General features: G+C 40.4%; 3 protein-coding genes across 3 annotated transcripts; all 3 read left to right on the top strand.

Annotated features, from left to right (window-relative positions):
- Positions 1-12,647: 12,647 nt before the first annotated feature.
- On the top strand, positions 12,648-30,529 carry KRT20 (keratin 20). The gene is made up of 8 exons (XM_063300699.1): positions 12,648-13,159; positions 22,336-22,418; positions 24,406-24,562; positions 25,659-25,820; positions 27,026-27,151; positions 27,863-28,083; positions 28,863-28,909; positions 29,823-30,529. Exons 1-8 carry the CDS (start codon positions 12,743-12,745, stop codon positions 29,918-29,920), a joined length of 1,311 nt encoding a protein of 436 aa, XP_063156769.1. The 5' UTR covers positions 12,648-12,742; the 3' UTR covers positions 29,921-30,529.
- A 12,294-nt stretch (positions 30,530-42,823) lies between these two features.
- LOC134495338 (keratin, type I cytoskeletal 12-like) lies at positions 42,824-51,368 on the top strand. The gene is made up of 8 exons (XM_063300707.1): positions 42,824-43,201; positions 44,304-44,386; positions 45,404-45,560; positions 46,696-46,860; positions 46,968-47,093; positions 48,900-49,117; positions 49,678-49,749; positions 51,138-51,368. Exons 1-8 carry the CDS (start codon positions 42,839-42,841, stop codon positions 51,241-51,243), a joined length of 1,290 nt encoding a protein of 429 aa, XP_063156777.1. The 5' UTR covers positions 42,824-42,838; the 3' UTR covers positions 51,244-51,368.
- A 2,634-nt stretch (positions 51,369-54,002) lies between these two features.
- LOC134495336 (keratin, type I cytoskeletal 12-like) lies at positions 54,003-67,385 on the top strand. The gene is made up of 9 exons (XM_063300703.1): positions 54,003-54,440; positions 58,404-58,486; positions 58,693-58,849; positions 59,353-59,514; positions 61,372-61,497; positions 62,867-63,084; positions 64,444-64,478; positions 65,617-65,660; positions 67,253-67,385. The coding sequence occupies exons 1-9, from the start codon at positions 54,003-54,005 to the stop codon at positions 67,352-67,354; spliced, it is 1,365 nt and encodes a 454-aa protein (XP_063156773.1). The 3' UTR covers positions 67,355-67,385.
- Positions 67,386-72,089: the final 4,704 nt, after the last annotated feature.

The raw sequence follows: 72,089 nt of genomic DNA, 5'->3' as shown, positions 1-72,089 counted from the left end.
AGGGAAGCTACATTACTTCAGACTGTTTTTGCAGCTCCCTCAGTCTCCCAACATGACATCTCTTAAGTTCACTCCCAAAAATGAAGATTTTCAGCAATGTGGGGTTGTTGTTGTTGTTGTTTTGGACAAATTAATCCCTCCAATAGGGTTCTTAAGCAAACAAGATCTCTGTTTTTTAAGCAAACAAGATCTCTGTTCTTTAGATTGAATTTACTGGTTATATATATAAGTATGTGTGTATACATATATACGTATACACACACACATATATATAAATATAATTCCCTTCTCACCCATATGGGTGGCATGTGTCTTCCTCAACTTCTGGTCCTCTTCCAGAGGCCTGGGAGTTTGAGGGTTCTGCACAGTATCTTAGCTGTTCCTAGCACTGCACTCTTCTGGACAGAGAGCTCTGATGTTGTTCCTGGGATCTGTTGGAGCCCCTCTCCCAGCTTGGGGGTCACAGCCCCAAGTGCCCCTACCACCACTGGGACCACTTTGGCCTTCACTTTCCACATCCTCTCTAGTTCCTCCTTCAGGCCCTGGTACTTCTCCAGCTTCTCATACTCCTTCTTCCTGATGTTGCTGTCACTAGGCACTGCTACATCTATCACCACCACTGTCTTCTGGTCCTTGTCTATTACCATGGTGTCTGGTTGATTGGCTAGTACCTGCCTATCTGTCTAGATCTGGAAGTCCCACAGGATCTTAGCCCTGTCATTCTCCATAACCTTCTGTGGAATCTCCCATCTGGACTTGAGAGAGTCTAGCCCTCTAGGATTTCCCAGTGGCACTGGTAGGATATCCCAGTGTCAGCCACCTCAGCTGTCTGTTGATGGTACATCCCATGCAGGGTCTTGTCTTGCCATGGCATTTCCTCTGCTTGATCTTTCTTCCATGTCTGCTGCTGCCTCAGACATTCTCTCAACAGCTCATCTTTAGGTGCCCTCTTGCTGATGTTCTCCTGGATGCTCTGGGTCTCATCCAGGACAGTGGCTTGGATGCTCACCAGACCCCACCCTCCCTCTTTCCGCCTGGTATACAGTCTCTGGATGTTGGACTTGGGGTGGAAGCCTCTGTACATTGTGAGGACTTCCGGGTCTTCACATCAGCAGCCTCCATGTCGTCCTTTGGCCAGCTCACTATACCAGCAGGGCATACATGTTGATGGTGTGGATCTTGTTCTTCCCATTGAGCTGGCTCTTTAGGACCTGTCTTATCCTTTGGTGATACTTGGATGTTGCTGTCTTCCTTGCCTCCTCATCATGGTTCCCATGTGTCTGTGGGATATCAAAGTACTTGTAGCTGGTCTGTATGTCTGCTATGTGGCCTGCTAGTAGTTCCACCCCATCAGTCTTAACTACCTTCCCTCTCTTTACTACCATCCAGCCACACTTCTCCAGACTGAATGACATCCCAGTGTCCCACTGTAGATCCGTGTCAGGTGGATCAGTGAGCCGATGTCTCGTTTACTCTTAGCATACAGCTTGATGTCATCCATGTAGAGGAGGTGGCTGATGGTAGTTCCACTCTTGAACTTGTATCCATATCCACTTCTTGTGATAATCTGGCTGAGGGGGTTCAAGCCCATGCAGAACAGCAGTGGGGACAGTGCATCACCTTGGTGTATGCCGCACTTGATGGCCACTTATGCAAGCTGCCTTGAGTTGACTTCCAGTGTTGTCTTCCACAGTCCCATTGAGTTCTTCAGGAAGGTCCTGAGTGTCCTGTTGACTTTGTATAGTGCCAGGCATTCACAGATCCATGTATGTGGCATTGAGTCATGTGCTCAGATTGGTCTGTCTAGACCTTGAGTCTTGGGCAACTGCTCTGTCTATGAGCAACTGGTGTTTGGAGCCTCTGGTGTTGTTCCCAATGCCCTTCAGAGCTGTGCTCATGTACTGGCCTATATGGTCCTGCAGCTTGGTGGCTATGATGCCTGATAGGACTTTCCATGTGGTGGGGAGGCAGGTTATGGGTCAGTAGTTGGATGGTGTTGTTCCCTTGTTGGGGTCCTTCATGATTAGCACTGTCCTACCTTGTGTTAGCCAGTCTGGGTGGGAGCCTGCTGCTAGCAGTTGGTTCATCTGTGCTGCTAGGCATTCATGCACTCCTGTCAGTTTCTTTAGCCAGTAGGTGTGGATCATATCTGGGCCAGGTGCTGTCCAGATCTTCAAGTTCTTGACCCGCTGTTGGATGTCTGCTACTGTGATGGTGACTGGTTCCTGCTCTGGGAGATTTCTGTGATCTGTTCTCAGGTCCTGCAGCCACTCTGCACTGGTGTTGTGTGTTTTCTCTTTCTCCCATATGTTCTTCCAGTACTGTTCAGTTTCTGCTGTTGGTGCCTCTGCTGTTACTGTGTTGTTGCACTGCAGTTGGGAGTACATCTTGGATGGTTCTTTGGCAAACAGGGCATTCATCTTCTTGGCCTCTGCTTCTCTAGTGTATCTCCTTAGTCTGGTAGCCAGTGCTGTGAGCCTTTGTTTAGCAGACTCTAGGGCTTCAGATGGAGTCAGGCCCTTGTATTTTTTCAGTAGCCAAGTCTTATCCTTAATTTCCACACCCTTCTATAGTTCCACCAACTGACTAACTTCTCTCTGAGTTGCCTTGATCTTAGCCTCCAACCTTATTCTCCAAGGGGTATGTACTCCTGTTCTTCTTGATCATGTAGCCAAGCATCTCCAGGATTACAGCAGCTGTAGCATATACTAGTTCATTGGTTTGAATTATAGTGGTAGTAGAGACTGTCGTGAGGGCTCTGTTGGCATCTTCTAGCATACTATCTGATGGTACTTCTCCACTGAGCCTTGCTAATCGGTCTTGAGAGTTGATTGTAGCTAGTTTATCCATGATAATTTGCCTCATATCAGCTGCTGTGTTCTGTAATGGAGGGGGTGGCAGTGATGATCCAGCTTCAGGTGTTGGCTGCACCTCCAGTTGTTCTTCCAGGTCTTCTTGAGTCTGGGATATAATGTGTAGCTGGTCTATCTCAAGTTGTGAGAGCAGCTTCCTCTTCACTATGTAGAAGTGTTGGGTAACTAGCTGTTTCTCAGTTAGTGTGGATGCAGGTCTTCTGTCCATCCATAGTTCCCTCATGCATTTCATATATCCCCCTCTCATTAGGTCTGTTGTTGTAGTAGCATTCCATCAGTTCCGGGTTCTCTTGTCTCCTCTATGTATGGTTTGTTCCAGTAGCCCATTTATCATCAGATTGTGCTGGTTCCCCAACTTCTGAGGTGGACCTTGTTAATCCAGGCGACATCCGAGCCACAATGACTCTCTTACTTTGTGTCACTCTCATATTTGAGGTAGGCAGGTGAAGCGTTAGGGGGTCTTTGCCCAAGGACCCCTACTGGTAAGGTAGGTTCAGCCGGGATTTGAACCCGGTCTCCCGCTCCAAAGGCAGCATTCTAACCACTACGCTATCCAGCTGCAATCTCTCTCTCTCTCTCTCTCTCTCTCTCTCTCTCTCTCTCCACACACACACACACACATATACACACACACATACACACAAACACACACACCCTCAAATGTCTCCACAAAATGAATTGAGAATTTAGGTCCTGACTTTTTTGAGGTTGACACTGCACCAGCTCAATGCTCCCTATAAACTTTGAAGGACCAAAAGATAATTTTAAAAAATTAAAAACTGGCCTCATCCAGAAGAAAGTTCCCTGCCCTTGGCAGAGAATGACGGAAATCTAGATAAATGATATCTGAGTAATGTCCTCAGACTCCATATCAACCTTGAGACTGAACTCTGCTCAGCATGGGAGTTCTGCTTTTGAGTTCATAAAATGAAGAAGTCACAACAGAGTTTGTGCATACAGAACTGCTTTTTTAAAAAAGAGAATGCTCAAGTAAATTCCATTGGCACAACTCCACTTATTCCTCCAGCAGTCTTTACAACTATGGCTTCACCTTTACCATTCCACCGAAAAGACTGCAGAAAATAAATCCCAGTATCTTTGCTGCATACACTTATCAAAACAAACCTTGTCATCTATGTAGTTTGTTTCCCTGGAAAAACTTTGTTTTGAAGAACTGTGACTGGAATGGTCTTTCTCTAGAAGATAGATATGGATAGAAATAGTGGGGAAATCTGATCTTTGTGGTATTAACTGAGCTGATCCCGTATCAACCTTAATGTATGAAATAACACCCTACATATTTTTTTATGGAAAGGCAAGGTGAATATTGAACATTTTGCAATAATTTCTTAGAAAACTGTAAAAATGCATTTAAAATTTGTGCTTTGAGAGAAAATAGATTTAAACAAGTTTTTTTTGTGAATGAATGTACAGCCTAATGTGTATTTAAATGCAAATTGGAGATGTTTTTTTTTTAATGAGAAAAAATTGAATTGGCTGGTGAGTGAATACATGGCTTGGAAATAGACTGATCTGTCAATCATCTCTGGCTTTGTAAGAAGGAGACAGTTTACAATTGTGAGAACAGGGAAATAGCCAATCTTCATTAGGAAATGTTATTTCTAATTCATTTTTTATGTCTGTCTGCCTGTCTGTCTATCTCAGGTAGACTACGACTGTGTGAATGTGAGGCTTTTTGTAAAAACATAGATTTCCAATACTAGCAAGATTTGAAGGACTGCAGTCTCACAAAAAAAGCTGTCATGCAGTCCGTCATGTACATAATAATGACAGCAACAATAGCACATTGAAAATGGCATATTGAATATGAACACATTCCTGATGGTAGGAACTTTGAGCATTACCAGTTAAGGACCAGATTCAGTATCATAAAGTAGTTCCTAACAACCTTAATGTAAAGATGCATTAGTGATGTAAATGGAAAGGCCTCACCTACTTTCCCTTCCTCTTTTGCCCAATATCAAAGTTTATTCATAAACAAATAAAAGAGATATTGCTGGCTTCCTACCTTCTTTATCTAAGAGATTTGATTATCACATCTATCTACCAGTTACACCCACATTCCGAAGTCTCCAATGATTGAACTTTCACTGTAGGCCCAGGTAAATTATTCCAGTTTTTAAAAACTTAAATGGTTTTGATGGATTAATGCTGTGCAGAAATCTGCCTTACAGTTTCTTAGACATTGTCTCCTCCTCCTCCCCCTTCCCACTTTCTCAGGGTTCTTGAGGGTTTTTTTTTTTTTTAATTTCTCTTGGAGGTGTTTTTGATCTTATTTTATCATTTGAGGTAGTGGAGCATGCTATTGCTGGTGTAATTAGGGATACCAACATCCCGCAAAAGGAGGACATGTCCTCCTTTTTATCCCCGTGTTGTGTCCAGCAGGCATAGCCTTAAAATCAAATATTGTCTGACTTTTTGAGTGTCTTGTTTTTGTTTTTTTTAATTTTGGACTGTTTTCACAATAGTAGTCATTCAAACTTTTGTGCGTTGTGACCCTGAAAATTGTCTGTTTCTTTCTTTCTCTGTCCATTGATAGACTCAACAGCCTATATTTGCGTTATTTATTTCCTGATTTGAGCAATCAGCTTCAATCCAGCCCCTTCAAATCTATGATCACTTTAGTCTGTAGATCACTTGACTTGTCATATGTTTCTATGGTGAAATTTGAAAAGTATGTCATCATAAATTCTGTATTATCGCTAGCATGTGTTCTTGAAAATAAAGATTTGTTGGAAAAATATTGTGATTGAAAAATCAGTCTTTCTGATGCTGGAAAAAATAATTTCATATACATGTAGGCCTAAGTACATTTTTTAGAATGTTTTTTGCTGTAATTTTTGTTGCAGATGCCAAGAAAGTTAAACAGTTAGTGTGTCCTCTTTTTCTCCGTTTGTCCTCCTTTCCAATTGTCCATGTCTTCCTTTACCTGTTCAGATATCTGGTAACCCTAGGTGTAATGCATTCTGTAATACATCTTTCCATTACTCAGAAGACTTCTGTTGTTGTTTATTCGTTTAGTCGCTTCCGACTCTTTGTGACTTCATGGACCAGCCCACGCCAGAGCTTCCTGTCGGTCGTCAACAACCCCAGCTCCCCCAGGGACGAGTCCGTCACCTCTAGAATATCATCCATCCATCTTGCCCTTGGTCGGCCCCTCTTCCTTTTGCCTTCCACTCTCCCTAGCATCAGCATCTTCTCCAGGGTGTCGTGTCTTCTCATTATGTGGCCAAAGTATTTCAGTTTTGCCTTTAATATCATTCCCTCAAGTGAGCAGTCTGGCTTTATTTCCTGGAGTATAGATTGTATAGTTTGATCTTCTTGCAGTCCAAGGGACTCTCAGAATTTTCCTCCAGCACCACAGTTCAAAAGCATCTATCTTCCTTCTCTCAGCCTTCCTTATGGTCCAGCTCTCGCAGCCATATGTTACTACGGGGAACACCATTGCTTTAACTATGCGGACCTTTGTTGTCAGTGTGATGTCTCTGCTCTTAACTATTTTATCGAGATTTGTCATTGCTCTTCTCCCAAGGATTAAGCGTCTTCTGATTTCCTGACTGCAGTCAGCATCTGCAGTAATCTTCGCACCTAGAAATACAAAGTGTTTCACTGCCTCTATGTTTTCTCCCTCTATTAGCCAGTTATCTGGTTGCCATAATCTTGGTTTTTTTGAGGTTTATCTGCAAGCCAGCTTTTGCACTTTCTTCTTTCACCATCATCATAAGGGTCCTCAGTTCTTCTTTGCTTTCAGCCATCGAAGTGGTATCATCTGCATATCTGAGATTGTTAATGTTTCTTCCAGTGATTTAAACTCCCACCTTGGATTCCTCAAGCCCAGCATGTCGCATGATGTGTTCTGCGTACAAGTTGAATAGGTAGGGTGAGAGTATACAGCCCTGCCGTACTCCTTTCCCAATCTTAAACCAGTCCGTTGTTCCGTGGTCTGTTCTTACTGTTGCTACTTGGTCGTTATACAGATTCCTCAGGAGGCAGACAAGATGACTTGGTATCCCCATACTGCTAAGAACTTCCCACAATTTGTTATGGTCCACACAGTCAAAGGCTTTAGAATAGTCAATAAAACAGAAATAGATGTTTTTCTGAAACTCCCTGGCTTTTTCCATTATCCAGCGGATATTGGCAATTTGGTCCCTAGTTCCTCTGCCTTTTCTAAACCCAGCTTGTACATCTGGCAATTCTCGCTCCATGAAGTGCTGAAGTCTACCTTGCAGGATCTTGAGCATTACCTTACTGGCATGTGAAATGAGTGCCACTGTTCGATAATTTGAACATTCTTTAGTGTTTCCCTTTTTTGGTATGGGGATATAAGTTGATTTTTTCCAGGCTGATGGCCATTCTTGTGTTTTCCAAATTTGCTGGCATATAGCATGCATTACCTTGACAGCATCATCTTGCAAGATTTTGAACAGTTCAGCTGGGATGTCGTCGTCTCCTGCTGCCTTGTTATTAGCAATGCTTTTTAAGGCCCACTCAACCTCACTCTTCAGGATGTCTGGCTCTAGCTCACTGACCACACCGTCAAAGCTATCCCCGATATTGTTATCCCTCCTATACAGGTCTTCTGTATATTCTTGCCGCCTTTTCTTGATCTCTTCTTCTTCTTGCCATCTTCGTTTTTGATCATGCCCATTTTGGCCTGGAATTTACCTCCAATGTTTCTAATTTTCTGGAAGAGGTCTCTTGTCCTTCCTATTCTATTGTCTTCTTCCACTTCCACGCATTGCTTGTTTAAAAATAATTCCTTATCTCTTCTGGCTAACCTCTGGAATTTTGCATTTAATTGGGCATATCTCCCCCTATCACTGTTGCCTTTGGCTTTCCTTCTTTCTTGGGCTACTTCTAGTGTCTCAGCAGACAGCCATTTTGCTTTCTTGGTTTTCTCTTTCTTTGGGATGTATTTTGTTGCCGCCTCCTGAACAATGTTGCGAACTTCTGTCCATAGTTCTTCCGGGACCCTATCTACTAAGTCCAGTCCCTTAAATCTATTCTTCACCTCCACTGCATATTCCTTAGGAATATTAGTGAGCTCATATCTAGCTGATCTGTGGGTCTTCCCTAATCTCTTTAGTCTGATCCTAAATTGTGCAATAGGTCTCTTAGGTTGTTGGAAGACAGTGTTTGTTATGCAGAGTGAGTTGTCTTGGCAAAATTCTATCAGCCTATGTCCTGCTTCGTTTTGTTCTCCCAGGCCATGCTTACCTGTAATTCCAGGTGTCATTTGACTGCCCACCTTAGCATTCCAGTCTCCTGTGATGAAAATAACATCTCTTTTAGGCGTGTTGTCCAGTAGGTGCTGCAGATCCTCATAGAACTGCTCTACTTCAGCTGCTTCAGCATCTGTGGTTGGGGCGTATATTAGGATCACTGTGATGTTAGATGGCTTGCCCTGAATTCGAATTGAGATCATTCTATCATTTTTTGGATTGTATCCAAGCACTGCTTTAGCCACTTGACTATTAATTATGAAGGCTACTCCATTTCCTCTGTGGTCCTCTTGTCCACAGTAGTAGATCTGGTGGTCATTTGATGTGAAGTGGCCCATTCCAGTCCATTTCAGTTCACTGATGCCCAAAATGTCTATCTTTAATCTTGACATCTCACCAATAACCACATCCAATTTGCCCTGGCTCATAGATCTTACATTCCAGGTTCCAATGGTGTGTTGATCCTTAGAACATCGGATTCGCCGTTCACCACCAGCACCGTCAGCTGCTAGCCGTCCTTTCAGCTTTGAGCTAGCTGCGTCATCACGTCTGGGGCTAGTTGAACTCATCCTCTGTTCCTCCCCAGTAGCATTTTGACCATCTTCTGACCTGGGGGTCTCATCTTCTGATGGTATACCGACATATCTCTGGTTGTACTGATCCATTTAGTTTTCACGGCAAGAATACTGGGGTGGGTTGCCATTACCATCCCCAGGGATTGCATTTAGTCTGACCTCTCTGTCATGACCTTCCCGTCTTGGGTGGCCCTTCACGGTTTAGCTCATGGCATCATTGAGGTGCTTAAGCTCCAGCACCACGACAAGGTAATGATCCTTTGCTGAAGCAGAAGACTTCTAGGCTACCCATATTTCCCAATCTGAAAAAGTTCAGTGAGAGATGTTCCTTCTTCTTCTCTTGGATTAAGTTAAGCACAGAGAGATCACCGATTGCTGGAGATATGACTGTATGGTGAAAGAAAGGACACTCCATTCTAAAGGCTCTTGCCAAAATTCTCTTTTCCTCTGAAAGAAATTTCAAAAGCAGATTCTTTCATTAAACTAAGAAATTGTTTTTAAAATGGAGGTTAATTTTTCTACGTACTGTAGCACTACTAAGTCATCTTTTTTTCTAGTTCCCATTCCCCTACCATAGGAAAAAAAAAAAATAGGCCATGAGGGCCCAGAGACACATAGGAGAAATTAGGGTTTAATGCTTGCTTGCTAACAAGGCAATATTAGATGCATGTGGTTAAGTTTCAAGAGGATGTGGGCTGAACAGCAGGTAGAAGGCTTGCTGTTCTTGGAAAAACAGGAAGGTTGGTTTCAAAGTATTCAGAAACCACAGAAGGACTTAGTTACCCTAGTTAGGAGACCACCAGCTGACCTAGCTGTAACCTAAGGGCTAATTAACATAATAAAACACCCCCCCAAGGTGGGGGTCTTAGAAAACATAGAACATGCTAAGGGATATTATGGGATAGCACGTAGCATGGAAAGTCACTGCGCAAGTGCTAAAAGTAATAGCCAATAAAGAAATGTTGTTGTCTTTATTTCCTTGCTAGAAAATGTATAAAAAGGAAATCAGGTGAGGTGTTCGGGGCTGTTGCACTTGGCAGGAGACCTCTCTTGTTGCTGTGCAGAGAAATAAAAGATAACAAGGGACTTTCCGGCCTCGGTGTGGTTTACTGGGTGACAACTTGCGCTGAGTCACAGGCCTTCTTGGCCAACAGCCACTTTACATAATTTTATTAGTCTCCATTTTTTAATGGCAGTCATCATTCTCCCCTCTTTCCTACCCCATGTGAAAGTGAAAGTGAAAGGTCCCCTGTGCAAGCACCGAGTCATGTCTGACCCTTTGGGGGGACACCACTTTCATGACACTGCACCACACGAGGCTTCTTTTCCTACCCCATAATGCTATGAAATGATGCTAGATCAAGATAGTAATGGAGGAGGCAAAATGATACAATGACTGCCATTTTGCGGCAAAAGGGGAAGGGGGAAGGAAGAAAGAATTTTGTATTCCCTTGGGATTAAATTATCCACACTAATTCACAAAAGATCCACAATAATCCTGTCCTCAGGTACCATTCTTCCCCTCTTCCCCTCATGGAGAAAGAGGAAGAGCTGGGCCAGCTGCCAGCCCAGCTCCACCTGGTGGCTTCCCGTGGCCTACTAAGCAGCTGTTTAATAGCCCAGTAAAGCAGGAGAACAGCTCCCAGTTTACCATACACCTTCCCCAGCTTGCTAAATGGCTGAGTGAAGGTTTAGCAGCTGCTAGGGTTTGAGAGAATTGGCTCTCTTGCTTTAATGAGTACCTCCCCAGTTTTGACAGGTACACTCTCCTGTGCATGGTAAAGCAGGGGAGGAGAACTGGCCATCTTTCAAAACCTGGCATCTCCCCAAGCCCCACCCCATCCCCATATCACTGTCCTGACTGGCTGATGATTTCCTTCCAGCAGGTGACATTCGGAATGCCGAAGGGCAGCAAAGCTAGGAAGTTTCACCAACCCTTTTGCTCAACACCCTCTGCACATTCAGAATCAAGACAGCACCATTCAGCTATAAGCCAGAACAGAAGCAATACTTAAAGATATGGATTGGCAACAGTGACCACAAATTTTCTGCCAGTAAAATTTTCTGCCAAGCCAAAGATGGGTGGATAGCCCTTTAGCTCAGAGTAGGGGAAGACCTACTCTCCTGAGTAAAACAGATCCATGGAGATAAGATGCCACTGTTGAATATATGATCATTGTAAATCCCCATTGAAAGTACATTTTGGTTCCTCCTTTGAAATAGTACTTAGCAAAGACACACACACAATCTCTCACTCTCTCCAGTCTTGATTAAACTAATACAAACAAATCAAAAATTCTGTAATTAAAACCTAATGTGTGTGTGTGTGTGTATCTGTGTTTGTGTGTGTGCTTCCAAGTCAGTCTTGACTCCTGGTGACTGCCTAGATAAGTAGAAGGGGTGAAATTCAACTTCTGCTCTCCAGATAGGACTTCCCTTTTTCCCCTCAACTCTTTTTAAGATATGTGGACTTCCAATTCCCAGAATTCCCCAGCCAGCACGCTTTAAGATATGCGGACTTCAATTCCCAGAATGCTGCCGGGGAATTCTGGGAGTTGAAGTCCATACCACTTAAAGTTGCTGAGGTTGAAAAACACTGACCTGGGGTATAAGAGAAAGGGAAGGGAAAATACAGACAGACTCGCAAGATTCTGTTACTATAGCCTATGTCAGTAAAGTATAGTTCTAGTCTTCCTGCGGAGTCAGTTTCCAGATCTGGTCTACCTTGTAGGGTTGGCAATCAATCTCAAGAAAAGTCTGACAGTAGTCAGAAAGGAAAGCAAAGGAAAGGAGTGTTTAAGCAATTGCATCTAAAGGCATTTTTTTCAATAGAACAGGAAATCCCAGATTTTCACTAATCCCTCTTTTCCCACTGCAGCCTTTCTGGGAATTGAAGAATTTTCTGGATCACTTCGGATGTTGCAGCAAGCAGGGGATTATTACTAAGGGGAATTGCAAACCTATTATGGATACAAACCACAGAGTTTAACATTGTCAAGTGGATTAAACATAGTTTAGCATTAGCTTAATGTCACTCAAGAGACGGGTCTGGCATTTTCTTCTTTTTTCTATTTTGGCATTTGTGCGATTTTAAAAAAAAGTAAAATGGCATTACATTTCAGCACAGGGATTGGTGAGGTTGAGGGCCAGAAGAAAAGGATTAGGGACTATGTGCAAGATGTAGGCCACAATTCCTCCACTGGCAGAGAGTTAAGCTTAATGATCTTTGAGGGTTTTTTCCTCCCAGGTCTATGATTTTGTGAAATGGAATCATTTTGTAAACCAGGAATGTTCCAGCCAAAAATGCTTAAGAAGGAATGCTTTTCAAATAATGTCTAGGGTCTGGGATAAAGTTGCATTAGCCTACCATATGAGTCCATTGCTCATTACTTCTATATAAATACGAATGCAAAATCTGATGAGCAATAGATTAATATTGTACCAATATGGATTAATAATGGAGCTGATCGATGATCTACATACTTGCATCCTCATGAAAATTGCATTTTGCCCAACTTACCTTAATTCTACTTACTGACATTTGCTTTCCTTGCAAATAAATGAAGTGGATTCACTACTTAAGAAGAATTCTATTCCTACAGAGGTCATGTGAAAATTAAGGATGGAACTAGGCATGAAGTCAAAGCAACCTTTCTTTAAATAGGAGCATGAGAGAAACTTCAGCCTTCCTACTGGCACTTTCCTTAGTTTGTCCAGAGGGAGAGGCCCCATTACACAACCATGGCAGGTTCAAGGGACAAATATAGTGAAATAATCACAAAGAAACACTAATCTTCTCTGGACTTTGGACTGAAGCACAAGTGCTGATTAAAGGTCTCTTTTATGCCAAGCTATGGGATGGGATAAAAGTGTAAAGGTGCCAATATTCCTTTAACTGTTATCAGGAAAGGTGGCGTTCAGCCCTGTCAACCCACCTTTTTACACACGAATATATAGGTCCAAGACTGCCCTATGCGGCATTCTCTCCAACAGCCTCTGCACAAGTGGTTTAGATATTTCATCCTTTCAACACACATACACACTACCAATGGCTCGACCTGGCAGCGTCAACTTAAAAAATGCCTTTTTCGAAAACACTGGATCAGCTGTAGGTAGTTCCATCTATAGAGTGTCATCCATCAAAAAATACCGAACATCCAGCGTCTATGGAGGAGCTGGTGGCTCTGGCACCCGAATTTCCTTTGGCAGTAACCTCAGTAGCAACTTCGGCAGTAGTTTTCAACGCAGCACTTCCATAAATGAACTACTGCTTGGTGGCAATGAGAAAACTACCATGCAGAATCTGAATGACCGTTTGGCTGCGTACCTGAAAAAGGTATACTCCTTAGAAAATTCAAATTCTGTTCTTGAAAAGCAGATCCGGGAGTGGTATGAAAACAGTTCCCCTATTGCTAAGCAAGACTACAGTAGCTACTTTAGAACAATTGAAGAACTCCAAAATAAGGTAAGATTCTCTTTCATTTCTGAACAATTTACTGTATGAGGCAGTTAAGAGTGAGCAATGTATCGTTTCTAAAGGCAACAAGTTGTTTTAACCCTGATCAGGAACACCTCATGGTCAGTTAATAAAATCATTTTCTTCTAATAACATTACAGAATTTTTCAGGAATTGCCACATATGTGGTTGACATCATGAAGCCATTGTAAGTGCCTTTCTGGAACTGAATACTGTAGGGTTGTCAGATGCCCACCAATTGTGCAGAAAAAAGCAAAGGGAGGTAGAGGCTCTGGCACACAAGTTGTTTTGCATCTAGTTATCCTAGGGCTTATCTAGTCCTGGCAAATATCAGACATTCATTTTCTAATTATCTGGTATTATCACCATCTCAAAGTCTTTCCAAAGATGGTGAACAACTGTGAACACATTGGCAACCATTCTATTCCTGGTCGCTGTCTATCAACCTTGACATGTAACCATTTTGCTGCTTGGTTGCTTGCTTTATGGGCCATCCAGATGTTTTTGCCAGGCTGTTACATTCTTTTCAGTGCTTTCTTTTCACAAATGGCAATTAAAAAAAAATTAAATGCATTTGCAGTGCCAACCAATCAGTGGGTTGGCAAAAACATTTTTGCAGAGATGCTATAATTAATATTGTATTTTTAAATGGAAAAATACTGATCTAAAAATGAAATAATTAGCAATAATTAGAAAAATAATGTAGTAGGATAACAAAACACAATGTCAGGAACTCATATTAAGCGGCACCTGATTATTCAACAGGCAATAACAGATATTCCATTATAATAAAGTAAGAGTGAAACTAGCATTACAATGCTAGTTACTAGTTACAGTTTAACTGTAAGGGATGTTACTGAACAAGAGAGACGTCTTTGATCGAGGATGGCATCATATGATAATATAGCACTATATTAAATGTTGTGTGGAAGCAATTTTTATTTCACTACCTCAGCATTTCTAAATATAATCTTGGCCCCATAACTAGGTCAAAATCCAGAGTGAGATATGTTGGAAAACTATGTGTCATTCCAGAAACTCATATAGTTCCTGAATAAGAGATACAGTTCCTTGTATAATCCTATATATATTTATTTCAGAAAAAAATACCATATATATTATTGCCTACCATAATTGTTCTGCTATTGTTCTATAGTACTCCCATGATACTTGTTCTTCTCAAGTTTCTGTTCACCCATCAAATGGTTTTGAAAGTCCAAAAGCTGATGAGAAATGCCTTATGTGTGAGATTTTTAATTAACTCCTTCCACCTTTCTTATTACCACTCTGCAGCTGTTCTAATCTCCGTCATGATGATATATTGGAATAAAAGTAAATATACTGTAGGCCTCTACCTGGGTGTTGCTATTTACTGAAGTAGTGGGAGGGATAGTCTATGCATTACTACAGTTTCTGTAGCCATGATAATTTCATCACTATTTGGAGAAACTAGTTAAAATAAACATCGGATTCGATCTTTAGCATATGCACTCTTGCCCTACTTTCACCAAGGAAAGTAGAATTCCTGTCAAGTTGTTGGGAAATCGAGGATCAAATTTACTTTAAATCTGCAGTTTGGCCAACCAAAGCAAGAAATATTTGAAACAAGAAAGAGGTAGGCTGGTTCAGTTCAAGGTTTTGTGCAGACAAGCACCCAGTCAGGACCAGAACACAGCCAAAGAGCTCTAAAAAGCTAAAGAGAGATTTATTGCCAGAAACCAGGAGTAGGTGAACCTGATGCCTGAGCTGGAAGTTCCCATCCTCTCTCCTTCATCCCTCTTAGACTTTTTTATCCTTTTATTAGAGTCTCCTATTTTATAGAAATATTTTATAGCATGTGTTACAAACTGCTTTGAGATTTACCGTATGTAGCTAGGTATGCTTGTGGATGGTGGATGGAAAGGTGTGAGTATGTTTTATTCCCATGGATGGTCCATGACATTTTGCTGACATGAGGATGACTAGATGGGGAAGAACAAGTGCTGCATGCTATCAGAAGTTCCCCACTCCTGGTTTACAGCAATGGTGTAATATATGTTTTTTGGACTACTGCAGCACACTCTACATGTGTCAGGCCCAGCCCAAGAACAACAAAGAATCAGTCCAGTCAAACTTCAGTTCTTTATTTGCTCACACCACATAGGTAGAATCTTGCCAGACTAAAGCTACTCTACCTAACCTGAGGGGAAATAACCTGGGAGGCCCTAGGGCGGGGCTAGCCTGAACCTCTTAGTCTTCCCACATGCCACCCCTGGACTTTGTTTTTTCTTATCTTGCCCTCCTCCTTGGAATGTTCTCCCTCCTTCCTAAGAACCAGCAGCATTACTGAAATCCACCACAACATGGGGCTGCCCTTGAAGAGCATTCAGGAGCTTCAGCTGGTACAAAATGCAACTGCATGGGTTGTAAATGGTGTTGGCTATTCAGCACATGTAGCACCACTGCTTTGGGGGCTGCATTGGTTGCCAGTATGTTTCTGGGCACAAGTCAAGGTGCAGGTTGTCACCTTTAAAGACCTTCATGGCTTATCTCTACCCATCCAATACGGTTTGGCAGGATGGGCATGCTCTGGGTCCCATCAGCCAAGGAATCTCGGCTGACAGGGACCAGGAGAGGTGCCTTTTCTGCCGTAGTGCCTACCCTCTGGAACATCCTCCCTCCTGAGATTAGGATGGCCCTGACTCTACTGCCCTTTCGGAAAGCCTTGAAGACCTGGAGATGTGCTTGGGCCTGGGGTCCCAAGTGTGTGAAGGGCCCCATTTCCTGGTTGTGCTGACACCAACCGTTTATAATATCTCTTGGCTATTTGTATTTAATTTCTCTTTGTATAGTGTTTAATTGTTTTTATGATTGTTCATGGCCCAGAGTCACTGGTTTGAGATGGGCGGCTATACAAATTGAATAAATAAATAAATATAAATACATACATATTAGACATTTCAATTAGAGTGGAAGGGATTGTATGAGAGGGCATCCCAATTACAGCAACATACTGTCATGAGTAAGGATGGCGAGCAGGGGGCTCCCACCCAGACTGTCAAGCGCATGCGTAGCACTGAGGAACTGTTCAGCCATTCAAAGAGACACAGATCGGGACCGCCTTAACCTTTGGGGTTTATATGGCTGGGTTTTCCCACGCCTTCTCAGTTTGTTAGGATTCTTGTTAAGTACTACTAATAAATATTAGAGACCAAGTCCTCGTCTCAGTGTGTTTCCTGGTAATCAGGACATCAATCCTAACAAACTCATACTCCCATCGAAAGAGGGAGGAACAAGCAATTAAACAGATACGTTTAGAAATGTCTTCAGAAAACCAAGAAATGCGGCTCGCCATCCAGCAATTGGCAGCAGCCTTACAGCAACACCAGCAACAAGTAGATCTCCAGATCAACACATTACAAGCTGCCATGCTACAGCAGTTGCAACAACCAGCTCCGATTAACCCACAACCGGCACCACCAGCAGCAGCAGCAGCAGCCCCACCGGTAATGTTGAGATCACAGGGCAGTCTACCAGAGAAATTTGGAGGAGAAGCAGGACAGCTGAGAATCTTTCTCACACAGTGTACTATGTTCTTCGACAGCAGACCCGCAGAGTTTCCCACAGACAGAACCAGAGTCACCTTCATCCTAGGCCTGCTGAAGGGACCAGCGGCCAAATGGGCTATTCCCATGGTGGAGAACAACGATCCAATTCTCAACGACTACCAGAACTTTTTGGCAGGCTTCCGAGCACATTTTGACGACCCCATCAGAGAGGCCACGGCCAGCCGGGAGATTCGGAGGCTCAAGCAAGGTAACAAGAGGGTGGGACTCTACATTGCTGATTTCAGGTTGTTAGCAGGAGATCTGGACTGGAATGAGAGTGCATTAAAAGACCATTTCAAACAGGGGCTGGATGAGGAGATTAAGAATGAACTGGTGCGCCAGGGAACACCAGCCACGTTAGAAGCCCTATATCAGCTATCGGTGGTCATAGATGCCAGGCTAGAGGAGCTTAGGCAGATGCAGCCGGGGAGAAGCAAGACCCTCCGAGCGTTTTCAGGATTCCCAACTCCCCTTGTAGCAGCCTCTCACTCAGCACGAGAGGAGCCAATGCAGATTGGGGCAAGCAGGAGACTGATTTCCGAGACTGAGAGGCAGAGAAGGAGAGAGAGAGCCCTGTGTTTCTACTGCGGAGCCCAGGGGCACATGGTGAGAACTTGCCCTGCGAGAGGCCAAACTGCTCCAGTAAGACCCCCAGGGCAAGCAGCTGAAACAGGACCCATCCCCGCCTCTGTTTCCAATCAGGGAAACTCCGTTGGTCTCCCTCCCAAGAGCTCAGCAGGGAGACCGTAAATCAATTAAGGAGGGCTCATTCCGAAGATTCCAGGCAAGACTTTTACTACTTACCCGTAAAAGTCCAAGTCAACCCAGAGCACCAGGTCAAGCTAGAGGCCCTCGTGGATTCTGGAGCTTCAACTAATTTTATTGATGCACAGACCGTACAAGACTGCAACATACCGACCAGAGAATTGCCATGCCCCATAGAAGTAGAGACCATTGACGGCCAGCCCCTCAAGGCAGGGCCGATTAGAAGGCTCACAGAACCGGTGCAGCTCACAGTGGGAGACCACACTGAATGGATCCAGCTTTATGTTACTGCAGCGCTAAATGTACCGGTAATCCTAGGCACGCCTTGGCTGAGGATTCACAACCCGTTGATGAACTGGACTACAGGAGCAATCTCCTTCCCAGCTAAGGAATGCCAGCACCACAAGAGTCAAGCCGCTCCACACTCTCCAGCAACCAACGCAGTCACAGTAGCAGGGGGGGTCCACTTGCCAGCCAAGTATGCAGATTTTGCAGATGTTTTCAGCGAGCAAGAGGCCACAGCACTACCCCCCCATAGGGACTGTGACTGCACCATTGAGTTGTTACCAGGAGCCAAGATCCCAGCAAGGAAACAATATCCCATGTCCCCCAAGGAGTTAGCCACCTTAAAGGATTACTTGGACTCCAATCTCCAGAAGGGCTTCATCCGACCATCTACGTCCCCAGCGTCTGCTCCTACCTTTTTCGTACCAAAGAAGCCCGACCCGTTGGCACCTGCAACCCAGGAGACACCCTTGAGAGTGGTCCACGACTTCAGTTTCTTAAATAAACAAGCAAAGAGAGAATCCTATCCTCTACCCTTAATCTCGGAGCTGCTAGATCGCTTGCAGAAGGCACGCATGTTTACCAGGTTGGATCTCAGGAGTGCGTACAATCTGATCCGGGTGAAAGAGGGGCACGAATACCTGACTGCCTTCGACACCAGGTTTGGCAAATTTGAGTACCTTGTTATGCCCTTTGGCTTGTCTAATGCAGGAGCCATATTTTCCAGATTTATGAATCACGTTTTTGCTGATTTACTAGACAAATACATGGTCGTTTATCTAGATGACATATTAATTTTCTCTGAGGATGCCACAACTCACGTAACCCATGTACGTAATGTTTTGCAAAGACTGAGAGAGAACAGGCTGTTCGCCAAGCTAGAGAAGTGTGCCTTTGATTTAACTGAAGTACATTTCCTGGGCTATATAGTATCCACAGAAGGCATATCCATGGATCCTGCTAAGGTCCAGGCAATTCTCTCTTGGCCACCTCCCCGAAATGTTAAAGATGTACAAAAATGGTTAGGATTCTGTAATTTTTATCGCCGTTTTGCCCCGGCCTATAGCCATCGGACCAGACCATTCACACAGCTCTTGAAGAAAGGCTCAAGATTCGTATGGGGGGAGAGGGAGCAAGCAGCGTTCCAGGAGTTGAAGCAGCTTTTTGCTTCCCAACCGCTCTTAAGGCACCCTGACCCCACGAAGCCATTCATAATGTACTCAGATGCTTCAGACGTTGCCATTGGGGCAGTGTTATTGCAATATACAAACAGGGCAGAGAATACATTGCTTCCTTGTGCCTTTTTCTCACGCCTACTCTCACCAGCAGAGAGAAACTATGATGTGTTTAACAGAGAGTTGCTGGCAATTAAAGCAGCATTCCAAGAGTGGAGGCACTGGCTAGAAGGGGCAACCTTTCCGGTGAAAGTTTGCACCGATCACAAGAATTTACAGCTTCTACAAAACACCAGATCCCTCACCCCACGCCAGATCAGATGGAGCCAGTTTTTCTCCCGTTTCAATTTTGTCATTTCTTATGTGCCCGGGGCGCAAAACTGCTTGGCAGACGCCCTGTCTCGATCCTTTCAGGCAGACCCCCCCACTCACCAGGAAGTACAGGCTGCTATATTACAACCTCACAACTTTGATCAGCCGATGAGGGGGAGCCAAACGGAGAGTTTAGCAGCAGGCAGCCAAGTAGAGGACCTATTTGCAAGAGCCAGAGCTCAGCAGCAACAGGACCCGTATGCCAGGGCCAGGATGGATGACCTCCAGAGGGCCCCGCAAGACACTGCCTCCCCTTTCAATGTGGAGGCAGGAATCCTCTGGCATAGTGGGCGATTGTATATTCCCCCTTCATTGAGGGAAGAAGTACTGAGATTGTGTCATGACCACCAAACAGCAGGCCACGGAGGCGTTTTCAAAACTCTCCATAGAGCTCTGAGAGACTACTGGTGGCCTAAGATGGTTGCAGACATTAAGGGCTACGTTGCTTCTTGTCACACCTGCAGACGAGCCAAGCCTCTCCCAGGGAAGCCCACAGGACTCTTGCAGCCCCTACCCACCCCCAGTAGGCCTTGGGATACGATCTCCATGGATTTCATCACTGATTTACCCCCGGTCCAGGGCCTGACTTCCATACTGGTGGTGGTAGACCTTTTCACAAAGATGGCACATTTTATTCCTTGCAAGGGCCTCCCATCTGCACCAGCCACCGCGCAGTTGTTCATAGACCACGTTTTTAGGTATAGAGGCATGGTGAATCACTTGGTGAGTGACAGAGGCCCTCAGTTCACTTCCAGGTTCTGGAGGGCCCTTTTCCAGTCATTAGGGGTCCAGATCCACCTGTCATCAGCGCATCACCCTGCCAGTAATGGGCAGGCCGAAAAAATTAACCAGTGGTTACAGCAGTATCTCAGGTGTTACACCACGTATCGGCAAGACAATTGGCCAGCCCTGTTGCCCATGGCAGAATTCACTTATAACAACTCTGTGCAGTCATCTACCCAGATGTCTCCGTTCCAAGCGCTCTACGGGGTTAACCCTCAGGTGTTGCCCACCTCCTCCCAGCAGGGAACTGTTCCAGCCGCAGCTGATTTTCTTAAAGAGCAACAAGCCGCACAGGAGTTGTTAAAGGAGCAGCTGAACAGGGCAAAGAGTGCTTACAAAAGGGCGGCAGACGCTCACAGGCAGGAGGGGCCAGCGATTGCAGTAGGAGACAAAGTGTGGCTCTCTACCAAGTTCTTGATCTCTACCAGACCCTCCAAGAAATTGGACTCTAAGTTCGTCGGCCCTTTCACTGTGGTGCAGCAGATAAATCCAGTAGCTTATCGTTTACAGCTCCCACCATCCATGAAGATCCATCCAGTGTTTCACAGAGCCTTGCTAGCCAAAGACCCTCCCCCAAGTAACTTGCGATCGCACCTACCCCCACCACCTCCAGTAATTGTGGAGGGAGAGGAGGAGTACGAAGTGGAAGAGATTCTGGACTCTAGGAGGAGGGGAAGGGGCATCCAATATTTCATACACTGGAAAGGGTACCCTGAGGAGGAGCGCACGTGGGAGAATGCCAGAGATGTACATGCTCCAGCACTGGTTCATCGATTCCATCAGCTTTTCCCCCACAAACCCAAGCCTCGCATTTTACCCGAGATTCCTCTTTCGCCTGAGCAGGCCGAAGAAGCCCAAGCTGAGGAGTTTGTGAGTGTGTATTTCCCCCCGCCCCTGCCTGAAGCCTCGACTCCAGTTACAGAGGAGGTGGGGGAACCACAGCCCTCAACCTCGGGCTTGCATTTCCCAGGGGGGAGGGGGGCTGACCCTGCTAACTCTCTAGATGTTTTTCAGCAGCAGCCACCTGGCTCGGAGGCGTTATCGGATTGGGAGGGCAGCACCGCTTCGTCCGTGGAGGAGTTGTCCTTTGAAGAATTGCCTTCTTTGCCAAGTTCTCATGAGACTTTACAAGCAGACAACATCTCTTATCAAGACTCTGGAGGGGAGGGGGCTGAAATGGAATATCAATCTGGAAGGGAGGGTGATGTCATGAGTAAGGATGGCGAGCAGGGGGCTCCCACCCAGACTGTCAAGCGCATGCGTAGCACTGAGGAACTGTTCAGCCATTCAAAGAGACACAGATCGGGACCGCCTTAACCTTTGGGGTTTATATGGCTGGGTTTTCCCACGCCTTCTCAGTTTGTTAGGATTCTTGTTAAGTACTACTAATAAATATTAGAGACCAAGTCCTCGTCTCAGTGTGTTTCCTGGTAATCAGGACACATACTTTAAGAAATCTTTCTTTCATTGACTGTTAAATATGTGGGCACTACCAAAGGCTTTGTTTCAATGGTGACTATTATTTTACATTTATGTGGGATATTACATTGGGCTCTGGGCCCTCTGAGAGCTGGTAATGAGGTAGATGACTTCAGACAAATACTGGACAAGCTTCTACTTCAGATGTTACAGCATACTGGACCTGTCCTACAATTAGGTACTGTTCAGCATTTACCTTAGTGCTAGCTTTGTGCCTCTTAAGCTAAACTACTGCCTTCAAGTGCAGTGGAAAATATTGTTCCATCACCAATGCATATGGAATTTGAGATGGTACTATCTTGCTTTTCACTTTAGATAGCGAAACATTTTCTGACATCTCAGTTCCTGCACTGAATACTGAGCTGGATTAGATGGCCTGTAAGACCTTCTCCTTTCATTTTACTCCATGAACTGGGTACATAATATTAATGGTCAGGTAATAGTCCATCTTCCAAATCATGGTGTTTAAGGACACTTCCATACAGTTCCAACTGAGTGTCCAAGCACTCAACTTGAAATGGAAGCTGCTGCCTTTTAGATAAAGCTTGAAACCCCAGTCTCAAATACCAGTTGAAAAAGTGGCTGGATTCCTAACACAGTTATCCTACTTTACACGATTCAAGTATTATTCTCAAGCATTTAACTTCTGCGTTTATTCTACGGACTCCAGGCCAAAGAGTAATGCCTTGTTTTTTGTTTATATTTTATTCTTTCTCAGATTACCAATGCCCAACTAGATAACACCAAGATCATCTTGCAAATTGACAATTCCAAGCTGACTGCTGATGATTTCAGAGTAAAGTATGTACTCCAAAAATTAAACAATAAAACAAAAACTACAGAAAGCAATCAATATCTTCAGCAAGATTTAAATACCAAATGCTATCATGAAAGCAAGTGGAAGCTACATTTCATACAAAAACTTTAAACAGTAGCACCACTGGAAGGAGCATTTAGGAATGGCAAAAGGTTCTTTCCTTTTTCTTCAGCTGTTCTTTATCAACTGCAACTCTCCCTTCCCTAAAGCTATAAAGGTAGAAGAGTAACTAAAAACCAGCACAGAGGGATAGTGTCTCAGACCTTTTTCCACTTGCATCTTAGGATGATACAAACATTTCTGGTGACAACTTTATTCTACATATCCCCATGCTATTGCTTTCATCTCATACTCAGCCCATGTTGCAGTTTACCTCAGTCATAGTGAACTGTGCTGATATGCCAGTACTGTTTTCTTCTCAACCCAACAACTACCAGTGACAGTTTTAGTGTGTACAGTCTGCTGAGCATCACTGCCAATGTTGGTAGTAGCACAATCAGATGACCAATAGGGGGCAAGATGAGCCTGGCCCTTCTTAGTCACTTTGTGCTGCCATGTGCACATCTACTCCATTCAGTCTTTGCCCCTCCTTCATTTTTTTCAGGAGGAAAAGAGTAGGGCACACTTGCCAGGTGCCACTGTATCTGGACATGTGCCAAACATGCAGTAAAGCTGGAGTACTTCATACAGTTTGGAGAGAACTACTTCTCCCATTTTAAAAGACAACTCCTCCCCCAGGTCCTCAGCTGTCCAGCAGGCTTCTATTAACAGCAGGTTATCTATGCTTAAAATAAGGTGACCAAACAGCTGGTCCATCATCTCCAGAAGATGGCAGGTTTGAAAGAGCTAGGCTTTCCCAATTCTCCAGGCACCCCAGTAGCTAAGTGAATCTTGGGGAGAAAAGGGTTTTGAAGGATGGCTAAACTTGCAGGTCTAGCCATCTGTTGAAATCATCCTTCAATCACAGCAGTAATGGAGTCAGTAGATGATTGTCTGCTAGCTGGTGACATTCAAAAGGAAAATGGCAACAAAGCCAGAAGGTTTAAGCCAGTGTTTTTCAAACTTGGCAATTTTAAGATGTGTGAACTTCAACTCCCAGAATTCCCCAGCCAGCAAAGCTTTCTGCCTCTTCAAGGATGGGTGGAGAGTACTTTAAAGAAGTCATAGGGAAAGACCCTTCAGTGATTAGTGTGGAAAGATAAAGCACTCCAAGCCAACCACTCTACACTTTTTCAGATTCAAATCATTTCCTTCTGTATGACTTAACAAACAAGGCTAGTTTTGCAGACTTCATTATTTCTGCCCAAAATGTACCCTAGTGTATTGTCAGAATTTTTGTCCTTGTACCTCCTAGGTTCAAAGATGTCATCAAGGTTGCCTTCCAGACTATGAAAAATATTTTTAAAAATGAATCTGAAGTGAACTCAAGAGTTGATGTGCCCTAAGAACAGTCTAAAGAAAACACATTATGACAGGTTTTACCAATGCTGCCTTTCATCAGACTACATCTAGATATTACCATGGGTGTGGTCCAAGGTTAAAAAAGTTATATGCTTTGGGTTTTTTGTGTCTTGCTCAATCTAACTTGGTCATTTGGGAAAGTACCTAACAAAGGTTCCAAAGCTGAGTTCACATTGAAATACGTGGTAAAGCTCTCCTGCAACAGATTAATTGCACCATAAGTAGGAGCACCTGCAGAGGTGTTCAATAACATCAAAATGGCAGGTGAGACCAGGTGATTGTTGTTAAAAGGAACGGCTTTAACCACCCAGCCACACCCACCATTTTTATGTTATTGGCGGCTGCGGCGGCGGCCCATGACCAAAATTTAGTAACGATTAAAACAATGAATTTGGAGCTAAACTATCATTAAGAAGCCAGTCGTATGTAAAGAATAAAGTGGAAATGGTGAAGGAATGTATTCTTTTGTAATAACCCTGACTTGTTATACATTTTTCTAAAAATGGATAGATATGAGTCTGAGATGGGGCTGCGACTAAATGTGGAAAATGACATCACAGGACTGCAGGGACTAACTGATAACTTGACACTAATTAAGACTGATTTGGAGCATCAAATTGAAGGTCTGAATGAGGAACTGGCTTACCTCAAGAAAAATCATGAGGAGGTAAGGAAATATCAACTGAATCAGAGACTTATGAATTTTCCTACTGAATCAAGTTTATTATGAACTACAGATCTGTAGAAGCTACAAATTTTTCTCTTGTAACAGAGAAACAGACATAGCAAATCTAAGCCAGAAAAAAAAAAAACCATATACACATGCACACAGCCATGTTAGTCAGAATCACCAGAGTGCCTCATGATAGTCATGAGGACTATCAGATCTGAGCTGCAAAACTCCAGATGACCAAATCGAGATGACATCAGAATGATATAAAAACTTCAACTCTTTGCTATGAGCTAGTTAGTGTCTGAATTTTTGCAGCCCAAACTAGCCTAACGTACTAGCCTGGCCCAGTGGATGAAGAAGGGTTGTAGATGCAGATAGAAACTGGTAGCTTTTTATAGGCCACAGACAGGAAAACATATTGGTATAAAAGCAGTATTTAGCCACCAGAAATTATACTGTCTCACAATAATGGGGAACTCTGATTGAGACTAGGTGACCTTTGAGTTTCCTCAGCCTGCTTTTCATGGACTAACTCTAAATGGGCTAACTCTAGTTTTCAAAGCCTTGCCTCTCTTTTTTCATGGTTCTTCATCTTGGACTGGACATCCCTTCAAATAAAGCATATGCAGGATTGAAAGCCCTTCAGAAAAGGACTGCCCTCTGTCGACTAGGATACCTTATAACAGGGATCAGCTTCCTTGTGTTTCTGAGATGTCTTCAGTTTTCATCTTCCCCAGCCAGCATAGCCAATGACCTAAGATGTGGGAATTAAAGTCCCAACATCTGGAAGGCAGCAGGTTCTGAAATCTGCATTACATCCACAATTCAATTATATTGCCTCTATTTCTTCTCTTCTTTTATTATTTCATTTTTTTTAAGCACGTTGTTGAGATTAAAAAAGAATCTAAGGTCTATTTCAATCCCAGTTTCTTTAGAAATTCTATGTGATGGCTGAATTGCCACAAGTCAAAGGTTTACCTATTTGATTAATAGGCCAAATTTATAGCTCAGGTCACTTTAATGGAATATAGGAACTGGTAAGAATTTATTTCTTGAATTGACAATTGATCATTATTGTTAACATTTGCAGGAAAAAGGAAGATTAAACCGACAGCTGGGAGGGAATGTGTCTGTGGAGGTAGATGCTGCCCCAGGCATTGATCTGGCCCAGTTGATGGAAAACATGCGCCAGCAATACGAAGTCATGGCTGAAAAAAACCGTCAAGAGGCTAAGGATCGGTTTGATAAACTGGTGATGCTTGTTATTATATTTAATACTTTACAAAGTGCACCAACTATATTACAGTTTTGTTTGCATTTCTTCCTGCAACACTTCTGTAAAACAAGCCATTAATTGTTCTACTCCACAAACTGGAAATTCAGGCTAAGAACCCCTGAAGCCTTATTAGGTGCATTGGCCCCACACAGAAAAATGCAGACCAGCTTCTTTATTTGGACCAACACATCTGAAATTCAGATATAATATTTTTTATTTCTACAGCCTTTTTCTTCAGGTTTAAGAAATGGGTGGAGGAGGAAAAGTTTGTCTGTGATCATAGTGTTTGCTTGTATCCATAGATAGTCCTGCAGAGAGGGCATGCTTCTGACCCCGTCTGTAAGAGAATTCCAACTGGCAGGGTCCAGGAGGTGGGCCTTCTCTGCAGCAGCTCCTGCCCTTTGGAACATCCTTCCCCTGGAAGTGAGGGTAGCCCCCTCCCTCCTGGACTTCAAAAAACAGCTGAAGACCTGGTTCTGCTACCAGACTTGGAATGGGGAGAGGAAGAGCCATTCTTGGGGCTGGTTGGTTCCCTAGTCCTACTAGGACCGGTCTTATCCCATTATGGGTGAAATTAGATCTACCATTATTTGGATTTGACTGTATTTTATATATTTATTGATGACTGGTATTATTTATGATTTTATTGAATTTTAAATTGTTTTTATTGTGAACCGCCCAGGGTCCCCCATGCAGGGGAGTTGGGCAGTCATAGAAATATGATAGATAGATAGATAGATAGATAGATAGATAGATAGATAGATAGATAGATAGATAGATAGATAGATAGATTTCAGAATAAGGTTAGAATGGTGATGTTGGAAATAGAGGCATTTGAAATACCTGAGTTTTGTGAATTCTGATGTGAACTAACTTGACCTAATACTGGAATAGCCCTTTTCAGTTCTTACAAGTGATAGTAGTAGCAGCTGCAATATTTATTAAATCTGTATGCCACTAGCTCCTACTGTACTCACAGTGATGTACACACAAATTTTGTGTGCAGATACTGTATAGTCAAGGTATATTTTGGATTATATTTAATCAGTAGTAGCTTTCTAAATCAACTGAAATATTTTAAATCTATAATTTAATTAATCGGCTTAAATTTGTACACTGTATTACAGCATCATTTGCTTTTTATTCACTGGATTTTTTTAAAAAAATTCTTTGCACTTCAGATTGAACAATTGAATGTGGAAGTTGCCACTACTACCCATCAACTTGAAACACACAGAAGTGAGATTACAGACCGGAAGCGTACACTCCAAAGCCTGGAGATTGAACTCCAATCTCAACTGAGCTGGGTAAAGCCTGATCATTAAAGTATACAAGATTGCAGATCCTTTTGTTGGTTGTTACACTTGACCTCTGAATTTAATGTATTGTGTCATTTAAAACACTTGATATATTTCTCCCCAGATATTTAATTATAATTTTTATATTTATTCAATGGCGATTTTTGGAAAGCATAGGACCCACTGGAAAGTCCACATATTATGTGCCCCTTGTATTAAAAAAATATATTTGATTGATCATGTAATTATTTAGGGCCCACCACTGATTTCTAAAGCTTCCTACAAAGGTAGGTTCCCCCAGTGTTTACTTGATTTGAAGTTATTTGGTAAAATAGCAAGCAAGTAAAACTGTTATTAGATTATTCAGAAGTAGTTTCAGAGAAACAGGGATTATATATTAAGTGAGATGTGATAATGCTAGGAAGCCAACCAGATTTAGCTATATGCTGATATTAAGAAGATTAAATAAAGCCTATTAGACTGAGGGTAATGCTTCTTCTACTTGATCAAAGAATCAGAGTCCAACACTTTTACAACTTTTATCAAAGCTAGTAGCATTGTTAAATCTATCTTGATCACAGATAGTTGCTGAGCAGGTAGGGGAAAGCAAATTCTAATGAAGCTTTTCACAAATTGACACACTTCAGTCTGGAAACCAAATTCTAGCTTGCCCCAGTACCTGTCTGTTAACCCAACTATACATCTGATAACTTCCTCTAGAAAACTGAACAAGAGAATGCAGTGGCAGAAACTGAAGCTCATTACAAGACTATATTGGCTCAAATTCAAATGGCCATTGGAAATGTTGAGGCACAACTAATGCAGCTGCGGAATGACATGGGGCAACAGAATATGGAATACAGCAGCCTCTTGGACATAAAAGTCAAGCTAGAAGCAGAGATTGTCACTTATCGCCGTCTACTGGAGGGGGAGGATTGGAGGTAAATAATTCAATTCAGAAAAGCTTAGTTAGGAAACATAGCAGATGGCCATCACCTAGAGAAAAGGATGCTACAAACAGAATGGGAAAACTGGTTTCTTACAAGATAGTCCAAAGATGTTTATGTAATGGTATGTGGGAATGACCTTGGGAGACCAGGCAAAGAGATGCTGCCTAGGGAACAGGTAGATAAGAGGGAGCATAGCCCACAGCTGCACAGTGGGAAGAGCAAGAGGCTCAAGAAGGACCCTCCCTAAGTTCTCAGGCTGTAAAGGTGATGGCAGGAGAATTGTACTTTCAGACTTGCAAGATTCTGTTAATATAGCTTTACAATAAAGTAGAAATAGCTTATCTGGCCATGTTTCCTGTCTAGTCTACCTGGTAAGGCTGACAGTTTAAGATGGCCAGTCACAAAGCAATATGCAATATGCTAGAAAATTATGCTAGGTCATTTTTTCTGTGTGCACAGTTTTCAGGCCACTGAAGAAACTCATATAGCTGATCCCAAAAGCAACATGGTATACCGTGTCTTGCTCAGTGGCATCTGCTCTGTCCAACCTCCTAGGCAGGTGGAAGTGAAGAACTAGGATGCAGAAAATAAATACGGCATTTAATTCCTTTAAATGGTCTTTGCTGAACTGATGCCCTTTTGAGTTGTGCCCTAATGCTGAGGCATCCTGAGAGCTGTGGTCCAAGATATCTGAACAGCACCAGGCTGGGAAAGGCTACCTTAAAACTAGACCAGAAGACTGATAATATATATTGTTTTTTTTTTAACAGAATGATTGTTTCGGATTTAGAGACGAGCAAAGAAGAAGCTGAAAAAGGTATGGGTGTGCTCAGAGAAGGGTTCACCACTTATGTGTTATTTTCCACTAGAAATAACATTTCACTGGAAGGAACAATACTGTTTGTATGGTGGATCCTGTTTTATGAAGCAACTGTTGCATAAACCCTAAAACAGTATCATACTACTGATGGGTGGCTATATAAATTTGAAAAGTAAATAAATAAAAAAACAGAAAACTTGCAAATATCACAGTCCAGCCATCATGTGTGATACTGGCCTCCCCAAAGTGGTTAAGTGTATCCCACTCACTGCCAGCCACCATAAGGTTGCTTTTGCTTTACATGACGCCCCACAAAAAAATAAGAGGCAGGTATGTAACACAGGTCTTTAGAGGAAAGGTCTGAATGGTTCAGTTGTAAATAAGCAGTTCTTTCTGGAAATATCTGTTTAAGTGAGCAGCCAGATAATCTGAGCACTGAAATGTGAAGGCATCAGGCTGACCTTAGATTATTCTTCACTTGAGAAATGGAGCATGCATAGCTTCCAGGAAGCTACAGTGTAAATGAATGTGGAAAGAATGTTCTACAGCAGTGTTTCTCAACCTCAGCAACTTTAAGATGCATTGACTTCAACTCCCAGAATTCCCCAGCCAGCATGCTGGCTGGGGAATTCTGGGAGTTGAAGTCCACACATTTTAAAGTTGCTGAGGTTGAGAAACACTGTTCTAGAGGTACGATACTCAGACCGATATTTCTATTTAGCCATGAAGCTCATTGTTCCAGAGGCTCAGCCTTCATTTCCTTTATATTCCAACACTAATAATGATATGACATTAACAGAAGTCTTCTGAAGAATAGGTTAAAAAAAACATCATGCTACATTAGTCATGCCAGGAATGATATCATATCATTGCTTGTTGATTGAAACAGTTTATCTACCTTTATTTCCAGAAAAGAATAAAGTTCTGAGGATCAAGACTGTGGTCGAAGAGGTGGTGGATGGGAAAATAGTATCCTCCCAAGTCAATGAGAGGGAAGAGAACTTGTAGAGTCAACCATTAAATAAATTGCATGTTAAGTTCATAATGGCAAAACAAAATTGATTTCAAAAATTGTCTTCCTAAAAAATGAGAAAATGCTTTGCTGTCAACTTAAAATTAGCCTTCTCCAATCCAGTGTTCTCTAAATGTCTATCGTAACTGGAAGGCAGAAAAGGTTGATTTAGAAAGGGAAATCTGCTCTGAAAGAATGATTTTACTCATGTTATTTATGTAATTTCTTATTTTCTAATTTGGTTAAAAGAACAGAAAGCTCTTTGTTTCCTAATGGCTGCATAACTGGGCCCTTGTGTTAAAGCCATTTGCCTCATTGAATGATTTCCCCAGTGTTTCGGTTCCCGAGGCAAGGGATGGGCAGAAGAACTTTGGGTCCAGAGAACTGCCCCAGACATCGGGCAGACCCTCTCAGATGTGCTGTTGGGCATGCACAGCCCTGTGCACACACAGCACTTAGCCACACATCCAATCCATGCTACTGCGCACCCAACGCTTCCCCTTAGAGTCATGCACACTCCTTAGTTTTAAAAATTAAATATGACAAAAGGGAAGCCATGACATTTTCTTCCCATGAAAGGAATATTTTATTATTACTATATTTTATTTATTTATCTAATTTGTCCCGGCCCATCTCCTCCCATCAGGGGACTCTGGACAGTTTACAACAATCGATTAAAAGAACAGCCATAAAATACACAGTATAAAAATACAATAATAAATAATATAAATAAAGGTAAAAATAAAGAATCCAGGTGGCGAAAGAATCTAAAACAGTCCAAGTGTGGGAGGAGTGGTCTATAGCAACCATCCCCATGTAGATCTATTCCGCTCTCCACCCCAAACGAGCCAGCAGAACCAGGTCTTCAGACTCCTCTGAAAGGCCAGGAGTGATGGGGCCAATCTCACCTCCAGGGGAAAGATGTTCCAAAGAGCGGGCACTACTGCAGAGAAGGCCCACCTCCTGGACCCCGCCAGATGGAATTCTCTTACAGACGGGGTCCGCAGCATGCCCTCTCTGCATGATCAGGTGGGACAGGTTGATGTAGCGGGGAAGAGGCGGTCCCTCAGGTAACCTGACCCCATGCCATGTAGGGCTTTAAAGGTGATAACCAACACCTTGAATTGGACCCAGAAGCAAACTGGTACCCAAAACAGCTTGCGCAGCTGCATTCTGGACCAGCTGGAGCTTCTGGATACTTTTCAAGGGTAGCCCCATGTAGAGGGCATTGCAATAGTCTATATGAGAGATAACAAGGGTATGAGTGACTGTTCGAAGGGCCTCCCGATCCAGGAAGGGGCATAACTGGTGCACAGCACGTAGCTGCACAAAGGCTCTCCTGTTTTATTGTTACTGTTCTGAATTCATTGGCTCACCCTTCCTCCTAGTGAAGGGTCCAATGCATTCCAGGACTAAGGCTGGTTTCACAGGGAAAATGGAATGATTCACATCATTATTCACACACAGCTTCTGGGAGCTGCAGGCAGTTTATGGGCTGCAAATGGACCATTCCTGTCTGAGGAAATATATTGGATTGAGTGGTAGTGGAATTTTGTCCCATTTGATAAATCACTCATGATTTATGTTCTCTTAATTTTAATGGAAGTTTAGTGAAACTAACTGAAAGTTCAAACTCAGATTTATTAATCGCATAAAACTGGTTCCAACCCAACTGCTTAAACAGTCATCTAATTTAAGATTTGGCATTCCAAAATCCTTGGTACTAAATAGAGGTAAGTGTTAGTAAACACCAGGGCCTTAGATTGTGGGGAGAGCTTTAAATAGAAAAAAAGGACTATTTTTAAAATAAGATTCTATAAAACATGTCAGTATCAGTTAATGTGATGGATGGTTCCTGTCGCTTGCTTTTCCGTAAATGATGTAGCTCTAAAAAGCATTTTGTCTGACTCTGTCTTCTTTCTACAATATATGATCTTAAATTCTAAAATGGAAAAAAACCCTGTATGTCAAAAAAGTAATGATTATATTTGAATTAAAAAACAATCTGTAAATCAGGGAAACATAAATGTACTTGATTCGCAATTACAACTCTGTTTATCTTTGTGGGGACAGAAGGGATACATGTATAAGAATGTTAGGCCAATTAATATGTTGGAAGTAAATAACAGGGCTGTTGTCTGGCTATAGAGGCAACTATGAATTACAAAAAGTACAGAACTCAACAAACATAAAAGCCTGAATTTGCAAACATGAGCTGCAGAAATCTCCTTTCTTTTTGATTAAGAAAAAATGTTCTGCATGGAGGAATCCTAAAATGTTGATTTGACTTACTGGCTAGATATTGACTGGGTTCATACATCATGCCATCCTTGACTTGATACTTACCTAAATACTTATCCATGACCCACTTCAGTCAAGGAAATAAAAGTAGGAGAAATTTGGGGGGGAAATGATGATGTAATTCTGGAGCTCATCATTTTAAGAGAAACTATGTGGTAGCTAAGAGTCAACACTGACTTGATGGCACATAATCAACAAAGCGAGTTTCCTGAAAAGCATATCTTATACTTTAAAAAATGGATTTTAATAAACTCATTGCTGTGGTAAGTAAGAAACCATGGTAGGAAAAGCTAATAGGAAAAGATGTTCAAGATGTATGAGAGTTCCTAAAAAAAATAGATATTAAAAACACAATTGCAAATAATTCCAGTGAGGAAAAAATGGAGGACAGAAACAGCAGCTACATAAAAAGCAAAAATTATTACAAAATGAAAAATGAAAAAGGACACAGATAAGAGATGGGAAAAGGGACAGGTCACAAGGGAAAAAGACAGGTAGCTGGAGAAGTTAGGGGAAGGCTAATATATACTAATATAGACTGAATTTAAAATAAGTATCAATGCCTGGTCACCCATAAATATTAACAAAGAGTGTTGGAAACACAACTGAAGAAAAGGAAAAGTCGACAAGAAGCAGCTGGAGGAAATGAATGAAAATTGAGCAGAACTGGAGAAAGGAACAGGCTTCAGGCAATGGGAGATGGATCCAAAATTTGAGAAGGGAGCTGCATAAAGTGGCTGCTGCTGGCCCTGTAGGTTGATGGCTCCCCTCAGGATTACCTGCCATGAGCTGAGGCAGGAGCATTCCAGGGGTGGCTATGAGCAGCCATTTAACTTTCCATAGCGGCTCAGAGCGCTGTGGCAAATTCACCTCATAGGGAACATTTTAATAGCACCACATAAATTTAATATATGTTAATGCCCAGTTTGTTTCTTTGCTCTGTTCAGGTTATACTCAGGTCACGTGCCTTTAGGACTCTTTTCTAATTATTCTGCTTCAGCTTATACACACACACACACACACACACACGCACAGATGCAGAATATATGTACACCTACTGTATATATGCAGATTTTCCCTAATATTCAAAAACATAGAAAGTTTTCTTTTGAAAAAGTCTTTGATCAATTTGGTCTGTACAGAGAAGCCAAAGAAAACACTGCTTGGTTTCACAGCCATGAGTCATGATCTAATTCTATAAAAAAGGATTATTTCAGATTCTTTAGCTTCATACATCAATACCAATCAAAGAACATCCCTGTGAAAGCCGCACCCATAATGCAAAGGAACTGGATCCATTATAAAGTGATATAGTCAGGATGACCTTGCTGACAGATAAATCAAAACCAATGCAGAGACCAAAAAAAGGCTATGTGTTTCCTGTGTTCATTACAGTATAGTGCCTTGACTGAGGTGGAGATCTTCTGTACTGAAACGTATAAGCAAAAACCTAATAATTATTCTTCAGAGAAGAATAAAATAACATGGCAGATATCACATTTCAAACAGCTCACAAATCATCCTAGGTTAAGCTACCTCTGTCAGAACATTGTAGATACAGGATATTCATTGCTTTATTGTTTGAACAAGTAAGTCCTAATTTCACTGCTTGAACAGCACAAATTCCCATTCTCATTTTCATTCATTGGCAACAATTTGATCTGCTGTTACTGAACTATTATCCATCCTTAAGTTTACTTCATACTCTGTGTGTGTGTGTGTGTGTGTGTGTGTGTCCCCTAACTACTAATTTCTGATGCAGGTCACTATCAGCCTCATTTTACTGATTGGGAAAATGAAGTTTAAAGGTAGCTTTGTTATAGCCAAACTACAAGTGGCATTAGATGCATAGACACGCTTAACACATCTAGTTCCTAGATATGGAGGGAAGGTATCAAATGGCTTGAGGAAACTCTCAGCTTTGCAAAAGCCCTATGACTGCAAAAAAAAAAAAAGCTAGATCAATGGTAAGTGACACTTGCAGTGTGAAAGGTGGAATGGAATGGAATGGATAAGGCTGCCTAGCTGGAATCCTAAAAAGGAATATTCCACACTGCAATGAAAACCAAGCTGAGAAAAACAAAAAGGGGTGCTTATATTTTTTTATGATTGAAATGGATTAGGAAAATAGGATGAGGCAAAGGAATAGTAATTTGTTTTCAGATACACAGAGGAAATAATGACAAATAATTTTATAAATTGCAGAAACAGTGGGTTAATAAGCCTGAAAATAGTTTTGCTTCAGTACTACCAATGGATTATTTCAACATTTACCTCCACTCTACCCTGATAGCAGAACAAATATCTGCAGAGTACTGTGTCTTTACAATGATAGAAAAAATGGCTATATTAGATAGCAATTGATTTTCGGATAGTTGGAGTGTTCCATTTCTAGTAAGAACAATGAAATACAATACATAAATTAATAAATGTAGACAACCCTTTAGGAGTCCTTTTTTCTATGGTGGGAAGAAATTAAATAGGCAAAAGCTGCAAACTAATTCCTCTCCACTCTGACCTTAATAAGCTAACTGTGGACTGCTTTCACCTCCAGCACAGCTCGTGCCTTGCCACTAGAGGCTTAACAAGACAAACAGCTGTGTAACTTTCTTTGTGGATTCCCCATTGTTTATATGTTCTTTTCCTCTTCTTTAATTATTGTAATGGTATGTGAGAAAGAAATAGGGGGCGGGGGGGGGGAGAGAGACACTGCCTAGGGAACAGTCAGATAAGAGAGGGCATAGCCTGCGGCTGCATAATGGATGGAGAAAGAGGCTCAGAAGGGATGCTCCCTAGCTTCTCAGGCTGTAAAGGAGATGGCGGGAGATGTGTTCTTTCAGACTTGCAAGATTCTGTTTATTATCCTAAGCAATGTCATGACACCAACAGAAAAAAGAACAAGTTAATACGGTGACCATACTAAGAATGTTGCAGAAACTTGGCTTCACTTGAGAAGGAAAAGTCATAACAATATTGACAGTTATTATCAGTATCTTTATAAATGGAAAAAGAAAAAAATGTGAAGAAAATTATTTTTATAGGTCAAAATCAATAAGGCAGGTTAATCATGACCAACTTGAGTTTCATGGATTTCAAAAGCATTACTCTGTATGAAAAAGTTTGTACTGACAAGATATTGTACAGAAGCTTCATAAGTCCTTGTTTAACGTCTATCCGCTCAGAGACTGTTCCAAGTTACAACGGCTCTGAACAAGTACTTACGACCAGTAAGTAATTGTGGCCATCACAGTGTCCCCGCGGTCACATGATCGCAATTCGGGTACTCAGCAACCAGCTTGCAATTACAATATTGCAGCATCCTGTGGTCACATGATCGCCATTTGCAACTGTCACTTCCAGCTTCCAACAAGCAGAGTCAATGAGAAGCTGGCAGGAGGTCACAAATGGCAATCAAGTGACCATGGGATGCTGCAACTGCACAGGATTCGCCTAACCACCACAACTGGGAGGGCTGGAACTGCCATCATAAGTCAGCACAGTCATGTGATGTCATGCCTTACAACCACATCGGTCAGCGAAGGAGTTCCTGGTCCCAATTACCATTGGTAAGCGAGGAATACCTGTATTGTGATCTAGGAGACTGACCACACCAGGAACAGAGAGAGAACATCTTGGAAGGGTTCAAGCAAATAATTTGCTGTGGTTCAGCAAATAATGAGCTTTTACTTAGATACAAAACCAAAAATAAATAAGGAAGAAATAAAAACAAATACAGAGAGAACAGAATTTTGGTGTGTGTTTCCAAGTAAGCAGTGACTTGCAGTTTATAGTTTTGGATGGACAGCCTGCCACCTCCTGGATATTCAAGAGATAGCTGTTCCAAAGATTTCACTTCCTACTGAAGTCCGTCTTGATCTGCTTTTGTGGTGTTGGTGCACACTGGCAAATTAAAATTATTCATTCATCTGCATGGATAAAATTATATTTATGAGGACAAAGACTTCATTAAAGCCCAACAATTGTTGCCTTTGATTGAGGTGTGGCTTAAGTTGTTCTGGAAGCAGTTTAGGATTCTATACCTGGCCATGGTTTTATTCTTACAATTCTTATAGCTTGTAATTGTTGTTCAAACACACTTGGGATCCTCTGCCCTTAAATCATATTAGGAAGGCTCATTTCAGATCTATGAATATGGTTAATTATTATGCTAGGCTCATTAAGCTAAGGAGCAAGGAAGTTAAGGAGAAGGGAATGAGACGTGGGGAGTAGGGAGACTTCCTTCTCTTTTTCCACTGAAAGAGTTGGGAAGCTCCTAGACAGAAAGGGGGTAATGGACAAGAGAATCGGGTATTAGCAAAGAATCCAGAGTAGAAAGGAGGTTCCAGTAAAAGCAAAAACGAGTGTGGTTTAGAACAGGTATCAATGCTGCTAGGCCAGATAAATAGCAAAGGAGGAAGAAATCATAATTGGAAGAGTTAGAGTGAGGCAGATATTTTTCAGAGTTGCTTAGCAGCCTGACAACTTGAGGGAAACTTTTGAATCAACAAAGTAAACCGGTACTGGGGAGTAAATTTGCAGTGAAACCAATCCAAGCTTACACGTAATCCTTGCTTAAAGACCACAATTGGGATCAGCAACTCAGTTGCTAAGCAGAAAATCATGTGACCATGATGGGCTTACAACCTTACACTTGGTTGTTAAATGGAACACCACATGACTGCAACTTAAAATTTTACTTCTGCGTTGTCGATTAACTCTGCTTGTCACAAGCTGGTTGCAAAGGCCGTGAATGGCAATCACATGACTGTGGGACACTGCCATGGGCATAAATGTGAGGATTGGTTACAAAGCTTTTTTTACACTGGTGTAACTTCGAATGGTCACTAAACAAGTTGGTAGGTGAGGACTACTTGTACTAAAGCAGCAGCAACATTACTGTAATAATGATAGTAATAACATCAGCAGGTCTGCAATATTGAACTTACCAGTTATAGTAATGCCTGGGGAGGATTTTCTCTGGCTGAACTCTTTAAAAGTAATTTGGATTGCTGGGCCCCATTGTTGACAGACTTGTAGTCCCACATATACAAGTTATATTAAAAAAGGCTGGAAACTCAGCATTATGGTTCCAATACTTAAGAAATTTAACAGATATAATGCCAAGAATTATAGACCTAACAGCCTGACTGATATTGCTGTGAAAGAATATGTATGTTGGGTACCAGGTATATGTCGAATTTGGCAATTTGGGAACCATTACCAGATCAATGAACCTTGCATTTCTACCAGTCACTTTTTTCATAAACTTGAAGATTAGACAGTCCGAAGCTATATCCTGGCTAAAGAACAGGCAGATTTTAGGAAAAGCAATACATTATAATTGGTTCTGCATTACTTGATAACCAAATCAGTATCTAATGATTGGCATTTGTTCCCAGTTTTTACTGACTTAAATGCAACGTTTGATTCTATAGATGGGTCTATTTGTAGTGAAAACACTGGTATAAAGGAATTTTCTTCAGGCTACATGTAGTCTTTAGTTGATCTCTAACAAGAAAAATTCCTATAACTAAAGAAAGGCATCAAGGATGTATTTTGGCTTCTGTTTATTTAATTTTTACATAAATGTCATTGCTTGAACCCTACATAATTCAAATGTTTATATCCATGTTTTGGATAAATTTGAAAATATTGAACTCTCACTCAGTTGGGATGTGAGACTGTTAGGAGTTTCATACAAATTAAAATGTTTAAACATTGGACCAGAGTTCTACAAATGGGCATCTGAAAGTGTGCCTTAAAGAACACAGTGCTGGTGAAAATTAATGGGTTCAAGAATTTATGAATGCAGTATTACATCTGGGTTTTATTACCTAGGCCCGGCCACTCTGAGAAGGGCTTCAAGAGTGATTTTTAAACAGAGTTTTAGATATGCATACCCAAAATGATATTGCTCTCAGCACTGATGGGGAGCAGGCAAGTGAATCAGAGGGATGAAAGCAGCATTTTGGCATGCAATATATGCCCTGTCCCTTTATCATGATGTCTCTACCCCTTCCCCCTCCCAAAGGTTTTTCATTACCTTGGTTGACAAATGGAAAAGTATCTGGTATTCAGTGTGAAAGCTGAATATTAGATAAGCTTTCAGTTGCCTGTCTTTCAAGCAAATAGTATGGTTACATTGCTGGTTTTGTTGTGTATCCATTCAGGAAAGATCTTGTGAATAATCCATCATTTTAGAGCTTCAGCCTTAGACTGTTCTGACATTTTAACTATGTTGCCAGCTACTAACTGGTAGGTTGAAAATAAGGACAGAGAGATGCTACAATTTTCTCCTACCTTTCTCTTCCAGTGTTTACTTTAAAGGAGAAGAAATAAATAGACCAACTGTTAAGCTGATGTTAATTTTTGACTTCTTCCAGCCTGTTCCTGCCCAGTCATTGGATTTCAGGTAGGAGTAAAATGGAATGCAGTCAGATCCAGATATCAGGCTGCAAATGATATTTCATGTGATCCAGCCAAGTGCCAAAACCTTGCTGAAGTGGATGCTTTGGACTCAATGAGTGGCAGAATGAAGTGAAATGGATACCTACACAAAGTGCCACAAATAAGCCTGGGAGGCATTTTGAGTAATTTGGTCTGGAATACTGTAAAAACTGTGCTGACATTAGGAATCATATCTAAGTTAAAATGTATGGTTTCTCATTTAATTCAATTCAGAACAATAAAATCATTCCATCTATAGCTTTATAATTCTGCAGGTTGTTTATCGACTGAACTCTTTACAAGGTTTTTTATTTTCATTGACACAGATCACAAAACAATGTTGGGATTAATGAATTTTATATTATCAACTGAAATGCAAGAGCTGGAACTAGCAAGGTGGGAAGCAAGGAGCATCAAAAAATACAAGTGCATTGTGTAAATCCAGTGCTGATGCCATCAACAGCTCAACCTGAGAAACAAGCAGCAGAAAATCTATTACAACCAAAGGATGGAAGAAAGAAACTCATGATTTAAACTTTAAGACAGAGAGATGGAGATGGAGATAGAAATGTACAGATATAGGTTGTAGGTATATGTCTGTGTGTGTATTCCTGACACCACCAGTAGTGATGAACCTTTGCATAAGAACCTATCAATCTATTTACATGGAAGTTGGTATACAAGGGGTAACTATGCCTGCAAATCTTATCTAATTATCTTAAAAGGTCTCAGAAAAGGAAATTAAAGTCAAAGGAGTCAAGCTCCACAACCTCTGTGCCCATTTCTTTAAACTGAGCAGATTTCTTGCTTGGTGGCATCTCTACAATGCAACCAGTTTACCCAGATACTTTGCACCAAAACATGGGGAGGAGGAGCTCCCCTCAAAATTTGGAAAGACTAAACTTCAGGAACAGCACCTTAACAGCAAGAATTGTTTGACAATAGGACTCAAGAGATACACAGATCTTTACTGGATATGTTTAAATAGAGGCAGAATGGCTTTACCTCTGAGGGGCTGTAGTTGTAAAATCATTGTGCTAAGCAAAAGATAGAATTAGATTAACTTCAACTCTAAAATTCAAGGATTTTCTAGTAATTTACAAACTGAATTATCAATTCATCACCACTGTGCTGGGTCAATATAAGACAGCCTTTCTCGACCTTTTGACCCTGGAGGAACCCTTGAAATATTTTTCAGGCCTCAGGGAACCCCTGTACGTTCAGGCTCAAATATAGGCCAGAAGTTACAAAATTATTACATTCACTTCATGTGTAGGCCTGTATATATGCATTAACAGTGTTCTTAAACTAAAAATAAAGAATGGAACTTACCTCTTCAGTGTGAAGTTGCCCAAATTTGAAATAATTTTTTAAAGAAATCATGATCTCCCAAGGAACCCCTAGTGACCCCTCATGGAACCTTAGGTTCCATGGAACCCTGGTTGATAAGCCCTGTTATAAGAGGATATTACACATTCTATTTCCCCCACAAAAAAGGTTGAAATGTAAAGTCAGCAAAAATGTCGATTCTGTCACATATTGTCTGATATTCCTCCCTAGCAGTCTGGACAGGAAACAGCTAACCCAAAGAACAAGTCTCTCAGAATTCTGATTAGTAATATTTATTAGAAGGAAAATCAAGCTTACAGCACAAGAGTTCCACCATACTTTCAGATGAAGCACCGATAGATTGATAGACAGACAATTTAGGGTGGCAAAATTCTCATTCATTTTCACATGGTCTGACAAGGAAAGGGGTGGGAAGCCTGTTGCTTTTGTTAAAGAGGCCCTGTCTGCATCCGTTCATTGAACCAACTCACATATATATGCTGCTGATGAGCATGAAATCTGGAAAACAAATAGGGTCAACAGTGATTCCTTGTTAAGCATGGGATGGCCTTCACTACAAGTGTCATACTTTGCCCTTGTGAACCTATATTAGTCAGCTGATGGAGTCAGATTTTAAGTGGAACAGGCAGAAGCAACACAGAAGATACTAATTTCTTTCCCAAATGTGATGACTGCAGTTGATGGGGATGACTAACAAGTTAAAAAAACTTGCTTTTGAGGTTTAAAAGTATGGTTTATCTTTCAAGATTTGGCAAAAGGTTATGTGTTACACTATATAGAACATTATGTCAATGGAAAAAGAGATTTAAGTGATCAGCAGTCATTTCAGGCTAGAGCTTAATTGATGGGATGAAAAACAACAACCTGATCTGCTCCCTGAAAGCAGTTACAATTAGCCAGTATACAGTAAGTATGTCATGATAGTTTAGCTGCCACTGGCCACTGACAGCATAATCATGGCAGCGAACTGAAAAGTGGTTTTCTAAGCAGAAATTGTGTTTGAATCAAAATAATTGGCTGTATTATGTGTGATACTCTCCCACTTGTGATCTTGTTTTATCTATGTTTACTGTTTTAATTGGTTTTAATTGGTTTTGTAGTATGTTTTAATAGTATGTTTTATTGTACACCACCCAGAGCCACTTCATGTGGGATGAGAGGCCATATAAATTTGACAAACAAACAAACAAACAATATTTTGACCTTGAAAATGGGCGAAGTATTTGCCTATACTGCATTTTATTTTATTATAGAATGTAATGATCAAATAACCAGTGAGCCTCTTGCTTTCAAATGAAATTTAAAAATACATCATCCTATAAGTGATGTAAGTGATTTATCCTTAAATCTTTGCAGCAAGACCATTTGATTTATCCCATTACTATCAAGTACCTAGAAACTACTCGACATCCAACATTAATATCTAATCTAGACTTCATTCTTTAAGGATTGGTCCAATAATATAGAACAAAGAGGAGCCCTTCCTGTATATAGTACATGGATCAGCACTAGGGATACAAAATAAATCTGCCACTGAGATCTCATTGGAGTGAATCACCTCCAACAGATCTCACAAGAGCACTAAATGGGTCCATTTTTCTCTAAGCAAAAATTCTGAAAAAGGAAGATATACTCCTAAAAGCTGTCTTCGAATGGTAGTGGTAGTGTTTTTAAACAAATGTTAATTGGGGAAGTTGACACGTGAAACACCTGAACTGAAAAAATAAGGAGCAAAAAGGATATTTGAATTCTAAAGGTGTGCTAGAATTAATGCAGAATCATTACAGAAAAGGTATCTGAGTGCTGGGAAGGTAGAAAGTGTGAACAAGAAATTCAAAGCAACTTCACCTTGATTGTATTAGGTATAAGTTGAAGTAGAGAGGGGCTTTGATAGGTTTTCAAGATTTCGTTACAATATCCTAGCCACACTAAAGTACATTCCAGTTCTCTAGGGACTCCTGTCTCCTCACCTTGCCTACCTTGAAGGGCTGACAAGAGGTTCCTGAGAAATTTGTGTTAACAGCTCTAAATTAAGGGAAGACATGTATAACACTCCATATGTTTGTTCAGAGGTATAATCTGAAGTTCCAGTGCATTAAAGACCTCTAAAAGTTCTTTAAAATTCTACTTTTTAATGGAACACAAGAGGGACATTATTACATTCAAAACTAACCATTTAAAATACATCAGCCCTGTATTTCCTGGAACACCCAGGCAAATCATATGAGTTTTATGTTGTTCTGCTCCTTTTGGATGTGGATAATAATTAAATAGAGTTTAAATATAAACATTTTGAATATACATATACTGCATTAAGAAGAAGCAAAGTTATGAAAAGGAAAGTCATTTCTCAACTTTGTTTTACAAAAAATGCAGTACTATAATGAAAGGTTTGACCCGGGCTGCTCCACCTATTTTCCACCTCAACAAGTGAATAATCAAGGGGACAGCCTAAATATATGTATTAGGATTGTCTATTAACTGTCATAATTATTTAATTATGGGCTAGGCTAATCTGTTGACAAAATTATCATAGGTTTATGAATATGATGCAATGTGACACTGACATATAAAAGGGTAAAAACCACTTTCCAAGGAGAACTCAAGTTGCACTTCTGCACAGGGAAGGTCCTTTCTGTTGTCCTGGAATCATGAGCTTCCTGAACCAGCCATCCAGACAAACCTCTTCTTCCCGCAGCAGCAGAGGAGTAACAAGAATATCTGGTGGTGGATCATGCAGCTTAAGTAGTAGATCGAGTAGCAGGGTTGTTGGTAGCAGTTGCAGCAGTGGTGGCAGCAGCAGTGGGGCATGGGGCATGTGCAACATCGGTGGAGGGGTGGACAGCAGAGGCAGGTTGGGCTCTGGTGGCCTGGCATGCAGAGCCAGCAGATCCAGGGCCTTGAGTGCTGGATGGGGCGCCACTGGCTCAGCTGGAGCTTTTGGCAGCTTTGCAGGTGGGGAAGGTGGCCTTCTTTCAGGTGGCGAGAAGCAGACGATGCAAAACCTTAACAACCGTTTGGCCACCTACCTTGGAAATGTTCAAGCACTGGAAGAAGCAAACAGTGAACTTGAAAACAAAATTGCAGAATGGTATGAAAAGTTTGGAGCAGGAAACCAAGATGGACAACGACACGACTATAGCGAATATTATGCAATTATTGATGACCTTAGGAAACGGGTAAGAAAGGAAACAAGTTTAGCAGGATACACCTTAGAACTCTATTTACCCTGGTTATTGTGTGAGCATACCAGATCAGTATTAGGAGAAGATTCGTGAGCCAGAGTGGTTTCAAATGTTCATTAATGGCAGGCGGTTCATGTTGCCAGGCTTAATGACCAGGAAATAACTGAAGACAACTCTGTAGGAGAGAAGCATACACTCTGCAAGTGGTATAGTGAAGGAGGTAGAGGTCTCAGTTTTGAATGCCTCCCTTGGGGACTGCATCTCTTTATCTTTTCTGGATTTCATGCAAAGCAGCACATTTTGTTGCCTTCACCAATACTGTCTCAGTTTCAGTAAACCAAATGAAATATATATTTATTCATGGATAAGGCTGAGATGTTAGTCACCCTCTTTAAAAGGAAAAAAGTGTAAGGTAAGTGCCTCACCCGTGCAGTTTCTCACAGTTTATGACAGTGGGATAACTTAACAATACATAAGATAAATTTTATGTTCAGGAAGGAACAAAGGATCTGGTTAGGTTTCAGATCAGATGTTATTCAAAGTTGTTGAATTATGCAATCTAACTACCTGAAAGAAATCTGACATTTACTAATTATCCTACTTCATGTGGCACAATATCTTATATAAGATAGAAGATGTATTTATCAAATATGTAGACAATTGAACTATTGTTTATATTAACCTAATTATAGTGACAGATAATACTGAGTCCAGTAATAATGAGTATAAAGTTTTTCTTCCTTACCTTTTTTTTTTAAAACATTGCTTTCCTAATTGTTATGCAGCCATGGAGAAACCTTTTCAACTAAAGTAGATTCCAAGAGGCAATTTAGAATCTTAATTCTGCAGAGTTCTCAACCATTCAAGAAACTTAACAGAGAGAACACTCCCTGCTGCAACCCTGTGGTCCCCTCTCCCCTGAATGCATGGAAGTTTCCTGGGATATCTGAAAGGATGCAAAGAAGAGGACGTGGTCCATGGCCTAGCTTTGCTCTGCTCTTATGCTCTATTCAGAAAATTATGCAGTTAGGTTGCAAGATTAAAGTTGCTGAAGATCATCCATGTCAAATCCAACTTTCTATGTTATATATTTTAGATAATTGCTACAGCTACAGACAATGGAACAGTTATTTTGGAGATTGACAATGCTAGGTTGGCTGGTGCTGACTTCAAACTCAAGTAAGTGGGAGGGAAATTGGCCTATTTTCTATATCCTGTTTTTATTCACCATCTAGAAGAATGTGCCTTCTAAAATCAAGAGCTTTGCTGGTTAAAGTCAACATTAAAAAAAAAGATCCCAAAGTATTTCAATACAAGCAAATGCCAAATTCATACTAAAATTAGCTATCAACTCTCTGTTTAGAGAAACATATTGGTGATGCATGTGGCATACAGCAGGTCCCCAGTTTAAGGATGTCCTGGTTTATGGATGACTCCTAGTTAAGGACAGACTGCCACAAAGACTATCATATTAAAATTGAGTTAAGTACTACGTTTAGGGTTAAGTACACAATACTACTTTGTAAAGTAGTATTTACAAAGCATTTAAGATGCTTTAGTGTATTTGGAAATGTTTCCTAAGTGTTTTATATGCATAGAAAGGTAAAATATATATTAAATACTAAGACAAACGTTTGACTAACTGATGCTAAATAACTGTTCCGACTTACATACAAATTCGAATTAAGGACAGACTTAGGAACAGAACTCGTTCTTAAACCGGGGACCTGCTGTACTGATGAAGATCATCCCTGGACTATAATTGTCTATGTTGGGGGTAGTAAGGAATGCAACACTGAACTCAGTGAGATGCATTTCTGACTATTCTTATTTGTTATGGCTACTAGTGCCCTAACCCAGTGCCACAATGGTGAGAGGTCAGAGCCACCACAATGCAAATTACCTACAACAGGTAGCGAGGTCATTGGCAGTGCAGCAAACATCTTCTCTATTCCTCCATATCACTGAGCAGTGTGCTGACAGCGTAACTCCTCCCCCACTCTCCATTTTGCTCCTTGTCACTTCACAGTGAGACATGGCTGTTACAAATATAGACTGTGCTGTGGTTCTCCTTTAACAACTCGTTTAAGAGCTGAAGAAAGCACTGAACGAAGACCCAAGGGGGAAAAGAAGGAATATATATTTCCCTTACTTTTTTCAAATGAGTTGACAACCCTTTTGATTGCTTTTGATCAGGTATGACAATGAAGTGGCCCTCCACCAGAGCGTTGAAATGGACAGGAATGGCCTACGAAAGGCCCTAGAAGAAATTGAGATAACAAGTAATGATCTTAAAATGCAGATTGATGGCTTGACTGAAGAGCTGGAATACATGAAGAAGAATCATGAGGAGGTATCTTGGGGCTCAGTTATACATAAAACAGGGACAAATATATGCCAAAAAAACAATATGTGAAATTCTCAGATGCTAACTGGCAAAACTCTCATTGGCTGGCATTAAAAGAATTGGGCAGGATTGAACTGGATTGTCTCAGCAAAAAAATATAAAAGACAATAATCCCCTAATCCAGCTCTAGTTGTATATAAACAAGCTGTTCATGTTAATCATGAATGGAATACAAAATGGGAGGAGTGTTGACATATTTCTCCCACCCCAGATCCACTTTGGATTGGAGCCATATGTTTCTGGAGTTTGGACCAATCCCAGTTGTATTAATTTTGCCCCATAGGTGTTCCCAGAAAACCTACCACTGCAGTTTATCCTTCCCTTAACTTAGTAAAGACAGAGAATCTGGGAGGGGAAGATTTCTATGACATGTCACAATATTATTACAGACTTCAAATGACAAGTAGAATAGAGAGATTTCATGGCTCATAGTTAATCAGACACTGCTGCAATCCAGAGCCCAAGGATATTTACAGATATTCAGGAGATGATTGGGTTACCAAATTCAGTCTAAACAATTAGTTACAAGACTCCTGCCCATTTCTGAGATGGATTTAAGTTTCCCCATGTCCAACAGCAAACACAGTGCAATTTATATATTTTGTTTAAAATTTGCTGTTTATTAATCTCATAATCTTTAAATTTAGTACAGAAAAAGTATTCAAAACATGGGGATGATGTTGCTTAAATTTTTAGCTTTCTAGAAATCAAAATTGAAACTATCATTGGTCACCTCAGTTGTCAACTTTGGGATTAATATTAATCTTAGATATAAGCACATACCAAATAAAAGTTCCAAAATACTAATCTGAAACTGCCAGGAATTTTCTCTATATGAAACAGGTTTTTTGACTGTCTGAAAGTTTTTAAGACACTTATTGAATCATTGCATTACATGAAGTTGTATACTTGATTCACTCACAGCAGCATGACATTGTAGACAAGATTTGTGTGTACTTCCAACTGCCTTAGACACTGATTTCTTAACTTCTTCAAGCAAACTGAAATGGACTCAGTCAAAACATTCCAAGTCTGTCATAATTTTTAAAATCAAAAGTAAATGATTTTTTTTCTGATACAGGATATGGGCTCTGTGAATGATTCTACTACAGCTGGAGATATCAATGTGCAAATGAATGCCACGCCTGGAGCTGACCTGACTACTCTTCTCAATGAGATGAGGGCTGAATATGAGGCTCTGGCTGAGCAGAATAGAGAGGACATTGAGGCCTGGTTCAACGAACAGGTGAAATAGATTCTAATAATATTCTTCATGGAGACTCTTTTTTAAACAAAATAATTTTTAATTAAAAATTGTGGAAAACACATTTTTCAAATTGTGATGTATTTCAGAGCCAAGAACTGAATAAGCAGATCAACACCAGCGTTGAGGAAACCAGTACCAACAAGAGTGAGATTACTGAACTGAAACGTAGTTTGCAGAACCTTGAAATTGAACTGCAATCCCAACTATCAATGGTAGAATTTTTTTTTCAGAAATATTTTAGTAGAAGCTTTCAGCTCATGGATTAATGTTTAACCTTCTCTTAAGACAGAAGAGTTGTAATATGTGAATTGGTAAATCCCTTTCTTCTAGGTTCCAGCCTGCAACAAACCCAGTTTGTCATAGTTCTCCCTAATTCTTGACAATCTGAACAATTATCAGTAGTGCAAGGTAATCTATAACCCATCAAGTATTATTAGAATGCAGCTCCCACCATCTTTGATAATTGCTACGTAGATGGAACTGATCACAATTTGGATCCACCAACATCTAGAGAGCTAAACACAGCTATCTCACCACTGATTTAAAAGACACGGAGACTATATTAGCACTACACAGTTATTATTCTTATGAGTAGTGTTAGTGTGCTACTCCATAACCTAGTAAGCAACAGAGTAGAGGTGGTTTGTTTTAGCCCCAAAGAGCCACAAGATTGTTCAATTAACCCTTTCAACTACCAGCAGAGATGAAGTCCTAGAGCAGCCCTGCAAAATCAGATAGATCTAAAAATTCTTTCTTGCCTCAACTTTACTTTTCACTACTGTGCCTCACACATGTATGTCTGTGTGTAAGAAACAAAGAAAGAAACAGGCAGGGCATATAAGCCTTCCAAACCTCCATTTATGAGGCCATCAACCAGGCCATCTCAGATTTTTTTTCTTCCCCGAAGAGATGAACAGTGGCTGGGGGACCACCAAAGATGGCTGTTCCCTATTTAATCAGGGAATCTCTGACTGTGCAGTGCTAGTGCAAGTGTGTGAATACTTCCCATGAGGTGGTCAGTCAAGTTGTCTGAAGACAACCAGAGATCTAAGAACACAACTAGTATGGGATCTAAATTTATTTAAAATTAGTAGGAGCTGAAACTTGAAATTATTCATGTGGAACACATTAGACAGAAAATGGGTTTGGTTGAAATTTTACAGTAGCATGTTACTTGCTTATTCACAAAAGAATCATGCTAGTTGCTGCACAAAAAGAACCAATACTTAGGTATCTTTTTCTAAGAATTCTGAAATGCTCAAACCTCCTTCATGTTAGCAGTCAAAGAATATCACATGCTATATATCAAACTTCATTTGGATAACAAATTCTGCACCTGAGAATTAAATACTTGTGAGACATTCATCCAAATTCAGTATTGACATCCAAAACTGGGTTATGTTGGAAATGTTTGAGTCTATTTGTCAGTGCTATTTGACAAATGTTAGACTAGTGCAGTGCTTCTCAACCTCAGCAGCTTTAAGATGAGTGACTTCAACTCCCAGAATTCCCTAGCCAGCATCTTGGCTGGGGAATTCTGGGAGATAAAGTCCACATATCTTAAAGTTGTTGTGGTTGAGAAACACTGCACTAGTAAATTAATTAGCTGTGGCTTCCTTCCAATTCCACGGAACCCTGTGCCTAACCTCAAAGCTTTACAAGCACTTCTCTACAACTGCTTCAGTCCTGCTATGACCTTTATATTTAAATAAAAATAATTTATTTATTTATTTAAAACATTTATATGCTTTATGCCCATATTTATATGCCCATCTTAAACCAAGCTCTGGGTGTCTTACAACCCCAAAATAGAATCAATATGTATCAATGATGAAATAAAAACATTAAAACAGAAAACAAAAAAGCTAAACTTCCCCATGGAGTCCACAACAAATTTGTCCAGATTGCTTCCAAGCGAACGTAGCTCTTGGTAACAGGAAAAAAAATAAGGTTACTCAGCCATGTTCTGCATTCATACTGTGTTCATTTTCAAGATCCCGTTTTATTTTTTTCTTCAGAAACAATCTCTTGAGGCCACTCTAGCACAGTCAGAAGGTCAATACTGTGCCCAACTGTCCCAAATACAAGAAGTAATCAGCAATGTGGAATGCCAAGTACAGCAGATAAGAGATGACATGGCGTGTCAGAACAGAGAATACGAACAGCTCCTGGATGTTAAGATCCGCTTGGAAAACGAGATTGAGACTTACCGAAGTCTGCTCGATGGGAATGAAAGGTGAGAAGAATGTGGAGAAGGTTGTGTTTCTTAAAAAGCTTTGATCTTGCCTGCCCTAAATTTCTCCCCTAAAAAGCACAGAAACATGCACCACTTCTGATCTGGTTGAACTACAATTCCAGTAAGCTTTGTCCAATAGCTGTACTGAGGATGTTGAAAACTAGAGTCCATCGGTAGCTGCAGGCCTGTAATCCCTCAAGCACTCATTAAAGGGCTCTTTCTCAAATGTTTTAATGTTTCCTATTTTCCTTAATTTTAATACAAAGTATACAATAGGGAACAGAGCACGGTAGCCTCTCTCATTTGTTAGTTATTTTGAGTTATAAGATTTTCAAAGTTTGTTCTATTCTATAACACGGAGTAGAAACGGACTCTCCCCTCCCACCTGCAACAACAACAAAAAAGGCACAGTAAATTGCTTTGATCGCTTCTACTCAAAAACTGAAATGAAAAACTCACATTTTAGGATCACCTACGACAAAATATTTAAACAGGCTTTTTTTTTTCTCCGTCTACTTTTATAATAATTTTGGAACTGGAAGTACTGGTGGAGATTCCAGAGGAAATGACATGGGACAATCCAGAGGATCATCAGGTTCAAAATTTAAAGACCAGTCATCCTTCAGCTCTGGATCTAAAGCTTTTGGGTCTTCAGACTTAAGATCCAGGGAATCATCATCAGGACCTTCTAGTTCTCAATCTAGAAGTGGGGAATCTGCAGATCAAAGGTTTAAGAGACAAGAATATTCCACCTCTCAGTTCCAGTTCAAAAGCTCTGGATCTGAAGATTCTAGACCCAAACATTTGGGAAAAGGTGAAGGCTCAGATAAGTTAGGATCTGGACCTGGAAGCAATGCCAGAGGTAATAACTTTTGCTTATTTTCTCTATGTATTGAATTCCATATTTTGATAAACAGTGTTATTTTGCTATTCATTGAAGGATAAAAAGTGTTGATTTGTTGCCTGTTAAAACAACAGAGTTGCAAAAACTTAATCTTACTGTAAAACTTTTTGTAGTGGAACATGCAGTATAGAAATGAGTAGGATAGAGGCCATCAGATATCTGGAGCTTGGGAATAAAGGAACTTGCCTTAACTCTCCATAAATTCAAACTCTCCCTTCCATGAGATTGAATTATGAGTTGGCCCTGTACAATGTGGCTATTGAATGTATGGAAGTTGGGTTTGGCAAATAGAATTCCTATTTTCTTCACCCATCTGCTCAATATTCCCTTCTACACAAAACAACTGAGAAGGGTGCCCAGCTGTAATGTACATCTGCATAACCTTAAGATACATTTCTGAGTGAACAGCAATGAATGCCTAGATAATATTAAAGTATAATATATATTTAAAATACTATACATTAGATTCCATTAATTGATTGACACAAATATAGTATTTAATCTTTGCAGGCTGTTGATTCAAGGTTTCCCTTGGCATTAAGTCCAGTCATGTCCGACTCTAGGGGGTGGTGCTCATCTCTGTTTCAAAGCCAAAGAGCCGGCGTTTGTCCATAGACACTTCCGTGGTCATGTGGCCGGCATGACTAAATGGAATGCCGTTACCTGCCCGCCGAAGTGGTACCTATTAATCTACTCACATTTGCATGTTTTCGAACTGCTAGGTTGGCAGGAGCTGGGACTATCAACGGGAGCTCACCCCGTCACGCAGATTTGAACCACTGACCTTCCAATCAGCAAGCTCAGCAGCTCAGCGGTTTTATACAAATTTTTGTTAACAGGCTTAGCTTCCAGTATTTTAGCCAGAAATTATTTTATTTAATCACTGAGAATTATTTGGGAAAGGATTGAAATTCAGTATAGAGCAATGAGTTGCCTGCACAAAGATCCAGGCTCAAACCTTGGCATGTTCAGAAAGAGGTTGTGAAAGATTCTTCTTTGCTGTAGACCAAACTTCCCCTTTTCCGAAGCCATACCCTTTTTCCTGTAAAATTGACTACTTTAAAGCATAATGAAAAATTATTATTTCTGTCTTAAATCTCTGAATTCTTTCTATACAGACCCCCAAAAAAGAAGAGTGATCAGGACCATAGTGGAAGACAGAATTGGTGATCAAGTTATCTCAACTCATGTCCAGTCTGTTGAAGAAAAGCCCATTAAATAAGGAGCCTCAGCTTTACTACAAAGTCTTTCAGAGCACAGCACTCAGATAGAAACAAAAAGCTGCCCAGAAAACCAGGACCCTCTTCCTTTCTCTGCTTCTGCAACTGCTTCTTTTCTGAGCACATTCCTTCCTTGCCATTCAAGAATGAAAATGTTGCCTTCATTTCTGGCATTCCGCAATAAACATTGCATGTTGTAGCAATAAAACTGTCAAGATTTGTGTTGCTTATATTTAAACTGTTGGCCGCATATTGCTCACAGTGTATGTCAGTAGTTGCCAGTCCTTCATAGAGCAGCAAAATTTGAGCCACATCCACAAAGACAACTATTACATCAGGTAGTGATCACTCTAATGATCCAAATTCTCTCTGTCATGATTCCGTGTGATTTATCTGGGTCCAGCCATGCAAAATTATAATTAATACTATATCAGTAATCTTACTGAATAATTAAACAGCATTTTACAGAATGCTGTCATAATTTGAATAACTGCAATCAACATTCTATAAGCTTCTTAAGGTATATGTAGGTGGGAAGAAACAATGCTCTGCTTTGGATCAATAGTACCATCTAGAGCATCTGTATCTGTGGGCTGCTGCTGAAAACATCTGGGTGAGAGCAATATTCTTGCCTTTATAGCCAAGACATTCTTGAACTTATAGCCAATTGGTCCAAACTGAGCAGCTCATTTGTAATAGAAGTTTGAATACTCCAGCAGTTAAAAGCATTATGAAAGTTTCCTGATGTTCAGTTCAGTTCACAAACCAGTACATTTGCTCAGAATCACACATGGAAAGGCTGACAGTAGTACTGGGTTGACTAAACTATTTTGTGATCTGTTTGGTTTTGGTCTACTGTGCTATGAACCCAGTCACTGCTATTTGTAAGCCATCATTTATGGCTTAGCCTTAAGTATATGTGAACCAGACCACTGCAGCTTGTTCAATAGACCATGCCGTTCACACAAACCATGCAGTTCATCACACAGAATTTGTAGGTGAATTCTATGCAAGTATGAAAACCACAGATTTGCCATTAATGTTTTCGTCAAGGTCTTAAAATCACATGCCCATCATTTCTTCTCCTGGCACTCTCCAGGTGGATTGTACCATAAAAACCCAAATATCCTAATGGTCTTCAGGCTGGGGATTATGTGAGATGCAACCCAGAAATCTGAAGGGCATCCAGGGAAGGCTGTTATAGCATAATCCAGTTCTCAAAATATGATTGTGTATGGCCAGCTCTCATTCAACATATGGTACAGGGCTCCCTAGTGTTCGTTTTTAGCATGTTTATCGAAGGTCAGTAGGTTTCTTATAACACAACTAAACTGTTATGTTGCATAAATGGACCCACATTTATAGGATGCATCGAATATTTATTTATTTATTGTAAAGTCAACAAATAAATAAATAAATAAAGGTATTGAACACCCAGAGCTCAATATCCTTGTAATAAATGATCATAATAATTTTGAACGTAATCTGTTAATGCACAAAGCTTGCTTCTATATTGAACATATAAGAAGTGCTCTGCTGAATTAATCCAAAACCAATGGAGGTTTAAAAGCCATTGAGTGCTCAAACAGAAATAACTGGCATGGAGTGTATCCTGAGCAATCCAGACATATAAAAAACTCCTGTTTCTGATAATTTATGTAGTAGCTGACTTAGGATATGCATATACATTACAGCAATGTTAATGCTGCATGGTGGACAGCCCAAAATAGGTTTTGAGCTATGTGGCAAAAGAACCTTCAAAGACTGAGACTGACATAGGGCTGAAGAAAATATGCAACAGTCATATGTGTTTAATATTTTGATATTTTTTCAGTTTTGATCCTGAAGATTCCTCTAAGTTTAGACTGCATTTATTCTAACATTAATATCCTATATCCATCAAAACTTTCTGGCTGGCTCTTCTCAGAAGTTAACTACCACTGGTTAAGTAGCAGAGATTATCTATGGTTTCAAGACTACTTGATTCAACAAAAATAATCTCCTTACTTGCTCAACATTTCTTCAGTTGTGAGCTTTTATTCAAAACATTTATATCTTCTAAATTTCATTCAACCAGCTATTGCTATGTCTTTCATCTGCTGGATCTTTGACAACATGAAAAGCAAAGAAAGAACTTCAAGAAATAAAGACATTTAACTAAGTTCTTAGTGAAATACCTTTTGCACAAGAAAAAAATATAGTTAAAACAATGTAAGGATGCTTTTCCAAAAATAAAACAAGCCACATAGTTTTTTGCACCAACACCCAGGGTGAAGAAATAACAAGGAAAGGCCGCTCTCCCCAAAAGCAGTTTGCACACCCTCCTGTTATGAAAGAGTTGATTTCACAAATGCCAGTATATCTGAAAATATATCTATAACAATGAGCTTTTAAAACGATGGAGAGACTGAGATGTAGATAATTACTCAATCTAGCTAAAGAGTTAATGAAAGTTTTGGCCTGGTCAAACCCACCCATTCTCCATCTTAAAAAAAAAAAAAAAAGGAAAAAATTACAAATGGCCCAAGGGGAAATCAACAGGATGGAATATCAGGTCTTGTTATTAATAGCCATCAGTCAAATGGATTTGAAATGATAAATTGGCCAAACAAACAATGTAGGTATGAAATGACATTCCAACGAAAGAACACACCCTTAAAAAATCGGCATATAAAAGCTTGGAAATTATTCTTTATGATTCAGGCTCTTCTTGGTTGACACTGGTTCTTTTGCATACTTTACTTGAAACTTACTCAACATCATGTCTTACTTTGGCTGTGGATCTAGGCAAACGTCTTCCTCTCGCAGTAGTGGGGCACCTCTCAAACTTTCTAGCTGTGGTATATATGGGTTGGGTGGAGGATCCAGCACAGGAAGCTTTGGTAGTGGGGCAGTTTGGGGCTCAGGATCAGGATGGGGTAGAACTGGTGGTGGTGGCACTGGTGGTTGCTTCCACATCTACAACTCCAGTCCTGCTGGCGGTGATGTCGATCTTCTAGCTGGGGGAGAGAAAGAAACCATGCAGAATTTAAATGACCGTTTGGCTTCCTACCTGGCTAAAGTGCATGCTTTGGAGGAGGCAAACAGTGCTCTTGAGCAGAAAATCAGAAATTGGTATAAGAAATCTGCCACACACATTAACGAAGGACTCTACGACAACAGCAGATATAATTCTTCTATTGATGACCTTCGAAATAAGGTAAGTCAGTTCTTCAATGGATTTTGAAAAAACAAATGAGGAATTATTTTACCATTTCAGGATGTTTAGCAAGCAGACAATCTAATCTGCAGGGCCACATGCCAGGATCTATGGGGGCTTCATCCCACAAAATTCCGTGTACTTCTTGAAATGGATATAAATATACAGTATATATGATTGGTGTAGGAATCTGTCATCAACTTGTCTTGGTACCTCCATTACAAGAGCCTCTATTCATTCAACAGGTAATGAAAATTTATCAATGTGGTCAACGTATACTTATTGACCACAGACTTCTTGTTAATACTACAACTTCACCTTTCTCCACTGCTGATTTAGAGTGCTATCCATACATCCTTGAGTCAGCAGAAAACTATACCAGCATGAAAGTTGCTGTCTCCGTTGCCAATCCCTATCCTGCCTCTGTTACCTCTGTTTCAAGTCACTGCAGCCCTTTGACATCTCTCTAAGGCAATTTGTGATAAAGCTTAAAAGTATGTATATACCTTGACCTACCCGTGGACACTGTTAGAATTAGGGGGAAAGTGCTACTTTTAACACTGGTAGAGCTAAGGACAACTTAAGACTGACTCATTCATGAGCTGAAGGTGAAGTAAAGGCAACATGATGGGGACCCAATGGAAAAATATGTTACTAGGTTGTGTTTTTGCCATGGTTAGGGGCAAGTAGGGAAAGATCCTACATCAAACTTCTTCAGTACAAACTAGACTGCATTCTTTTGCAAGCTATTTATAGCATAGTTCTACCTCCCCAATTCTCCCAAAACTTTTTAAAGCTGGCCATGCAATTTCATTCCTGCCCACTTCAGAATGCTGAGAACAGGCAGAGGTACCATGAGCCAATTAGTTTTCTCTCCAGCCAATTAACAGAAGAATGCAAAAGTGAATTTCAGTTAGTGCCCCATCTCCTGAGCTAAGGCAGCTCCTAGAGTAAAAAAAGCCCCCCCCTTCACAGCAAAAGAGGGGTGGGATTCTAGCACCCTACCCCACCCTTCCTTTTTCAGTGTGTTCATCTGATGATTTACAAACAAACAAAGAAAACACTGAGCATGTTATTCTTCATATAAATACATTCCCATTGAAAGCATAACATTTTAATTTTGTAGCGAGTTTACTTTCCAACAAGTAAAACCATACTTGTAGGTTGCTATATAGAGCCTTGGCTCCAGAGGCTGGGAGGCAGGATGAAATAAAAATGCTTACATAAACATAGAAAAGAAAGCCTGCAAAGTATTTTTTTTTTACAGAATTATGAAACTGACTAGAAAATAACTAGATATATTATGATTGGTTCTACATAAGGTGCATGGGAAGTATTTGGGAAGATTGATATAGGCATTTGTTGTTAACCATTATGACATCAAAATAATGAAACTTGTGTCATGATGTCACAATGCAAGCCCCACCCTTTCCTATTGGTGTTACATCACATGCAAGTATGTAAGAGATGGAGACACAATGTTGTGACATGTTTCATCACTTGCACTCCACACCATGAATGTGTGTGAAGGATGGAGGAGTCAACAGTTCCTATGAATGGGAAAACAGCCCATTCCCAAACTAAAGTTTTTTTATATGTTGCATGACTTTTGTCTGTCCTGAATTTTCTACCAATTTCACAAAGTTCTATAATGATGAAATCCAGGGGGAAAAGCCTCCCTGTACTCTTTCCCTATCATTTATATCTGTGTTTCTCAACCTTGGCAACTTTAAGATGGGTGGCCCCCAACTCCCAGAATTCCTCACCCAGCGAGTTGAAGTTCACCCATCTTAAAGTTGCCAAGGTTGAGAAACACAGATCTATATAGCTGAAGAGTCATTGCTAAAAAGTAGGCTGTATGTTTTATCATGGAATCTGAGATTTTAGGTCAAGCTACTTGTTCTTTTGGGTATGGAATGTGCATACTTGCAACTTGCCAGACTTTTTCAAACTATCTGTTAATAGATAAACCCTTTAGATCATGTCAGCATCTGCCAGTAACTGAAAGACGCAGTTGTTAGTTGGTGGGCTAGTAGTAGCTTACCTTGTTAAGTTCTTATTTATCATAAATTTGTAGCAAAGTCCACTGTGTGCTTTTTTGTAGTGGACTTCCAGTGATAAAATATACATCTTAGGAAATACATCAGAGGTATCACAGTCTGCTTCTCCTATTAATTTTTCAATTTTTGTTAACTGCCTAATTCATTGTCCAGGAATTTCCTTTGTTGCAAGAAAATATTTTAATTGAACAATATGATACCAGATCATGGGGGCTTGCTGTGCTTTTATTTTGAAGTTATTACAGTTTAAAGTTTTTACAGTTATTAAAAAACTGTGGTTTTATTTCATTTTTTAAAAATACATTTTTTTTATAAAAATGCCATGATCTGTATAACTGTTGTGTTTTCCTATATGCCCACTGTATTTGGCCTTTTTTTTTTATCTGAAACACACTGGAACTAAGGGAAGAAAAATAGAACAAACTTTTTTTTTGCTTTTACTACAAGCTTATTTCCAAACTCCTTCTTTTACATAGTATTACCAACTCAAATAATTTCAGATAAAATCATCTTCTTCCATTGCATATGCAAACTGTAATAAGCTTATGGAAATTTTACCTGATAGTTATTATGACCAAATAGAAAGGAAAATTAGAGGAGAACACTGGTCATCTCATTTATCATTTTCTTCCTCTCCTTTCATTGATTTAATGTATTTTAGATAATATTTTTAAAAAATATAATTACTAATCACTTCTCAACTAAGATGGTATCTACCAAATGATAAAACAGAAACTGTCTTCATTTGGATTCTTTGGGTAATCACAGTGCTTTCTTTCATGCAATTTTTATGTTGTTATGCTTATACAAATAAAATTAAAACAGTTTTAAAGATATATAGCATGCAACTTCCTATGTGTATTTGACTTGCTCGGTATTAATGCAGGGGCTGAATTACAGTCTGCATGGACCTTTAATCTCGGCTTCCCCTGTTGTCAACAAAAATCCCCTTTCATTAGTGCCAAAATAAATCTGGCACCTTTTAATTGTTGTGCAGGAAGAGCCTGTTTGATAAAATACCTGGGAAATTCTGGTCTTTTTTATGTACCTTTGTTGCTATCTGATCATACCTGGGAAATTCTGATCTTTTTCATGTACCTTTGTAGCTAACTGATCAGTATGATTCAATTTCTTTGAACATAGCTAAATTTTGTTATACTGTCTGTAAAATTAGGCAGACTTTGATTGCCTACTGATGATCCCACCATTAATATTATCATGTTTTGTTTTATTTTATTTTAATGCATTTTTATCTGTATTTGTATAAATTTGTATTTTATTTGTACTTCTGGTCTGTGACTGTAATAAAATATTGATTGATTGATGAGCCTCCTCAGTTAAAGGAGGATTCATACTTTCCCTCCTAAAATGCTGTAGTTCCATTTAAGGATTGAAGCTTACTTTAAGTAAACCAATGCCAACAGAGGATTTTACCCTATATATTTAACATAATACGAAGTTTGACATGTAACTCCTAGCACAGGGATAATTAACTTGCGGCTTTCCACAAGATGCAGTTTTACTGCCTTTCCCAAACTGGTAGTGTTGAGATATATTTGGGACTGCAGCTCACAGTATTCTCAGCAGACCAGATTTATCTTGAGCAACAAATTATGGAAGCCTGCTTTATTTTTATTGCTGTAATATTATTATTCCTGTAATAAAGTTGCATCCAGTTGTGAAGGACTATAAATCTCACCATGCTGTTGGGGTTTGGGGAGTTGTATTCAACACATCTAGCAGACATTAGGTGACAATGCTAGTACTACATTAAAATTCAATTTTATGCAAAAAGTAATATAAGAGGACAGTATCACATCCTTTGCTTTTTTGGATTCAGTTTATCTACTTTCATAAAGTGCAATAAACCTGCTAAAATGTTTTTTATCTTCCTTCCATACAGATCATTTCAGCAAGTGTTCAAAATGCCAGCATTATTCTGCAGATAGATAATGCCAGACTAGCTGCTGATGATTTCAGAATGAAGTAAGTTCTTCAGCCCAAGAGCAGAGGACAATAAATTCAACATGTGCAAATTCTGACAAAAGCAAGCAAAACCAGGACATGGCCTCAGCACCTTCAAGCAATCCAACCATTAACTAGATAGCCTCTGTCACAAGTTTGCAAAACTTTGGTGTACCGATAAGCAAGTTAGCACTTTTCAAAGCACTTTCTTGTCTTCTCTTTTTAAGATATGAAAATGAGCTGTTCCTCCACCAGAATGTGGAAGCAGACATCAATGGTCTTAAAAAAGTACGGGATGAATTGGGTCTGTCTAAGAGTGACTTGGAAATACAGATTGAAAGCCTGATTGAAGAGCTGGCTTTCCTCAAAAAGAACCATGAAGAGGTAAGGTAGCCAGTTTGCTAAAGCAGTTTATATCACAACCACATCTGAGATGTTAGGTTGGTATTGATCAGCCTTCAAGAACCTTATTCCCTCTAAGAAATTCTGGAAACTGTAATCACAGTTCATTTGGCAATATGTGATCTGTCACATTCATTATGGTTAAATTTAGGAGTTGTTTGGTTCTCAGAAGTAGTAATTAGAAAAGGGGCTTCATTGATCACAAGTTTTAATTATGGAGAACTATCTTAAAAGTAATTAAGCAAAGATTAAACAGCTGTCAGTCCAGGCTGCTGAATTGCATTCTCCATTGCAGCTCCTGCATGGAAATATTAACATCTAAAGATGTGCAAAGTAAGATAATTGGATTACATGCAACATTTTAAAAAGTAAACCAAAGTAACTGTATGGTGAGAAAATAGACTGATACCTTCCCTCTCTCTCTCTCTCTCTCTCTCTCTCTCTTTTTTTTTTTTTCCCTTCTCCTCACTGCCTTCTGCACTTAGGAGATGAAGGGCTGGCAAGGCACAGTCTCTGGAGATGTAAATGTCGAAATAAATGCAGCACCAGGAGTGGACCTGACCACAGTTTTGAACAAGATGAGAGAAGAGTATGAAGCTTTGGCAGAGCAGAATCGCAGAGATGCTGAAACCTGGTTCAGTGAAAAGGTTAGAACAAAGAAGAAATGTCTCTAGAAATCTACAAAGCCAAGTACCATGTCCAACACCAGATTTCCGTTTTAAAAATTGTTTATTTTTTAATGTTAAAATTTTTTCAAGATCAGCTTCCCCAAGAGTGAAGGGACTTATAGCCATAACATCCTTTAAATGCCAGGTCAAAGATAGCTGCACTAAGGAATGAAGACTTTCCACCATTTTGAACTATCCTTGCAGAAGCTACTATTTTTACTATAGAGAGCCAGTTTGGTATAGTGGTTAAGGCACTGGGCTAGAAACCAGGTGACTGTAAGTTCTAGTCCCACCTTAGGCACAAAGCTAGCTGGGTGACCTTGGGTCAGTCACTCTCTCTCAGCCCAAGGTACAAGGCAATGGCAAGCCACTTACAAAAACCTTGCCAAGAAAACTTCAGGGACTTGTCCAGGCAGTCTCCAAGAATCACGACTGAATGGTTTAAAAAAAAAATTATTGTATCTATACAAGGAGATACACCATCCGTGTTTTTAGTGCTACAATGAACTACAGTTAGGTTGCTATATCAGATGGCAGAGCAGGGTACAATCTAGAAAGAAATAAACTTGGACAGCCTCCCAAATATTACATATTACAAATATTACTACATTACATGCTAGTAGCAGCAAAGAACTGATACCCTGAAAGCCTTGAGACCCAAAGGACTGCCTTTCCCATAAGAACTTGCTGCAGAGAACTGTACTTTCACGCATCAGATTAACAGGGCCTCCTGAGTTGTGGCCCTTCTAACCCCAAGGCAATATATTTGGCCCCTCATTGATGGGCTTTAAGTATACAATTAAAAATCTTTTCATTCTTCATAGCTTTTTATTGATATTTTCATTTGGCTTCATGTTTTGGATGCCAATATTTTAAATGTTTTATTACCTAATGTGCTTTTATGGCCAAGAAGACTGCATGGATGTGTCCATGTAGCCATCAGGGATCAAGCCCAACTAGTTTTTCACAAGTTCTTAGTCTCATATGTATGGTAGTATTTAATTATGGTAAGCCACTTAACCTAAAAGGCAGAGGAAAAACATACCAGACAAATCCAGATCACAGGAAGTACAGTGATAGTTCTACTTTATGTTGCCCTGGTCAGACCCCACCTGGAATAATGTGTCTACTTCCAGGCAACACCATTCAAAAAGTTCAATGAAAAAAATCTGAAGTGGTATCACACAGAAGAGGGAGTGGAGTTGCTCTCTCTTGCCCCAGAAGACAGAACCAGAACAGAGGGTTAAAACTACAAGAAAGTAGGTTTAGGCTATAGATCAGGAGGAACATTATGACTATATAAGCCACTAGCCACTGGAACGAGCTGCCACATGATATGTCAGTTCTTCTTCATTAGAAGCCTTCAGATTGAGGCTGGACGATGATCTATCAGAGATGCCCTAGTTGATCCTGCACTAAGCAGGGGATTGGGCTAGACGACCTCTAAGGTACCTTTTAATTCTGTAATTCCATGTAGTAAAAAATACATGCATGGAAAGCACTGAGAAGACCTTTCCTAACTGATTCAGTTACACTGATAAACTAAGATGGCATTGACAGCACCAGCAAGCATTTAAGAAGCTTTGAACATTTGCATAGTATTCATTTCCGGAACATTAAAGCAGCATTGCCTAGGGACCGTCAACATCACCCCCACAGACAAACAACACAGTGGGGCTTCCATTGCAATGCCGTGACCCCCATCTGGTCTCTTTTGACACCCCCATGGATGCTGCAGCTGATAGCAGCTGGCAGATTTTATGAAAAAAATGCAATCAATGACTCAGTGCTTCTTTCTGTCATTTCAACTGTAATCATGTGTTTGAATTACTGCAGAGTAAAGAATTAAATATGACGATCAATGTGAGTGCCAAAGAAACCACCACTAACAAGAAACAAATTGCAGACCTGAGACACACTCTCCAGGGTTTGGAGATTGACCTGAAAACCCAGCTTTCTTTGGTAAGGACAGCCGTCATTGCCAAATAAACCATTCTCACTGTAATGATTGATGTCTTCCTTAATTTGATGCTAACTTAAAAAATTATGGAAGTTGAATTACAATATTTGGGGGGGGGGGGTCAACTGAAGACAGTTATGCTATAATCTAAAGCAGTGTTTCTCAATTTTGGCAGTTTTAAGATGTGTGGACTTGAACTCCCAGAATTCCCCAGCCAGCTTGCTGGCTCAGGAATTCTGGGAGTTGAAGTCTGCACATCTTAAAGCTGCCGAGGTTGAGAAACACTGGTCTAAATCATGCAATCTGATATTGGTTTTTCTGGGATAACAACCCTTAAGCTTCTTCCTGATTTGTTTTCAAATTTAAAGAATAAAAAGATCAAACAAATGAATACTGCTAGGAAATACTTCCTATATATAAGACAGGAAATTGAGATCAAAATTTATAGGACGGCAGATCTTTGTGGAATACCAGAAGGGACATAAATATATTTTGATATTTCACAGTAGCTCAGCCATAGAAGCAATTACTTAGAGGGATTCTTCCTTGCTGGACACCTTCAAGTAGAGGCTGGAGAGCCCACTGGCTGGAGATGCCCTTGCCTTCAGTTTCACACATTAAGCAGCAGGTTGGTTTATACAGCCCCATCCAACTTCTACTGAATAGCAAGCAACTGGCACTGGCAATAATGATTAGCTCAGCTTTGCCCAATTTTAGATATGTTGGGACTGTAACTCCCAAGATCTCCAGCCAAATGCTTATCAGGTGCGTGTTGACTAAAACTACTGGGGAACCCCAGCCCTACCTTACTTAGATGGCATCACACTTGCTGTCACAAGACAAAATGGACCATCAAGTTGCTTTTTTATACAAAGATTTACTTATACTCAACATGATTCCTTAAGATCTTCTTGTTCAATTAGCATGCTCCCAAACATTCAAAAACAAAATGACAATCTAGTTACAACAACTCAGAGTATGAACTAAACAGGATTGATATGGAGCCTAATTCAAAAGACATGCTGATGTGCATAAGGTTTTAGAAACAAAAGCCTTATAAAAAGACTGGCTAGGATACAAAGGACTGAGCCACTCTATTTTGTTGCCGAATCATGCTTGAGCTTGAAATTCTTACAAAGAGTCCAAGTAAAGTTTACATTATTCCCAAAGTTTAAGAAATGAAGGGCACTGATTCAGGATATGACAGCCTACTGACAAAAAATCACTTTCCCCAAACTGTTTGGGTATGAGCAGCCTGACATTTCTTGTTGATATACAGTAGGTTTGTCCAAAGGTGTTCCCCATCCAGGTACTTAACTTTTGAAGGGTTGACTCTACAGAAATAAGTCCTGCATCTCTGTTCTCTATCAGAGGCAATCACTTGAAAGCACTCTTGCAGAGACAGAAGGCCAATATTGTGCCCAGCTCTTGCAAATACAAGGGATGATTAGCAATGTGGAGAACCAAGTGCAACAGATCAGAGAAGACATGGAGTGTCAGAATGCAGACTACAGGCATCTCCTGGACATCAAGATCCGTCTTGAGAATGAGATTGAAACATATCGACGCCTAATTGATGGAGAAGGAAGGTGAGATAAATGAGCAAAGCACATGAATTGTGGGTTGGGAGTGGGATACTGTGTCATGTTGTTTTGCTTTAAACAAGCACATATTTTCATGCATGAAAAGCAGTCAAGATTGTCAAAAGTGCAGATTTACTATTCCCATTGAACAACGTACTGCTTTATGGGATTAAATTCATCTCTTAAGTATTTTATGATTCAAAGTTGTAGAAATCTACATATATTAATGCTGTGGAAATCTCATAAAGGTCTATTGGCTATGCATAGGGTTTCTACTAATAATAATATTGGAAATACAATTCCCCTAAAACTAACAAGATCAAACCTATTGCTTATTACAGTGAATCTGGACAAAGAAGTAGCAGAGATCTGGGATCACAAAATCTAGGATCTGGAACAGGTGTAGGATTAAGAGCTTCAGGGTCTAATGTCAGAGGCACAGGGACCGGCATCAAAACCAGTTCTAGAGGAAGTGCAGCCACAAATGTTGAATCTGCTACCAAAGCTGAAGGTAAACAGTTTTGGGATTTTTTTCCTCATTTTCAACAGAAGTACTATGATTGATTCTGATTCAATGCAGTGTTTTTTTTTCTCTGCTTCCATTCCCTCAGTGCATAAATTATTTTTCCCAGAATTCTGAGCACTAATGATTTCTTATAGCCTTTCCCAAAATATTTCTAAGATTTGTTGAAATCCAGCACAGAAGTCCAAGTCACAGTATATAACACACTTTCAGAGATCACACTGATTCAGTAGTCCAATTTTGCCTGCATGTGACATGAATTATTCCTGAGAGCAGGAATCTGACCTGAGCAATTAGTGAAGCAAGTTTTATACTTATAACAGTAAGGAGATTTATTTACAGGAAATATATTATATGGACTGAAAAAAACTAAAAGAATAAAAAGAAGAAGTAGAAGGTGCAGAAAAGAAAGAAAAAGAAAAGAAATATATAAAGAAGTTACTTCCCACCTTTATCACAAGTATAAACAATTTTAGTAACTTACCACCTTCTCTTAAAATACAACAAATCTCTTCTTCCCATATCCCATCTCTTATCTATAAACAAATCCATAAAACCTCATCATTTCAGTCCTGACATCAGCAAAAGTCCATTAAGGGTTACCAGAGATAACAACATGTTGCTTTTTTTCAGTTTGTATTACATTTTACTGTTACAATTATAATTCTTAAAAAAATTACTATATACTGTATAAAAAGGAAATACATTATATGGGTTGCTTAATACCTAACGCATCCTACTTGTGTTACCAAGACCTGAGTGGGACTGGAAGGGAGGGAGTTGTTCCCCTCTCAGAAATGTGCCCATCTGTATTTTGGGTCTATCACCAGCCATGACTCCAGGGGAGGGGAGGGGTGGCAGCAGTTGTCATCCATGAGTCATTGTGGGCTTTCAGAGGCTCTGCTCTGCACATAACCAGATGTGAGGCCCTCCGGTTGAAGCTGGGCTCTCTGGAACAGTTGGGACTGTAGCTGGTGTACTGTCCTCCCTGCTGCCTAGTATCATCCCTATCTAAGCTGCTGGATTCTGTTGCAGGGCTGGCAATACAGCCCCCGAGGCTGAAGGTGCATGAAATTAAGCCTTGAAGGATCCTGTGGTGTGACTCCTCTTAACATGCCATTGCTGCACCCAACCATTCTGGACAATTTTCATCCAATCTCCAACCTCCCCTTTCTGGGGAAGATGGTGGAGTGAATGGTCAGGCTTCAGCTCCAGAAGACCCTGGAGGAAGCAGATTATCTAGATCCATTTCAGTCAGGTTTCAGGCCATGGTTCAGCACAGAGACAATATTGGTCACACTTGTTGATGACCCATGGCAGAACCAGGATGGGGGTGGTGCATCCATCTGGTTCTCCTTGATCTCTCATTGGCTTTCAACATCATCAACCATAGTATCCTAACTAGGCTCGCTCTGAGGCCTGGGAGTGGGAGTGGGAGCTACTGTTTTGTGATGGTTTTCCTCCTTTCTCTGTGGCTGGTTCCAATCAGTGTTTGCAAGGGTGAGAAGTTGCAAGGGTGCATCTGCTGACCCTCACTTGTGGGGTGCCGCTGGGCTCAACTCTCTCTCCTCTTTTGTTTAACATTTACATAAAACCACTGGGTGAGGTCATCCATTGGTTTAGGGTCAGGTATCATCAGCATATTGATGATGATACCCAATTATACATCTTGACGTCAGGCCAACCAACTAATGAGGCCAGAGGCTGTCTAGGCCTAGATGGGGAGGGACACACTCAGTCTCAATTCTGACAAGACCAACTGTTTTACTTGTTTGATACCCCCTGGTTCCAAGGACTTTCATTTTTAAGTCTTTAATGGGGTTGCACTTTGCCATGTGAGGCTTGTGCAAAATTTGGGGGTCTTCTTGGCCAAGAGGGCCTTTGTTCAAGTTCACCTTGTATGCCAGTTGTGATTGCTCCTCGACTGGGAGGTCCTTCAGACTCTCATTCATACCTTGGTCACCTCTTGATTGGATTACTGTAACATGCTCTACATGGGGCTGCTCATGAAGAAGCTACAACAGGTCCACAGTGCAGCAGCATGGGGAGTAGTGAGCATGTTGTGGTATGCACACATGTCCCTGCTGCTTTGTGAGTTGCCCTGGTTGCCATTTGGCTTCCAGGTGCAATTCAAGGTGCTGGTTATCACCTATAAGGCCCTGCATGAGAGGAGACAGGAGGTTACTTGAGGAACCACCTGTCTCCATACATTTTCACGCATCCTATGAGGCCAGCTAGAGTGGACATGCTTCAGGTCCTGTCAATTAAGCACTATCTTCTTGTGGGACCTAGAAAATATAATGGCTCCTGCTTTATGGAATGATACCCTCCCGGAGATTCAGACTGCTCCCATCCTTTTGACTTTCCACAAACTGCTAAAGACCTGGTTGTTTTCCCATTAGGATGGTGGTTCAGCAACTTTCTTTTTTCCCCCCTTGGGCCTTTTTGGTTCTGTTTTAGAGTCAGTTGTCTTCTTTTTCTTGAAATATTTTGTTTCCTTTTATTTATTTATTTTTATTTATAAGCTGCCCAGAGTTGTTGTGGAGTAGATAGGGCTTGAAACTGAAATAATTAATAAATAGAAATTAATTTAAGAAATTAAAACATCAGGAGGAAGACAGGCAAAGAGCACGTGAGAGGGGCCAAGGGAAGCCACCTGAGATTGGCAACCACTTTGATAAAGGACAGGCAGAGTAACAGACAAAGGGGAAGTACAGAGTAAATCCTTAGATATCTACAGCCTCCATGTAGTCAGTAAGTCATGAAGTTTATTTTATTTGTAAGCCACCCAGAGTCACTTTTATGGTGAGATGGGTGGCATATAAATTTAATAATTAAATCAATCAATCAATCAATCAATCAATCAATATGAAGAGCTGAAGACTCAGTGTCAATGGATTCATATTTCTAGTACTCATCTTTGTGTGCAACTGTCATACTCTACCAATGGAATAGTGTAGTATTTGCATGGCAAACATCACCTACCATCTTCTTCCTTTTTTCTATACTTCCATTTACTAGATACATTTAGCATGTGATAAATAATTATCATTACTGGGGCAATGCATATGTAGTGTAATGAAAATGAATAATGGAACCACTGACCCCAATTTAATAATCTGCCTCCCAAGTATGAATGTAGGGAACAAAAAATCTTTGTTGTTATGAAAATTCAAAGACATAACAAATTTATACCTGTAGTAATATGTGGAGCATGCAAGCTTTTTAAACTTTTTAAACAATCTCTTCAATTTCTTTAAATGCAGCTGTCTCTCCAAGCAGGTATGGCATGTGGTTTTGTGGCTCATTTTCAAAATGAAAAGTGAAATCTCTAAAAAATGTTGCTATGAAATTGTGTAATGTCGCTTCCAGAAATTGTACAGAAAGCTCTTTTCCCCCCATCATCACTCAGCATAACTGAAAGCATATATTAAAATCCATGGTTCCTATACATATGACAAGTATGCATATATGTTCAGAAACAATTCTGAAGGGAATAGCCTATTTCATGATTTGGACAGATATATATGCGTGTGTGTGTGTGTGTGTGTGTGTGTGTGTATGTATATATATGAAATTTTTTGAGCAAATAATGTTGGCATTTGCACTTTTGATACACTTGCTTTTCTTTTCTTTATTTTACCTTTAGAGACAAAGAAAACCAGAGTAATTAAAACAATCATTGAAGAATTAGATGAATATGGAAGAGTGACTTCCTCCAAAGTTCAGTCTGTTGAAGAAACTCAGGGATAAAAAAATACCAACATTTTATTCAGAAGCACTTCTTGGCTTCAGGTGATACTGCAAGCAGAAGAAGAAACATACGTTTATATTAACAGGACAATATCCCCACAGAAATGTTTCCTTTCTTTATTAAGTAATCTCTTCATAGCTAGCTTGATCACCATGCATGTTTGACTTCAATTCCTATAATCCCCTAGACAACATGCTGGCTTCAGGATTATGGGAGAGGCAACATCACACTGAGGAAGGTTGTGTTAAATACCCTGACACTTATAGTAGGTTCTTTTGCTAACATCTCTTGGTTAATGGTGCTGCTTCTGCATGTAAAAGTCACTTGATTATTAATATACAAAGGTATGTGGAGTCCTTGGTGCTCTCTGAGCCTTGTTGTTTTCTTGCAGATGTTTCATTGCCAGACTAGGCAACATCTTCAGTGCGAAAAATATGTTGCCTGGTCTGGCAATGAAATGTCTGCAAAAAAACAACAAGGCTCAGAGAGCACCAAGGACTCCACAGTTCTACCCTGAGCTACAAATATTCTCTTTGATGGGTATAAAGGTATTTCCAACTTGATTCTGCAGTTTGCAACAATTTACTCTGCCCACCCACCCCCATACATATCCAAGGATATTTATGATTTCAAAAGGTTCATACATCTTCTAATAATCTAGACTAATTCCATTCTACCACATTTAGATTCCAATTTCTGGCCTATTAACACTGGTGAGGAATGGGAGCTTCTGGCTGAACCCAGTCTCAACTACAGTACAAAGTGACTATTGTCCAACAGCCTACTGGCAATTTCAACAAACTCCTGATAGGACTTCTGGTTTCCAAAGACAAATAATATCTAAGAAAGAAGTGGGGATGAACTGCAATTACCGGCAACATAGGCAGCACAGTCAACAGTGTCAAGAGTTATAATTCAGCAATATTTGAGAGGCTGCAGGTCCCCTGTTTGTGGTCTAACAGCGTATCTGAACAGCAAACTGATTTCTTCTCTAAAATACACCGGTATGGTTTTGTCCACACTGAAGCACAGGTGAACTTGTAATAGTGAAGTGTGCCAACAAAATGTAATTGCTGCCAAGCAGTTGAAAAGTACTTACAGAGGTATTGTTGTTGTTTATTCGTTCAGTCGCTTCCGACTCTTTGTGACTTCATGGACCAGCCCACGCCAGAGCTTCCTGTCGGTCGTCAACACCCCCAGCTCCCCCAGGGACGAGTCCGTCACCTCTAGAATATCATCCATCCACCTTGCCCTTGGTCGACCCCTCCTCCTTTTGCCCTCCACTCTCCCTAGCATCAGCATCTTCTCCAGGGTGTCCTGTCTTCTCATTGTGTGGCCAAAGTATTTCAGTTTTGCCTTTAATATCATTCCCTCAAGTGAGCAGTCTGGCTTGATTTCCTGGAGGATGGACTGGTTGGATCTTCTTGCAGTCCAAGGCACTCTCAGAATTTTCCTCCAACACCACAGTTCAAAAGCATCGATCTTCCTTCGCTCAGCCTTCCTTATGGTCCAGCTCTCGCAGCCATATGTTACTATACAGAGGTATAGTACCCATGTAATACCCCACAAAAAGCCTTTTTATCATTCCCAGCTCAGATCCATGCCTGCATAATCTCACACTCTCTGTTTTGGCATTTGACATGTATTTCCAGTTCTAACACTCTTTAATAGGAAACACACAATCTCCCTGCAGTAACTATGATTTATACTGTGATCTTTCTGCTGTTGTACAAAACTGAGCAGATCATGAACAGTACCATGGTAACAGCGCTCCATGCTGGTTTTGCAGGCCCCAGGTAGAGAGTAAGGAAGATGACAAGAAATATGCCATACCTGTTACGTAGGCAAAAGGGGCTGAACCATTTTTTAGGAGCAGAGAAATGGAACAACATTTGGAAACGGTTCAGGCAGACATTGTCCTGATTCATTGGAGTATAAGAACGGGAAAGAGGTATAGCACAATAAGACTTCCAAAATTCTGTTATTATAGCCAGATCTCAATAAAATTAGTTTTAGCCTTCCTGTGGAGTTGATTTCCTGGTCTGGTCTACCTAATGCATGTAAAAGTCACTTGATTATTAATATACAAAGGTATGTGGAGTCCTTGGTGCTCTCTGAGCCTTGTTGTTTTCTTGCAGATGTTTCATTGCCAGACTAGGCAACATCTTCAGTGCGAAAAATATGTTGCCTGGTCTGGCAATGAAATGTCTGCAAAAAATGTCTGCAGTGGGGCTGACATGCCAATTGCAAACATTCAGAAATTTCTTCCTTGAAGGCTTACTTGCAGCCAGCACCCAGATAAGCAGGAAACAGCAGATAAGCAATCAGAGAAGAAAAAATATCCTCATCAAGGAATCTTCAGGAAGAAATTACACTGCAACCAAGACTGGCAGGCAAGCTACTATATATAAACAACCAGCAAACTATACTCTCCCATGCACTGATATTATCTAGTTTGATAATGAAACAACTGCAGGAAAACAACTAAGTTCAGAGAACACATGAGCTCAACAATTCAACCCTGAGCTATTCATATAGTCTACTGCTGGAATTTGTAATAGCTTCACTGCTGTCTTCCAACACTCCAATACTTCAAGGAGATATCTATTCTTCCAGATCTTAAACAGCCCACTTGTTTTGCAGATGCCCCTGGGGACTCATGCACATTAACTATACTCCATGCAACCAAATGCCTTCTCATTTAGCATTCTATTCAGATATCAGGGACACATAGCTACAGAAAACATTTTTCTGAAAATACACAACAGCTTAATAAAATTCAGTGTATCAATTAAACTCTATGGCGCAAATTACATAACCTGACCTAACTTAAGCTTGACATCTCCAAGCCCAAGTGAAGCAAAAAAACTCATTGTAAGCAGTAAACGTTTATCATTTTACCAACACACATAGGAATATTAATTAATATACAATCCTCAGCAGCCTCATTTTAATACAGAACAATGGATCTTCAGCAAAAGACTAGAAGTCTACCTACAAATCTAGGTCAAGTGAAATAGTCATTATTCAGGCTTGCAAGAGTTCCTTTGGCTATTGAGAGAAAAGTGGGCTTGGTTTACACTTTAAAGCATTCTTTGCAAGCATGGATCATGATGCAACATGCTATAACTCATCTGCACTGGAGGCACGATTTGCAATGAGAAAAAATAGTGCCACTTTCCTCTCTTTGCCTGATGGTTGCTTGAAATGCTGCTTTGATCTCACTCTGCAGCTGAGGAAAAGTGTTGATAAATGGCCAAGATTGCTTGCAAGAGCAGCGAAGTGGGGCAGCAGTGATAGGTATCCAGTTGTCTCCCTCTCTGGGAAGTGCTGGACATTTTTTGCAGAACGGACCATTTTTTCCAGGAGTAAAGTGAATGGAAAGTGACAAGGAGTCAATCCACTAAAGAGAGGTTCTGTCATCTTGCTCAAACCCAATGCTGCTCATTGAATAAAAAAGAAGAAAATGTTTAGAGAGAAGCCAATGTGATTTTTGAGGCAGGGAAAGAAACCATAAACCACCAGGGATATTACCCATCTGTTATGCAGGCCTCTAACCGTTTTCTTCCAGAACAGAAGCAAAGGAATCTGCTATGTAGACAAGATGCTTCTGAATGAAGTTTTTATGGCACAATTACCCTGCTGTATTTACCTCCTATGTTTTCCCACAATCCCTGGTTTTTAGGGGGGTGAGGTGGTAAAAACCAATCTACAGTATTAAGAAGGAAAATATGGAACAGACTTTTGGTTAATAGTACTTGTGTCCAGATAGATATTCTATCCCAGATCAGTAATATTCACACTAGAGTATGTTTAATTTAAGCCATGGATGAGCAATGTGGCCATCCAACTGTTGTTAATTGCAACTTGCATCATTCCTCACAACTGGCCATGATGGCTATTGCTGATGGGCATAAGAGTTCAACAAGATCTACAATATCCCACTGCTCATCCCTATCTTAATTCATATCATACTTAGCACATCATTCCTAATGTTTCCAGACACAAGTGACACTTCAGAATGTGGGATTTTCAAATCTCAAGACAAATAGGCTGCAAAACATTTAATCCATATCTTTCCACAGGTTTCCTATTCCTGTCTTTCAAATATGTAGACATTCTGTCTTTCCTTCCTAACAGATTTTTTTTTTCTAATTCTGGTAAAGAAATAAATGTGGGAAGAGCTGGGAAGAACCTTGATGATTCTCAGTGTAAGGTAACAACTTCTGGAAACCCCTTTAAAGTAAAATTTCATGGCAATGGTACAATGAAAGTCTTATCTAGAAGTACCCATAGTGATTTTAACTGTCTTTAATACATGTGTTCAAACTGTTCTTAATACATAATGTTTTTAAAATATCAGGTTGATATGGGGGTGGGACCAACTTTTTTGGTCCTAGTGCAAAATAAGCAAATAAATAAATTAAAATATGTGGACTAAAAATCAAATATCTTGTTCATTGCCCTTTTACATTTATCTCTGATTAGAAAAAAACATGCAGTTTGCCTTTTCCTTTTCTTATTTAAGGTTAGTCACCTTTTTTTCTCCAGCTGAACTACTGTTCTTCGTCAGAAAGAAAAATAATTGATAGAAATTCATAGGGATTTACTAGTGAAAATGAACCAAGAGAATAAAAGGGAACAACCTTGCCCCAGATCCACAGAAGTGTCCATGAAACCAACATCAACTATTGAATTATTGCAACTATGAAAGGACATTTGAACTATCATAAT

Source organism: Candoia aspera, chromosome 4, assembly GCF_035149785.1.
Source record: "Candoia aspera isolate rCanAsp1 chromosome 4, rCanAsp1.hap2, whole genome shotgun sequence".
In the NCBI taxonomy this organism is placed as follows: domain Eukaryota; kingdom Metazoa; phylum Chordata; class Lepidosauria; order Squamata; family Boidae; genus Candoia; species Candoia aspera.
The sequence above is the reverse complement of the archived record's forward strand: the minus strand, read 5'-3'. Positions and strand labels throughout refer to the sequence as shown.

Coding starts and splice junctions, on each gene's coding strand:
- LOC134495338 (XM_063300707.1), top strand. CDS start 42,839: ATGTGCAACATCGGTGGAGGGGTGGACAGCAGAGGCAGGTTGGGCTCT. Junction 44,387..45,403: donor GGTGCTGACTTCAAACTCAA/GTAAGTGGGAGG, acceptor GCTTTTGATCAG/GTATGACAATGAAGTGGCCC. Junction 49,118..49,677: donor CTGCTCGATGGGAATGAAAG/GTGAGAAGAATG, acceptor TGGAGATTCCAG/AGGAAATGACATGGGACAAT.
- LOC134495336 (XM_063300703.1), top strand. CDS start 54,003: ATGTCTTACTTTGGCTGTGGATCTAGGCAAACGTCTTCCTCTCGCAGT. Junction 61,498..62,866: donor TGAAAACCCAGCTTTCTTTG/GTAAGGACAGCC, acceptor GTTCTCTATCAG/AGGCAATCACTTGAAAGCAC. Junction 65,661..67,252: donor GCATGGGGAGTAGTGAGCAT/GTTGTGGTATGC, acceptor TTACCTTTAGAG/ACAAAGAAAACCAGAGTAAT.
- KRT20 (XM_063300699.1), top strand. CDS start 12,743: ATGGCTCGACCTGGCAGCGTCAACTTAAAAAATGCCTTTTTCGAAAAC. Junction 25,821..27,025: donor AGGATCGGTTTGATAAACTG/GTGATGCTTGTT, acceptor TTTGCACTTCAG/ATTGAACAATTGAATGTGGA. Junction 28,084..28,862: donor CTGGAGGGGGAGGATTGGAG/GTAAATAATTCA, acceptor TTTTTTTAACAG/AATGATTGTTTCGGATTTAG.